This window comes from Pelecanus crispus, chromosome 5 (genome assembly GCF_030463565.1).
Source record: "Pelecanus crispus isolate bPelCri1 chromosome 5, bPelCri1.pri, whole genome shotgun sequence".
Taxonomy (NCBI): Eukaryota; Metazoa; Chordata; class Aves; order Pelecaniformes; family Pelecanidae; genus Pelecanus; species Pelecanus crispus.
In genome coordinates, this window is record NC_134647.1 from 17,255,403 (window position 1) to 17,310,188 (window position 54,786).

The 54,786-nt window shown below is 42.7% G+C and overlaps 2 protein-coding genes across 2 annotated transcripts; one reads left to right on the forward strand and one right to left on the reverse strand.

The window, feature by feature from the left end:
• Positions 1-7,578: 7,578 nt before the first annotated feature.
• PECR (peroxisomal trans-2-enoyl-CoA reductase) lies at positions 7,579-26,236 on the reverse strand. Its single transcript, XM_075711452.1, has 8 exons — positions 26,122-26,236; positions 22,073-22,206; positions 14,230-14,395; positions 13,491-13,572; positions 10,860-10,956; positions 8,495-8,605; positions 7,790-7,901; positions 7,579-7,667 (listed from the first exon to the last, which is right to left on the reverse strand). Exons 1-8 carry the CDS (start codon positions 26,234-26,236, stop codon positions 7,579-7,581), a joined length of 906 nt encoding a protein of 301 aa, XP_075567567.1.
• Positions 26,237-37,768: 11,532 nt separating this feature from the next.
• On the forward strand, positions 37,769-40,191 carry TMEM169 (transmembrane protein 169). Its single transcript, XM_009490878.2, has 2 exons — positions 37,769-38,072; positions 39,569-40,191. Exons 1-2 carry the CDS (start codon positions 37,769-37,771, stop codon positions 40,189-40,191), a joined length of 927 nt encoding a protein of 308 aa, XP_009489153.1.
• The last annotated feature ends 14,595 nt before the right edge of the window (positions 40,192-54,786 follow it).

The window sequence follows — 54,786 nt, forward strand, 5'->3', positions numbered from 1 at the left end:
AAAAATAATCTAACATTCACTTATTCCCCCGACAAAAATATCTGGCAGAATCTGACCTACATACCCAATTCACAGCCCTGCTATCACTGCAGAGCAATTTAAAGACAAGAGACTACGGCAGCAGTATGCAATCGCCGGAAGGTTTACGGTGACATATAATATTCGTAGAGCTCGTAAAATCCTTAAGATCCTGCAGTTGTAACGTAAATAACTAACGCGTCGTGACCCTCAAATAACTAACACGTCGCGTACCTCCATCTGCACAGGGACGGTGCCCCAGGCGGCTCCCAGCAGTGCGGTTCGTGCCCCCCCCATCCCCCCCTCCCCCCGCCGCCCAGCCCGGGCACCTCCTGGGTGCCGAGGCTGCCCCAAGCGCCCCCCACACCGGCGGCCCCCCCCAACGCGCCCCGACCAACCCGCCCCCGAAACACACAGGCACCCGAGCGGCCGAGGGCCGCCCCCCGCCCGGCCTTCCCCAGAGCCGCCCCCGCCCGCACCGACCTGTGTCACAGCGGAGGCCGGGCGGCCGCGAGGGACCCCCCCGCGCTGCCCGGCGGCGGCGGGCGCAGGCCCGGCTGGGCAGGCGGCGCGGAGGGAGCGGCCAGGGTTCCGGAGAGGCGCCCACCCCCCCGGAGGGGGGGGCGGGGGGAAGGGGCCCGGGGCCTGCCCGCGCCGGGGCACGGCGGGGAGGGTGACAGGAGGCACCGAGGCCGGCGCGGAGGGAGCCGCGCGCCGAGGCGGGCCCGTGAAGAGGGGGGGCGGGGAAGGTGCCCCCGAGCGCTGGCGGCGCGGCGGGGCCGGGCCGGGGGGATCCCGTCAGGCGTGAGGCGCCGGCGGCCGCCGCCGCTTCTGCTGCCAACCGAAAGCTCCGCCTCCCCCTCCGCCGAAACTCGTGACGTCGGCCGCGCCGCCGGCGGGAGGCGGAGGAGCGCCAGACGTCACCGCGGCCGGGCGTCATGGCGCACGGGCGGCGCGGGGGCAACGGCCCGCCTCTGCGCACGCGCAGGAAGAGGAGGCGGAGAGCGGCCGAAGGGCTGCGGGGGCGCATGCGCGCCAGCCACCCCCCCACCCCACCCCCCCCCCCCTTTAACCGTGCCCCGGTGCCTGCCTCCCGCCCGGCCCTCGGGGCCGGCAACCGGCGGTGCGCGAGAGCGAGCGCGGCGCCAGGCGCCTGGCCGTGAGGCGGCCAGGGCCGGGGCCCGGGCCCGCCTTCCCCGGTGCAGCCGCGGAAAAACGCTGCCGCCCCGCCCCCGCCTGTGGGTGCGGTGGTACCGAGGGACGCAGCGGGAGCCCCGGCTGCCGCCCGCCCTGGGAGCCTCCGCGGCACGCAGCGGCCCGACAGGCAAAGGGCGCGGGGGCTGCGTGCCGTGCCGTGCCGTGCCGTGCCGTGCTCCGTCGCACGGGGGAGCGGCCGCTGTTTTCTGTCAAGCCATTTTAAGCTAGGCCCAGCCTGTTGCATTTCTGCGGTTTTGTGATCTCTGTTGTTGGCAGACAGGATGTGAACGTTCACCTCGGTACCGTCGTGTCTCCTCCACTGCTTACCTACCGTACCCCTCGCCGCTGACAGGCCCGGAGCAGCAGGCCTGCGCCAGGCCGAGCTGCCTCGAGTCCCCAGGGAGCAGGCTCGGCACGTTTGTCAGGACAGTTCAAAATGCCGCTCTGCTGCCTTCAGGGTGCCCGCTTCTCCCAGCGCAGGCTGACTGTTCTCTGCAGGAGCCACCTTCTTTAACCAGCGAGGAAGCGCTCCCCACTATGTAGCAGGACAGCTATTACTCCTGCCCTCAAAGTCTAAGTAGCAGGTGACTATAAATATTACTACGGCACTGCAATTAGTTTTGTACAGATGTAAAAATAACCTTACAGGCGTGAACCATTGTGTACAAGATGCATGAATGACCTGCGCGTGTTTAGCAAACCCCCTTCTGTGACATGCTGACAGGCGATGCGTATTGAGAGTCGGCACAATTATCAGCCACGTTCATAAGACGCTTGTCATGACCAAGAGTCTTTAACTAGAAAGTTAAAAAGGTGACCTTTTCTGCTAAATGATAGGGAAAGAGCCAAGAAAAACGCTGGCATTGTGTTATGCTCCTGCACCATCAAGCAAGATCAATGAGCCACAGCTGCTTACACAGCTTTGAAAACAAGTCCAGTGTTTCCCTTGCCTTAATGTTCCAGTTCATGGCCATTTGTCAGTTTTAGCATCTTGCAAATGGATTTCACTGATGGAGGAAGGGTTAGTGAACAGTAGATTTTGAAGTCAGAGTTCCTTCACTACAGAAGCAGCTAGCAAGGGTTGTGGAAAATCATCCCGCCTTCCTCTGCCCATGTGGTCCTTTGTATTTCTGCACAAAGTCCGCATAGCGCAGAGCACTCCCGCTGCGCTACGAGTGCTGTCCCAAGAGTGCTTTGCAGAGGCGATGTACATCCTGACAGGCATCAGTGCTACCATGCCATATCCCTAAACCAGAGCATCTTCAGTATCAGGAGCAGGATAAACAGCTAAATATTGACTTTGAGAGAAAAAAATATCTATCAACACCAGGGACCAGCACTTATGACACTGGGTCACACTGAGCCCAGCCCAAACCCAGGGGCATGGTTCTGATATCACATGTCATGCTACTGGAGCAAAATAAAGCTTATAGGAACAGTGTAATTGCTGATATGGAAAAGAAGAGTACAAAAATAGATGACAGAAGTTGCAATAAAGCGTATTAGTTAGTTATGCGCTCAGTACAAGCCCTATACAGGTGATGGAAGTGGGGAGGAGCAGCAGTGGAAATTACAGGGAAAGCCCATCTTAGGATAGCCTACTCAAGCAATTGACCGAAATCTGGCAGTATGGCTCTCCCTGGATTCCAGAATCAATACCTCACTGCAGTAAGGTTCTCACCTTCTAGACATACTGCTTGGTGCTAACAAGTGTGTCTGTATTAACACCAAAGCCACAGCTTCTAAACACTTTGAATGGGAACAAACCAGCCCTTTTTCATGGCCATGCCGTCATCCTCCTTTTCCTCCCCAAGTTTCTTTGCCTCCCCACCACTCCTTCCTATAGCTGGCACCATATTACCATGTTACCACATTTTGAACTACACCCAGAAAAGGGTTAGTTAAATAAGCAATTAATTTCAGATATTTTTAATCAAAAGAGGGGTTAACTGGCAAAGGAACAAGCTGCTAGAGACAGAGCAGATAAGGCAAGTCAAAACGGCTTCTCTTGGGAACAGCGCTAGCATAAAGTTTGTGATGCCGGGATATTATAACATGATCAGGAGTCCTTCCTCACCAACAGGAGGGCCAAATTCTGTTTATAAATTTAAATCCAGCTCACATGCATTGAGCAAACAACAGTATTATTTCAAGCCTTCGCTAGTCGTACTTGTCTGCTACGCTCCTCTGCCTTTCCATGACAGAAGGAAACATGTGCCTCCACCTCCATAGTTCCAGTTCCTCCCAATACAAATGCACCATCACTGTGAAGCTGATGCCAAAAGAGAGGAAGAGCAAATAGCTTGGGGAGGACAGGCCTAAACCACTGCTGGAAGATTCAGAAGAGGTTTCATCTTCCCCCCTAGCAACTGTATTTCTTACCCAGACTGGAATCTCCCATCATACCGAGTATTTTGCATTTCAGGATGCATTTCCACTGCCCAAGACATTTAAGTTCAGCTCCAGTATAAAATAAATAAAGAGAAGCTAGCTATTGACTTGTCTATAATACTTGAAACAGAGCAAAGTATGGGAAAAATAGAGTAATCATTCAGGTATGGAGCTGCTTCTCTAGAAAAAGCATACTATAAATGAGACTGGGCAGCAGTACTGATAGGTTTGTCTGCTCCAACCCCATCATTGACATTTGTGAAGCAACTCATTTTACCTTTAGGACTCAGCCATATTCAGTAATCCAGAACACAGGTACCGTTGACTTTACTAATAAGATTATTCCCCTAATGTCTACATTACTCAGCCATTTAACACAAGTCTGCTATTCAAGATGGCAAGAGTAAACTAGCAGATGCTGATTAGAAGTATATGAAATGATACTATCTGGCAAATAGTGTGCTTTCTTAAAGATTATACAGGATAGTCTATACAACTATTCAGAAGACTAAACATAGCCATAAAAGCTTGTCAAAAGCAACTGTTACCTTGTATTTATTCATGTACATCTTCAGGTAGACAATGTACCTTACTGGCAGAGTGACACCACACAGACTATATTCCCTTTAGCAAACATGATGACTGCTAATCTTTAAAGAATGCAGATTTTTACAACACAGACTTCATTTTACACTAAGTAAAACCCCTGAACAATCAAACCTCACTTTATGCTAAATAAATACCCTGAATAATCAATATTCTGCTTAACACAAAGAGTATCTGTAAAACATGAGGCAAGTACAGTTGACAAAAATTCCCCTTCATGGAACTACACTGCTTTCATAAATGTAAATTTCTGTGACACATATTCAGATATAACGCCAGACAGTGGAGCAAAGTAGCAGTTGATAAGCACCCATTTATCAGTCAAATGAGTGTCTGGTAAGAGGTAGGCAGAATAGGTACAGGTTTAGCCAGAGGTAAATATTAAAGCAACTGAAAAGAGATTTCTAACAGAATGGTAAATGTGACTGCCATTCTAACATTCTTCTCTTTGCTTATTACAACCGTACAGTCCAGCAAAAGTGTTTGATCAGTAAATGTCCTTGATTCCTCCTAAGGTTCCTTAGCCCTTTTCCTACAGTTGCATTCACTGCCCTTGGAAAATAAATAAATAAAATGAAATCAAACCCCCTTCTCTGAACTCCAGATACCTCAATCTTATACAGGTCAAGGATGTTTTTGTTACCACACCCATTTTTTTTTAACCTCTCAATACCCTTTGATCATGGGCTGTTGTTACAATGGTGTAGGAAGAGCTTTGCTACAGCTGATATTATCTGCAACACTAACAGCAGAAACCTGAAGCATTCATGCTGCCAGCTGACACAACACTGGGTTTTTGCAAGGTGCTGCAAAACTTTTAAAATAATTTTAATCTGCATAAAAATGGACCAAAGAGACAAAGACCAAAATAAAACCTCTGTTCTGAGAATTAAACATTTCATGTTCTCCCTGGTGCAAGAAGAAAAACAGAAAAAAGAAAACCAGAAAAAAACCAAAACCAGAGAGGCTGTGATCATTGCAGAACCATTACAGCAAATGAGTTACTATCCTAATGTCTAATATAATGTGATAAGCATTTTAATATTATGCACAGTAAGCCTCAACACACAGGGGACATCAGTATTATTACTGAAAAAAAAAGAAAAAGAAAAAAAAAAAAAGCAGAGAACACTGATGTTTCCCCTTCTCTTTTTGAGGATGTATTTTCTGTCTTCTTGCACCATACTTACCCCTGGAGTATTTTATTATCCTATTGCACTAAGCTGCAGCACATTATGGCTCCACATATGCTGGCTGTTTCAACTTCTTGCCAGGGAAAAAAAAAAAACCCACACAGGAACAAGCCTCTTCTAAAGAACTAGCTTAGATCTTCTTAATACATCCCTTGCTTTGCTGGAAGTTGAAGGAGGCAAGGTCAAATAAAAGTCCCTTGTATGCAGTGCAGGTGGAAAGGTTTGTTATAGTTCTTACTTGTGGAGGAGTTTATTAATTGCAGACTGAACACGTCTCCCACACAGGAGAATGTTCACCTTCCTAATGTTCCATTTCACTGAGATGAGATGCATTTCTCCATCATTATGTACAAACCTCCCCTCTTGATGAATATTCAGACTCCAGCAAAGTTAAAGAGCAAATTTGCAACAGTATAAAATAACTGTTTCCAAGTTTATACTCAAATCCTTTAGAGAACAGTTCTGGGATATAATAGCAGTAATTTAGTTTTATCAAATCACTTCCATTTCACATCAAACCTACAGTCCACATGTATCATAGAAGCTCACAGTCAAACATGAAGAGAAAGTAAATTCCACAAATCTCAAGCCTGTTCATGTTTAACCTTCTTTTACAAAAAAAAGTTAAGAATGTAGAAATAATCTCTTAAAAACCTAAATAATTTCACTTAAACGCAATGGGCTTCTAGAGTTAGTTATCCAACAGGTGCATTTTCTTCCAGGAATTCTCTTGCTTTGTACCCTGAACTAATATTTGCAATAATCAAAATACACCTTGCACGAGAGGTTTGAAAAAAGCTGATTTTATCTCTGTATAAGTTTCTCACAACCACATAAATGACCACCCAGTTACTACGGAAAGAGGATATATCAGAAGGAGAAAGCATTTTGGCTCAAACACCTCCTCCCTCACAAAACTGGCATTCAGATTTTCATGAAAAAGCAATCTACATGTACGTATGTAAGTTCCCGTGTTTTAATGAAAGACGCAAAAATCAAACATCTTTGCAGAGAACAAAAAACTGGCAGACTCCTACATTCAATCCAAAATGAAGTATTAAAGATGTCACTTTATAGCAGCAACCTGATTCCAAAAATTTCAGTTGTTACAGCAAGCATGGTCATCACTTACTTTTTATATTTTGATTAAAGTTATCAGACATGGGAACATTTGCTTTAAAGTGAATTAAAAAAAGTGAGTAACAACAAATATAGCCTCTTCAAGTGATATATTGCAAGATTTCTGGTTTTTAAATGGAATCTCTGCATTGATCACAAAAAACACACCTATTTTAGAGACACCGATGAACAAAATTGTGTTAACATTGTAAGACAACACAGTATGGACAGAAAGCGTTTTAACCGGTAAATGAAGGATTCCAAGTTTCTCCTTTAACAGTATAGCATACTGCAGAAAGAACTGCAATATACACCACAGCTTTTGCTTCAAGATTTTGCATGGTAAATTGTCGAATCTCTACTGTTTTCCATCCCTGTATGTTAAAGCTTAAGTTTATATCTGATTGTTCTATTATCAAATTTAAGTTGCAGCAAGCTTAACTCCATTATGTCGTTATATCTGCAAACAATTAAAAACATTCCCAATATGATATGCCGTATTAGTTTGAAACATTAATAACAGTATTCTCCCTTATTTTTAATTCTTTTCAGAGAAATACCTACTCAGTCTTTAAAATCATTGTTGAACACTCAGCGTGTGGCTGAACAGAAATAATGTTGAGCTAACAGCTACCTCAAGGGTTACTGATGCAACTGGTGATAACAGAGATTTAAATTACCTTCTCCCCAAATTTGTCCAGAATACAAGAATTCTGAAACATTCCCCCTCTGCCCCCTTCACTTCAAAAGAAGTATTTTTTTATTCACTTCTGACTGAGATTCTTCATTATGTAATGCCTGTGCAAAGGGAGAATTTGTCTTTTATACCTTCCCTTCCCAAGAGACTGAATGTTTTCAGGGCAGTGAGTGTTTTCAGAGAAAAAATTGACTATGTACAGCCTTTCAAGTTATAAATATAAACCAATGGAAATCAAGGCACTCAAGGTAGTTACGTATGAGCAAAAAAATTATACCGCTGAGAATAATAAGCCCAAATCATAAAGTGAGATTATCAGCAAATGTGCAACTGGGAATAAGGTGAAATCTCATTCTTTTACAGCTTTGGCCTGAACTTGCCAGAAATAAGCTTTTTAAGCATTTCAGAATTTTTTCCTTCTGGTGGTGGGGGCCATCTGTCATGATCTGAGGAAAGCAAATAAAACAACATACTTAGTTGACTGAGAAACTAGGCATTTTACTTCTGTGTCCTCCCATTGCCCAACTTCAATCACTTGAAGGGCATTGTTTTGTAGCCCATTTCTTACCGGGTATTTCTAAGGTCTGTCCATACAAACTTTGGCCACCATCCACAACCACGGTTATCCCAGTTACGTAAGAAGCAGCTGGAGACAGTAGGAAGCACACTGTAGGAGAGATCTAACAAAAGAATGACAACTTTAAACTGCTCTTAAACTGCTTGGAATTGTTCATGTCAAAGAGGCTTGTAAAAACTTTTACAGACAAGACATAGCAACGCTTTCTACTCAGTAATGAAAACCGAAACAGCCTTAAAGCCATCTTTCCAGCCACAAACATCAAGTACATAAGAGATGAAAACCAGTAAGTTCTCAAAGATCAGCATCAAATGCCGAAAATCAAACAAAAAAGTTGACTAGTTTATCAAAGATGCACATTCGTGGCAGAAGAGCACTAAATTTTTTTTACAATACACTTTTTTCACATTAATAGTCATTCTTTCAGTCCTCCCTGCTGGATGTCAACCTTTTCAGGAACTAATGTCTACTATGAAACACTTCAGCTGTAAGTGGCATCTAAATTAAATTTTCAGTGTAACAGTGACCACTGGTTAAGTCTCCCACTTGGCACTACTACACATTACTACAAGCTTTTTTCTTCTTTAATATTCCATCACAGTGCAAAAATAAGTCTTTTTTGTTCTCCATATAATAAAGTGGCTTTAAAATAGAGACACAGAAGTAGAAATATCACAAATGACTGAAATACATTACCTCCTCAGGAACCGCTGACCTCTTGGCAGGAATCTTTGGCATGCTCTTTAACCATAACATTGAACCTTGTTCTCCATAGTTTGCAACAGCAGTTTCTGAAAATACTATTCCCTATTTTAAAACAGCATAGTGAAAATTAAGTTCTCTTGCATATGTTTAATCTGTGATCATTGTACAATTGTGAGGTCATTACTGGGATTTTCTGTATGATTAAACTTTCTAAACAGCACTTGATTGCAAGTTTTTAAATTTAATGGAATAGTGTAATTTATACAAGAATGTAATCTGGCTGCTAGCCACATCTCTATTCAAGCATAATAATTCAGATTATTCCAATTCTCTATTGTCACTTCAATAACTATAAAGTGGACAGTATAAAGAAGAAACTCAAAGACTGTTCTGAAATTACAAGTATTTCATAATTAGTTTACAGTAGAAAACTACAAAGCTCCCAGAACAAGTTCTCAACAGTTTCTTGTAATCTGTAAGAACACTAGATTGATTTTATTATGAATTATGGAAGCAGACAGATTCCACAGTCAGAATTCAGACTTTCCCTACTTAGCTGCTATAGAAATAGAAAAATGTGACTGTCTTTGCTTTGATGATTATACAGTCCAGTTTAGACTTGAGAGGGAAGATGAAGGCTACAGCAATGGGAACACAGGGTTACATAGATTAGCTATGACAGAACCTTTGGGACTCAAGTTTAAGTAAGATAACAAAATTTGAATTCATCCATGGAGTACATGCTAGGATTTCTCGTCTAAGATATTTGTGAAATGTGAGTGACTACATTTTGGGAGCTAGGGAAGTAACTCATATGTGAAACTATTTTTTTTTAGAATGCATGTTTCCCTCTCTATGTACCCATTCCCTACATGTTACTCGGCTTGTATAAAGCAGTAACAGTTTTGTATGGTTACCACAGACCTAGTGTGTCCATAAAGGTGACAGAAAGATATAAAGTATTACTGTAAGTACAACATGGATTTTTGTTACCAGCATAGTAACAAAGCTACCAAATACTTCTGAAAGAGCCAAACCACTGAAGTGTTTGCTTGCCAAAAACTTCTTTTGACATATGCTATAAAGTGTAATTAGTATGATTCCTTAGCTAGTTAGCATGCCTGAAAAATACATTTACTTAATAATGCTGTCTTAATTACTTACTTCCCCAAGACCTAATAAATCAGAAAAAAAACCCCAAAAACAGGAAAAACAAGCCAGTAGATCTTAATATTTAACAAGTCTCCAGATGAGTTGGGCCTCACAGGGTCTACATAAGAGCCACTACCTGAATGATCATCACACAGCTGCCATTAAGCATTCTGTGCTATGCCAAAGAAAGCAAGACAGATTTTTTAGGACAAGAGGCACAACAGGATATAGAGACATCCTACAAAGACAGTAGAAAGATCTTCCTATGGACCAGTTAAACAAATCTGACACTTAACTATACTGTGAGATAAGATAAATTCTGAATGTAGAAGTGGCTGGAAGTTTACCTTTCCTCTTTTGTTTTCAAGGGAGTAAATGTGCAAAATGTGGTTAAGAGGGAAGATTACACAAATCACAACAGATCACACCATCTCAAATGTCAAAGCTAGGGCTTCTATATAACTTCTGTATCTGCAACACCATGCACTAGAAAAATATAGCTGCTCTTTCCATACAGTTATTTAAAACAACTGCTACATGCTACCTACTTCCTCAGAAATGTGGAAGGCATGTTTTAGCTGACCTGTATAGTGGTTTCCTGTCTGCATATATTTGATAAGAAAAAAAACAGAACACACATTTTTACATATAATTTCTTTGAGAGAAGGTCTACTCCAAATACAGTCCTTTTGTGCCTAAAACTAATCTAACTTAACATGTAGAAGACAAAGTAAAAGATGTTATGTGACACATTCAGAGATTTTCAAAATAACTTTGTAAATACAGGTGGAAACCATCAGCATACCTGAACCTCAAATAAAAAAGTTTTGTGAACTCAGAAATAATATAATCATTACTGAAACACAAAGCATTCAGTAATTTTATGTCAAGGGTTTGTAAGACAGGTCACCAACTCCTCCCAGGTATCACTTCATAAAGAAAGGAAAAAAAGAAAACCACAAACAGTGCCAAGTCAAAGGAGAAAGCAGAAGCAATTTTATAACACATCTCTGGCTTGTCATCCAAACAGTACTAAATACTCTTAAATGACCTGAAGAATGTAGATTAGGGAGCTATAAACACATACATAAGTAATCCACAAACAGCTACAGGCTATAGATTTTAAAACCCCTTTTGGTCTGAAAGTGTTAACCATGAACATGTATGATGGCTAAGTTTAATCGGATCATTTGCCATTACTTACAGGAGCAACGCTGTTGATTCTTACTCCACTGTGGGCCCATTCTAAGGCTAAACTCTTGGTTAGGTTACCCACTGCAGCTCTTGCAGCTGCTGTATGCCTGTTGAGAAAAGAAAGCAAAAGAAGCATCTGTTCCCTCAGCTATGCCCAATGTTAATTCCACCGCAGCCTCACTAGGGCAGTCAGGGTAGCTTTCTGTGGCTGGACCAACCATCCGAGAGAGAGATTTTCTAGTTTGTAAGTTTGACCATAGCTTCACAGTTTAAACAAGCTATGCTATGATTTCCTGTCATTTCTGGAAATACTTACCATCTCTTCCCCAATGTGACATGAGGTCTGCTACATTCTACTGCAGAAGCAGGCTTATAAAATGAAAACCAACTGGAAGCAAAGTTCAAACTTTGTAAAACTGCAAAAGGCACAGGTAAAGCAATACTTTGAAGGACGGTGGTCTGAAAAATAGTTTAGATCTTCTGACAAACATGATTAAAACAAGACACTATTCAAAAATTACTATAGGTGAGTGGAGATAGAGATGACCATAGGCAGAATGATCTCGTACACCTTCCTGCTATAGGAAACTAGTCTGAAATGATTACAAGCTTGAACAAATGCAGACAAAATTACTGCACTGATTAATAGTGGACAGTGGGACGTAGAGAAAACTAACAGAGTTTAGTTCATTAAGCCTAGCATAACAAACTTAGAGGAAGTGATAGGACAAGAGGAAATGGGCTCAAGCTGCGCCAGGCGAGGTTTAGATTGGATATTAGGAGAAATTTCTTCACGGAAAGGGTAGTCAAGCATTGGAACAGGCTGCCCAGAGAGGTGGTGGAGTCCCAGGTGGAGAATCCCTGGAAGCATTAAAAAAACGGGTAGATGTGGCGCTCTGGGACGTGGTTTAGTCTAGTCTACCCTTGATTGGTTTGGTGTGGACTTGGTAGTGTAGGTTAATGGTTGGACTGGATGATCTTAAAGGTCTTTACCAACCTAAATGATTCTATGATTCTATGAAATAGATACAACAGCTTCTCAAATACCAGAAAAGGAATAAGAAAAACTTAAGAAAAACATAAGAAACCCCAACTTACTCATGTGTTTAGGCCAGAAATAAATAACCTCCAGGCACACTATGAGCAAAGAAACTTGACTAGCTTTACGTTCAAAATTAATACTTATGAAGAACTGTATCAGGTGATTTTTGGCATGAGTGGTGGCTGGACTTGTAAAGGCAAGTCTTTTTCAATAGTACATTTCTAAAACAAGTATCAATTCAACAGGAATTTAATTTGAAAGTAGTTTTGTCTGTGCATCTACATCCGCACACAACAGTTATTTGGGAAACTTTTTTCCACTGCTATTCAGAATTAGGTCTTTTTATGTCTTGGTTCAACTCTCAAATATAGCTTCAGCCTATTTGCCGTGACAATTCAACCAGACTTAACCAGAGTGGAGACACTCAAATAACTGTAGCTTCAGCACCACCCTGTGGATCTCTAAATTTATTTTGCACTGCCAAGAACAAGCTAGTGAGAAAATATCCTGCTGTTCCTTAAAAATTTTAAATTTTGAAAACTTTCAACCCTGAATCAGGACAAAGAGAGCTACTGTAACACTTGCTCAAATTATATTTTTATATTTTCTTCAATAGAAATTCGATTTCAAAGTTAAAAAAAAAAAGAAATGCAGTTTCAAAGAAGAAAATCAGATTTTTTTCAATTCAGAAACTGTCAAAATGCAGCATTTTGACAACTTCAAAATTTCCTTTGGAAAGAAAATAACTGAAACAATTTTCTGAGCATTATTTCTTTCAACAAATTGGAACTTTTCTGGTGGAAAAGTTTCAAAGCGGAAGACTCCTGCTCACCTCCATTTTGAGGGTACAGAAATTTGAACAAATATAGTACACATACGGATATGGAGAGGATTCTGCATTTTCATGCAGACAGCTGTGAACATTTGTGTCAGTATAAAAGAACTACAAACATGGTAATATGTTTGTACCCGTGAGCCTTCTCTCAGTCAAGAAAGGAGCAGAGCAAATAGAACCGATTCTCTGCATCAGAGACCTTCTCCAAGAAATATGGCTACAAAGTGAGAGTAAAAAGGAACATGGGAAAGGCAGGCATTATGTGATCCAAAGGACAAATCCAAAACCTGGTAACATATTAGAAATGTTCCTCCTACTCCCCTCCTCCCAGTCCAACTCCCATAACTCACTATACCATCAAGACCTGTAAACTGACAGTAGAAGAGAAAAACAACAGGTGCCAAGCTCTTGCAAACCCTCCAGAAATTTGGAGAGAGAACAGGTAAAGGTTACATTTCAGTGTAACTAGTCTCACTAGCATACCATGTCCAGTGAAAGCTTCACTGGCAAGTCTTGCTTCATAGTTTCTTACAAAAAAGTTGACAGAGACCAGAGATGTCATTTACTCCTGTAGTCTCTACTGAATTAGTAAGAGATCCCCACACATACAGCCAAGTGATACTATTGCTCTCTCTTGACCTAACTACTGTATTTCTATACTCTGCTGCTGCCCAGTGCACACCTTTCTAAAATGAAGTGTTTAGGAGCAATTAGTACTTCTAGGGGAAAAATATAGGAAAATGTAAAAATAAAACATATATTACGACATTCCAGGAAACCCATTTCTCACGGCAGCAGTAATGTTGACAATGACTCCTCCATGTTCCTGCATCCAGGCGTTGTACACTGTATGAAGGAGGAAGATAACCTATAAATATCAGAACTGCATACAAATGAACTTGCCAACCGGAAGCCAAATTTGGAATATTAACTCCAACTACACTACACATTTCCTGTGCACATTTAGATAAACAATCTGCTCTTTGTACCATAGGCTCACCACTGGATTGGTGAGATAACAGGTGTGGTCCAGTTAAGGCTCAATGTTTGTCAAGTAGCCTTTTGGTGGAAATCAAGGTTTCATGCTTCCACATAAATTACCTTCATTTCCATGTTCCCAGTGTTATCTGAATCATGTATCATACTTACATTTAACTTTAAATTTACATCACTGATGGGAGAGAAACCTTTTCCTGTGTTATATACAGTGAATACAGGCCACAGAAGTTAAGTGGTTTTCCTATAGTCTTTTAAGTGAGTATCCAAGACAACTGACTCCCCAAACCTGGCCTTAACCAGAAGATCATACTTGCCCAAATGTATGTTTGTATAGGACAAATGTAAGGTACAGTTTAATGTAATAAGATTCATGAAAACAAATACCCACTCTCAGATAAGTGTGTGAAAAAAGAAAGTAGAGAAACTTTACATTTCTTGTCTTCTAGTATTGCTGTAAAAAACCCAAAACAAATAAACAAAAAAAGCTTCATGTTCAGTCCTTACCTGCTTTGCAGCAGTAGAAGGTCCCTGTCAGATTCGTGTCTATCACAGCATTCCAGCCTTTTGCACTGATGGCTTCAGAAGGACTTGCAAATTGTCCCCCTCCATTATTCACCAGGAAGTCAATCTTCCCATGCAGACTCAGTGTAGACTTCACCAAAGCTTCTACCTGAAACAATATTTATTAGTGTGGTATGCTGATTAAGCTATATACCTAATTTCATTCTCAGACAGTGTTTTCCCTTTCATATCCTTTTCACACATGAAGAGGAGATACCAGCCTTCAGAGAGGCTGGAAGATCAGTATGACAGGTTTAGTCAGCCAAGAAGGATTGGGCTGAGTCCATGTTTACTTAGGAAATCTTCCTGGTTTAATGCAGGTGCTACATAAAATACCAGCACTGAAAGAAGAAGGCAATTTATGCCACTGAAGGTTTCTAAAAACAAACACACACAAAAGCCTGCTACTTAAGACCTACTAAGAACCTCCTGTCATTTTTCACAAGGGTGGGGGTGTTCACATCAGATGTTGGAAGAGTTCCATATAAGGTAGCTACTGTTTTTTTTTCATCTGACCCATATACCTGAGCATTTTCTATAGAAAACATAAGTCATCTTGTGAAGTTTTAACATTCTTATCTAGAAGTTTTGTACATTCACTAAAGCTCTGACGTGAGTTGGCAATAGCCAATCTCCTTATGCAGACCAAGAAGGTCAGTTTGTTACCCCACAAAAAATGAACTTTGAAAAGTGCTAGAAATACTACAAGTTGTCTTCTTTAGCAAAAGAAAGGTGAATATTTGACTAAGCAGATACCTTCTTTCTATAAGCAGGATGAATACTTACGATTAAGAGCACCGTCTGGCACTATTTAGCTTTCGTTACTCTGAGAATGTATTAACAGCAAATAGCAATAGACATTTCATTCACTCACTCAAAGAGCTGTCAGTGCAGAAAAGGAGTGGCTTAAGTTCATATGGAAGGAAAGAGATTTTGAGAATCTAAACCTAGCTCTAACACTGACCTAATCTGAGCTACAGACTGTAAGCTAAGTCTTTTGCATTGTCTTCTGTTTTGGAAGTACAGCAGTTTCGCCACACACTCACACCAAACACAACAAAACTTCTGGAGGGGAACGTATTTCAAAGCATTCAAAGACTTTACAGGTACCAAAGCTGATGCATTTTTCCTATTACAAGATAGTAATAAGAACTCTATAGCAACTGCTTAATTAACAAAAAAAGCCCTTGAAAAACAAAACATCCATGACAACAGTCCCAAACCCATGACTTGTGAGAACCACCATGCCACAAAGACTTCCAGGTTTGCTCACAACCAGAGAAAAGTAAGTTATGTCTCTCTAGGCAGCAAAAGTTATGCTTTCTTCAGCAATATCAAACTCTTCTCCCTGTCAGCCTGAGAATCTTGCTTTGACTATTGTTCCCCATAAATCACTGAAGTATGGGCTCATTTATGGAAGAGAAATGGGTTCAGTACAAGGAATGTTTGAACAGACTAAGGCTATTCAGGCTGGGGGGGGCAGGGGAAGAGAGAGAGAGAGAGAAGGGAAAATGCTAAGAATCATTAAAAAAACCCAACAAATGACAAATTAACAGAAGAAAAATCCACTGGTAAGAGACATTACAAGCAAGTTTTCAACAGGTGGACAAAACCTGTTATGACATATCAATTCACAATGGTTCACATGTTGTATCTTAAGAAACTCTGTTGTTGTTCCTACTTGTCGCATCATATTCTCAGGGCAATTAAAAAAAAAAAAAACAAACATGTATCAGTTCTGCTTTCTGAAAGCCAGCAAAGGCTAGCAGGCTCTCCAGTGACAACTCAGATGGCTCCAACTGTAGCAATCTTCACATTGTCTTCTGTGTTGTAGAGAAAGCATCGTTGCAGTGCTTCTCCTAATTACAGTAAATATGGTGACAGCAGCCACCAGCACAGTGAGAAAGAGGGTCTGGTAGAACACATTTAAATCACAGTGACAACTAAAGAGGATTCCTTTCTATTCCTAAATATTCAAAATCCACATGGATAGAACTTCATAAAAAAGCTACTGAAGACTCTCTCTGGAAGCAAAGCAAAACTGCACAAGGTAGAGCTAACAGTTTAGGACGTTCTTCTGAAAAAGACCAAAAAGAACAACATCAGGCACTTCAGACATAACCAGAAGACTGGAGCTCTTCAGCAAGGACCTTTTTTTGTGTGACTGCAACTGAAGAGTGTTATGCAGGAGCACACTTTCACAGATAACTGAGATGACAGTACTTGCTGACACAGAGAAAAGAGACAAATGTCCACATGCATTCACAGGTCACCTTGAACTTGAGTAAAACTCAACAGGCAAACTACCCACTACAGAGTGTTAGAGATTTGCTATTTCAGGACTAGAACTAGCAGGCATTCTTGCACAGTGATTACAGGTATTTTTACTTTGTGTTATTGCTGTGTTATTTTAAAGTACAACAGGTATCTCTTACCCACAGCTCCCCACCAAGCCATAGTCTTCCACTAGAGGTTTCACACAGACTGGCATTAAGTATTTATAAACTAATTGAGACTATGTTAAGCTATAAAGTTTATTGGAAAAGAAAAGGTACTAGTGAACTCAGACACAAGGTAAGTGCTAAACAGTACCTCCTTGGGGTCTGGTCCAGCAGCAGTTGTTGTTGCTGGAGCTCGAGTACGGAAAGGGGACACTGTGCACAGAATTCTGAATTGCTGATTTCAAGAGGAGCAGTGGCCTACTAGAAGTACAAGGTTTTATCTTCCACTTACCTAGATATGCCTTCTATTTATCTAGATGCCAGTTAAAGAAACGTTTGTCCAGAGCATATAGCACAAAGGCTTTACAAGGGTAAAAAGTTCCTCATGTCTGTCTTTCCCCTGTCAACAGATTTGCTGTACCTCAACATTTAAGACACACAAACACATGCTTCCCCTTCCAAACACCTACAAAGGTAAGTGGAAAGCTCTTTTCATAATGGAAGAAGGATGGGGTCTCTCTCCTCCACTCTGGCCACCATTACATTGAGGCACTGGAATTAATTAATTAGATCCTTGGATTGTGGAAAAAGAGCTTGGTTTGAAAAGACACACACACAGAGCTGTCAGGCCTGCATCTCAGCAAGAGCAAAATGACCTGCTCTAGTTATATTCAACACATTACGTGGACAGTGCTAGAAAATACCCAAATAATTAAAATCACTTCAGCTTCATAATCACTAAGAAGCAATATTGATCACTACATACACTCCAGACGATAGAATAAGGGACAGGTGCACAATTACTGCTTCAGGATAAGGCCCCATGAAGACAGGACATAGAAACCTCAGGTGCTCTTACCAGCATCCCAGAACCCTCTACTCTTCCATCTTCAAAAACAAAACAGGTTTGTTATCCTTTACAAAACACTTAATGGAAAACTAGCCAAAAGCAGCAGCAGCAATCGTGTGACAGAAATAATACTGACAGGTTATGCAGTGGTTGAAAATCCCCCATCAAGCAAGATTATTTCTTGCACATTAAACGAAAAGTAAGCTTTGCTATAAAGCAAGAGGGCCTCTGAGGATGAAGATTAAGGGACTTAAAAATGTTAATTCATTCAGCTATTCCCATGACATCTGCCAACAAGCTTCTGCAACAATTAATTCACTGCACCTTCTTTGACTCTTCCTAGGCCAGAAAGAACTCTAACAGACATATTGCACTATATGATGAGGGATGAATCTTCTAATGCTTGAATTTCACAGATCCAAACTAGGGCACACAAGAGGAACGAGCTGTGTCATCTTCAAAGCAGGTAAGTTACTTTAAGAATTGCAACAGGAGTGGGGGAAAAAAAAAATCATCTGGCAATTTTTAAAGCACTTTCATCTTTCTTAGATCTCCTCTATTCAAAGTCCCTCCCTCCAGTTTGCCTGATTGTAAAATTAAAACCAGGACAAAATTAATATGGGCCGTTAGAGAAACTCAGAACAACGGATGGAGATGGAGGGATGAAAAAAAAGAAAGTATGCTACAGTAAGAACAGATGGCTTGTTCCTACAGGTGATCACAGTGGCTTGCTTTAAGAGAAAGATTTACTCTTAGAAAGGTTTCAGTGAGATGTCAAAGACAAGGATATACTAAATGAATTATGTAGCTCTTCAGGAAGCGTCCTGGGCTTTGTAGCTTGTGATGGATCAGTTCTGACATCGAAGGAGGCTTGAACTCCTAAGTTTTTTCCCCTGTTGAAACAGTTATAAGGTCTTGCTGCTTCACACATTCTTTGGTACCTAGTATAAGAGACAAGAAAGAGGATGTAATAACTCACAGGGAATACTTGCAGAGGCTGTCCTCTCTACCCAACAATGCACTTCCATGAATTTCTGAGGTAAATACTCTTCACTCATACTAAGCTGAAACCAGACAATGAGTTGTAAAGCTATTAATGAGTAGCATTAATGAGAGCCAACACAGTTGTACAAGTCTTGTTTCTTTTGGGAGGGAAGCCAAAAGTTAAAATGCCTTCTCACCGCAACTTCTACTGTAAATAGGAAGCTACTCCTGCATTCATGAAAACTCTGAAGTTATATTGCTGTATTGCCTCCACCCAGTATTTACCTCCTAGGCTAGAAAAATGCTTCACTACATCTTTTACTGATCCCTGTTCCTAAGACTCCAAGCCCCAGGGACTGAATTTTAGGTTAAGAATGGAATAGTGTTAAAGGAGCAGCTGCTGCCTGAGCATTCACACCATTCAGGGAGTCGCACACACACCACCCGAGACGTTAACTGCTAGGACCAGAGTCCCTTCGCAGTGGGCAGCTCCACTGAGCTGACGGGTGCCCCTTTTCAACTCCCCATACACTCACTTTCTCTCGGGTGCGTTCTTTCCCCTCAGGCTCAACGCTAGGTTTTCCCAAAGCAGAGTCTTCGACATGACATACACCAGGCAGATTTATTGAGTGGTACAGCCATAAACGACAGCTCGAGTGCTGTCAGCTGGGTGCCTCCAGAGAGGGACCCTGAACAAAGAAATCCTTAGGCAATTATACCCTTACAATTTAAGTTCCCCTCCCCTCACACGATGTTCAGTCCAATAGCAATATTTGGGTCTGGGGTCTTCTTATTCTTTATTGGATCCTTTGTCTCTAGGTAAGACGTTCCTTCTCTTACCTTAATGGATACAGCTTCTGCTAATGGTTGTGGCTACCTTGTCTTTCTGGTTTTCACTGGTGTCAGGGCCTTGTTTCCTGTAGCTAAGTAGGAGTTCAGCATACAGTCAGCATATCTAGGTGAAAGTTCACAGTTTGCAGCCCAAGGCTTTAACAGGCCTTGCTACTAACACTTTGCATTAGACTCAGAGCTAGGTAGTGCCTTCTGCAACAATAGGTTTTGAAGGTGGACATATGATGCTCTTTTAATAGAAGTAAAAGCCCAAAGGTACTTTACCTCTGCTCTGTGCAAGACAATCAAGTGTGAATTACAAAAAAAGTACCTGCCATTGCTGCTCTTAGCAAATATAGTAAATAAGCAATAGTGAGCAGTGGGTTGTGGAAAATCTGCCACATCCCTCAGTTCTAAGTTCTGACAGATTTTAGCAGTGTAAGTTACCGATTGTTAATTTATCTACCTTCAACTTACAAACACTAAGCACCTAAGTGTAAGGAAGTGCTATCCTCACTACAGTTTTAAAAGCTGATAATGTGATCCACACATTTCTGGTCCAATAGTAATTTTAGAAATTAAGTAACAAGTGGATTTAGCAGTCTTTAAGAATCTCAGCTTTAAAGAACTAACGGAGGAGGACAGAGCCAGGAAAACAAGAGCTAAAGAACAAAAATCACAGGATATCTCTAACCAGTAAAAATAACTGGTCCTGGAGATGGGCATCTGGAATAGATAAATATTTGTTTAGCGGGTACACTCAAGTTCTTATGTTAACATGCAACAAAAATTGCGTTCCGTATTCAAAACTTCCACAAAAGGCTCATGAAATTTTCATAGTGGTTTTTTTCTAAATAGGACTTCAACAGAAAGAAGTAAGAGTAGTTGGAGAACTAAAGCAAGTCTAACTATAAGACTGAGTCAATGACTGAAAAATTCAAGACTGGAGTTTAATCTACCTTATTCCTCTGAACCCTCTCTTCAATAGATACAGATATGAAATGACAATGGTTTATGCGAACAGTGGAAGTTCCTTCCAGTGGAAGGAAGGAGACACCTGATAGAGGCTTCTCTAATGTCATATGAAAAGTTCTAAGAAAATTCTGGTGTGTCTGTAAATGAGTAGAGCTTAAAACTAAACTGGAAACAAAACAATTCTATGATGAAACTGCAGGGTAATCACAAAGACAGAAGTTTCTCCAAGTATCAGCATGGCTACCGGTAACACAAAATAATGACTAAACACTTTACACAGCACTATAAAAAAGGCTTTAAAAGCACCTTCAAAAAAGTTTCCAAAGCCATCTAAGACTATTTTGTCAAATATCTATTTAGCTACACTTAATAAATAAGAAACAAAGAAGAAATGGTAGTTTGTTTAGTGGAGGATTACCTCATTTCACCATCCAAGCCCTCTACCATCTCACAGAACACTGCAGTTCCCACTAAATAATTTTTGAACTGATGCAGAAGTAAGATTCACCTGCAGAAGGTTATTAAGCAAGCCAGAGTACTTTCTGCAAGAACAGTGATGTGAAAGAAGGCTTAAACCTTTTTCCCGCTCTTTACCTTTTTTCTTTCCTGTAGCTTTAAACATCTAAGTTGCCCTCTGACATCTGTCATAACCTATTATATCACGCTGCTGATGCTAGTAAATACAAACCTAAAATTCACTGGTAGGTGAAGTGACATGCTGCACAGCCCCAGGATTCATCTCCTTCAGGAGAGAAATTGTAAGTATATCACTATAAATATTTTATAGCACGAGCTGTTCCATGAGGGAAGAATTTTATTTTTTATTTGCTTTATGGTTGTACATCAGGATATTTCCAAAATCTACATAGCTACTGAAGGTCATTAATATTTCTTTAAGTTATGCTAGAATTTAACAAAGACTTTGAAAGGTTAAGAAAAATGTAGCAATCAGTGGTTACTGGAATATTTTCTAGTTGTCTTCAGTAAGTTAAAAGTCCAACCCGATACTGGAATTTTAAACATTCAATTACACAGATTAAAAAAATTAGGAGGTCAATGCAGACTTCTGAAGAACGTGGATTAAATAGTTTTGATCTTCCTTTTTTTGTAATATGAAGACAAAAGAAAAAACTCAGCTGGGATAATAATAGTTTGTAATGAGGCACACCTCAAATTGTAACCAAAATTGAAACATGGCCGAAAATAATATCATCTGTGGGGGTTTTTTTTGCTTTAATACAAGCAAAACTGACAATGCAGAGCACTTGTGTCAAGTCACAAGCACTGAGATTCCATGCTATGACTTCCTGTTTGAAGGAACTATTCCAAGGTCTCCACCTTCACAAGTTAACGCACCCTCACTGCTGTCACAGAAATGTGATACAGAACCATGCTAAGTCAGCTCCAGCTTGGCTGTAGAACATGCCAGTTCCAAGCCCTGCTTCTCCCAGAAATATCCGAAATACGGATGCATGGTCAGCAAAATATTTGCAATTACAAATGGTTTTCCCTGCTTAGATGGCTAACAAATGGTTTTCCCTTGGGAAGCACATCTTTAGATCAATTTAACAGTACTTTACTGCACCTTTCCCCTGATCTAAGCCACTCTTGAGAGGGCCAGAGAAGACCTTTGGAGATCTGAGAATTTATATACACAATATGCTTTTGACATGTTAAGCCCCAGAACAAGATCACTAGTCTTTACCTCATCTTCTTTGCGGATATTGCACTGCATGGGAGTCACTTTGGCAGGACTCATGGAAGAAAATGTATTATTCAGTTCTTCTGCAGCAGCTTTTAATCGGTCAAATTTACGAGAGGCAATAACAACACTGCAACCTGTAGAGACAAAATGAAACATCCTTCAGCTAACATTGTTAAAATTACAGTTATGCTAGTTTTTTAATAACATCGTGGACATACCTTGTAGGATGCGTGTTTATTAGTCACTGACTAGAAGACACAGTGTTTAAGTTCTTGCAAGAGAGAGAAATGATTGATATCAAGTGCTTCTTAGCAACAAGGTCCCACTGTGCCAGGAAAAGAGCAATCAAAAAAACATCCACAAAGTTCCCTCTCTTTCCTGCAGAAGGGAAGATAGCCTGTGAGTTGCAGAGTCAGCGAAGTAGCTTTCAGACATCACTTTTGCTGCCTCTGCTCACAGCTGCCTCATTTATCAATTATGTGATTTAAAGATGTTTCAGCAGGTCTTGATTACAAAAAAATGCTTGCTCCTAAAACCGCAAACATAATCTTACTGTATGAGTGGCTGTAATTTTGACTAGCAGTGAGCAAATGTAATGCTCTGCTTTTTAACCCTACAGAGTCTGAAGGAAAGGCTGATAGCTCCACGAGATTAATTCCTATCTGCAGACTACACAGAGCAGGAACAGAGGCTTCCCCGTGGCACTGCCACATGCTTTAGAATCCTAGCTCAGAAAGGAGCGGAAAAAACTAGGCAGGAGCTCAAGCCTTCTGTTTTTTTCAGCATTTGGAGGCAGAAGGACTCATTCTACAGAGAAAAACAATGCAGGTGCCAAATTAATGGCAAGCACTCACACTACAACCAGTCTAGTTTCTTTTGTCACACCAGCGGTCTCAGGACAGTTTTAAGGCTTCAGCAATTGCTACTACACAGACTAAACCAGACCATGCCAAATTAGTTCCTAGTGCAAATCCAGTAGGCATGCAGTTTCATATCATGGATAAGCAAATTACTAGCTTCCACTGCCAAGCAGGCAAGGAGGTCTTGCTCCCAGTTCCCTCCTTCCATAATCTCAGCATCCCAGCAGAAGCCATCCCTTCCTCATACCAGCTCTGCTGCTCATCTGCTTTAACACAAACCAATTCAACACCCTCAACCAGCCAAAAAAAAAATGTTAACATCTTGCCAGGTGTTTTTTTCACTTTGTTGCTATTTTACTGAGTGGAATTTGGCCTCTCATGTGATCAAACAAACACCAGAATCAACTCAAAATAACTAGTGGGAGTAAAGAGCAGCAAGCTGTTCATTTGGCTCAGGCTGTCTTGTGAAACTATACATTAAACTAAAAAAAAAAAAAAAAAAAAGAAAGAGAGGAGTTGAATTCTTCCAGAAGGAAGTGCTGCAACTACATATCCCTAGGAATGGGAGCTTCACCTTCAATCAGTGGCCATCTTAAAACAACACATGTAAAGATATTAGTCTCTGAAGTCTCCTGATTTTTTAAATCATAGAATCATAGAATGCTTTGGGTTGGAAGGGGCCTTTAGAGGCCATCTAGCCCAACCCCCCTGCAGTGAGCAGGGACAGCTTTAACCAGGTCAGGTTGCTCAGAGCCCCGTCCAACCTGACCTTGAATGTTTCCAGGGATGGGGCCTCCACTACCTCTCTGGGCAACCTGTGCCAGTGCTTCACCACCCTCATTATAAAAAATTTCTTCCTTATACCCAGTCTAAATCTATTCTCCTTTAGTTTAAAACCATTACTCCTTGTTCTGTCACAACAGGCCTTGCTAAAAAGATTGTCCCCACCCATCTTTCCTATAGGCCCCCTTTAAGTACTGGAAGGTTGCAATAAGGTCTCCTCGCAGCCTTCTCTTCTCCAGGCTGAACAATCCCAACTCCCTCAGCCTGGCCTCGTAGGAGAGGTGCTCCAGCCCTCGGATCATTTTTGTGGCCCTCCTCTGGACCCGCTCCAGCAGGTCCATGTCCTTCTTGTGCTGAGGGCCCTGGAGCTGGATGCAGTGCTCCAGGTGAGGTCTCACCAGAGCAGCGTAGAGAGGCAGAATCCCCTCCCTCGACCTGCTGGCCACGCTGCTTTTGATGCAGCCCAGGATACGGCTGGCTTTCTGGGCTGCAAGCGCACATTGCCGGCTCATGTCCAGCTTTTCATCCACCAGTACCCCCAAGTCCCTCTCCGCAGGGCTGCTCTCAATCCCTTCAGCCCCCAGCCTGTATTGATATCGGGGGTTGCCCCGTCCCAGGTGCAGGACCTTGCACTTGGCCTTGTTGAACCTCATGAGGTTCACACAGGCCCACCTCTCCAACTTGTCCAGGTCCCTTTGGATGATATCTCATCCTTCTGGTGTGTCAACCGCACCACTCAGCTTGCTCTCATCTGCAAACTTGCTGAGAGTGCACTCAATCCCACTGTCTATGTCATAGATGAAGATATTAAACAGCACCAGTCCCAGTACGGACCCCTGAGGGACTCCACTTGTCACTGGTCTCCACGTGGACATTGAGCCATTGACCACGACCCTCTGGATGCAACCATCCAGCCAATTCCTTATCCACTGTACCTACTGTACAAGCTGACACTCCTTCACTTACTCTTCTTCACAAAGAGTGACCAGACCATTCCCTGATAGGGTCTGGGGGAAAAGGGCACAGGTTTCCAGATGAAATGTTTAAATCTGTCCAGCAGGCTTCAAAGGAGACGGGGTATAAAAACAATGTACATCACGACTGGCATTGTCTGTCACTGCTCCTACCAGCATTCTCTGTCCAGCCAGCCCCCCTCCAAAAAAATACAGCCTAAAGCACAAGGTATACATGGAAATAGTTCCTGGTCATCTTCTTGTCAGGAGCAGCCAGCAAGTCTGCAGGTAAGGAAGGTTACTCAGACAGACTTAAGCCATAGCTCGCTCTTTATTTTCTCACATGCGCTTGGTAGAGATTTACAGCCTTGTTTTCTATTTAGGATGTTAAGGACACACACTTGTGTTATTTGTATTTTGCTTGAGAAAAAGAATGCAGATCAAATTAAGTACAATTTTAAGGTAACTGGGTAACATCATCAACCAATAGTGTGATGATGCTTAAAAGCACCTCTTTAAGGCAGCATGTAAGGACACCTTAAAAAAATGTTTAGTTTCCCACTAATACAAAGGTAGCAGAACTAGTCCTCACTTCGGCTCCACACTGCAAGTGGAAAGCTGGCGCAACAAAGGCCAGGAGAGGCAGCGATGTCTTCCAGCACACAGCCTTAACAAAGAAAACTCTTCATTATGCAGTGAAGTGGCGTGGTGCACGTTTCAACAGCACAAACCACAGGGAACATTGCACCACGAGGCATAATGCTAGTGCTGGTATTTTGAAGACAGTGAATTCAATTATGACAATACACATTATCCAAAACCAGTCCGATGCCGATGATCCCCTAGCACTTAGGTTGAAGTTGAAACCTGCAGAAAAGGTGCGTGACTCAGGAGACTGCCTTTCACTCCGGATTTTACCACTTCTCTGTAAAAAGCATGGAAAGAAAACCCACAAAGTGCCCGCTTAAGATACACTTTAACTTCAGGACCTTTCTGTCACAACCACCGAGAGAAGCACCATAAGCTTACGGTGCAGACGACACTTCAAAGCCATACTACTCCGTAAGACTAGTTCCACCAGATAAATCCTCCAGTTAAGCAGGACGACAATTCACTTAAGAGGGAGTATGAGAGAAAGGGTTCGGGTATAATATAACCTCACTTTGACGGCTGTCTTTAAAATAGCACATCTTTTAAGCGCCAGCGGGTCAAAAGACAGCCCCACATCGACCTCCCCTCGTTCTCCTCACTGTTCACTGACTCCTGTCACAACGTCCCACCCATAAACCCCTCAGAGACCCGCTGCCCGAGCGCAGCCTGCACCCGAACCGCGCCACAGCCCCCCTGGCTCCCTGACCCGCCCCCTCAAGCTCCTTCCCCTGCCTTCACCTCACGCCCGACCCTGCTCCCCCAACACCCACCGGGGCTCCCTGCGGAGCTCCCCCGCGCCCACCTAGCGCCAGCAAGTCGGAGGCGATGGCCTTGCCGATGCCGGTGCCGCCGCCGGTGACGATGGCCACCCGCCCGCGGAACAGCTCCGCCGCCAGCAGCCCGCGCGCCGCCGCCATCTTCCCAGCCCCCCCCCCCCCCGCCGCCTCGCACGGCGGCCGCCGCCACCCCGCCACGTGACGCGGGCCCCGCCCGCTCAGCGCCGGGGACGGCGAGCAGGCGGCGGCGGGGCCCGGGGCCCCGGCGAGCAGGGGCGCTCCGGTCTGCGGCACGGCACGGCACGGCGCGGAGCCGGAGCCCCGCGGGCGGCAGGTAAGGGGGGCGGTTATCCGCGGCTCCGTCACGGCCGGGTCTGTCCCCGCGGTGGAGAGACCGCTGGCCGCAGGTTCGGCGCCGGGGAGGGAGCGGTTCCTCAGGTGGCGTCCCGGTGCCTCGGGGTCGCCTCTGCCTGCTGGAGCCCCGCAGCAAACCCACCCACCCCCAGTCCCTGCTCTCATCTGCTTTAAAGGGAGGATTTTTTCGTGTTTTTCTGTTTCGGGTCATCTTCCACAGCGGCGGCAAATGGGGGAGTGGAGCCCCAGCCAGGAGAAGTCCGTGTCGTGCTCTGAGGGTGCCATAAATAGCGGAGAAAGCTGCCGGTGTTCTGCCAGGGACCCGCGGACGGAGAATCCTCGCTCTAGGCGTGGACTTTGTCGGGAAGAGGCCGTGAAGGCTGACATGGTGCCATTTACCATGTCCCTAACATAGCCGGTTTGTGCTAAAATGCCTTTATGGTGGGTTGTGGGGTTTTTTTTGGTTTGTTTTTTTTTTAATTTAAAATCATCTTCAGTAAGCTCAGTATTAATTATTTAGTTGACACAGAGGACGGCCGACATTATTTTCCTTTCTATCCCACAGTGAAGTGACAGCACATCTTTGTCTGCTGCAGGTGATTTAAACCAGCGCTGATGTGCCCAGGAGCATGTGTGTGCGTGTTCGGTAGCTTTCCAGGCATCTCCTCTGTCCTTTTCAATAGAAGAGATGTTTGAAAGTATATCTCAATTTTGTCCTGTTATTTTTGCCTTAGGGGAGATGGCTAATGTGAGAAGACAGAAAAAAAAATTAAAAAGAGACACATATAAGTAAAGTGGGAGAATCATTGAGTCTATTTTGGTTTTCTCATTTGTTAAACAGATTTATTTACGTCTCCCAAAACATGTTCCAAGGTTTAATACTTTAAATCAGAGACAACTGGAAGATAATATCTTTATCCTGAAATTCAGTGTGTTTGGAAGGAAGCTGTATACCCTCCTTTTAAGTGTAGGGAAGGGGAGGCATGGAGAAGTTAACGGTGTGTCCAGACTCATTCAGCAAAGGGTGACAAGACAGGAATGGGCTTCTGCATAATGGCTTAGGCCAGTGAGGCAACCGTTAGACAAAGTTGTCTTCTGGGTGGGTTAATGTTTGCAGAATACTTTAATATTTTAAAGCACAGTATTACTTTCTGGAGGCAAAACATGAAGTACCGTGGGTGGCACTGCATGAAATTTTTTTCCCCCCTTTTAATTATCTTCCACAACCTGGAGACTCCACAGATCCCCCTTAACTGTCTCTGGCTGCCCTACATATCTCAGGCAGGCTGTATCAGAGCAGTGATTAATTAATCCCGGGGAGAACCACTCATCTGTGCTAGTGAACTAGATCTTCATATTCCAACCTGCCTGCCATCCCAACTGAGCCGTAGGCTACCAAGGAAAATCCAGTGGGCCTCTCTGCTCATACGACTTGCTTGATTTAAGTGTTCTTCCCGGAGAGCGCTATCAAATTATTTTTCTTCCCTATCAGGATAAATTGCTTGGGTTTTGGAATTTCTCAGTAACCTTCGAAATGCCATAAATAAGGGGCTGAACACATAAGTTAAGGTTCTGTGAGTGATGGGTGGGAGGAGAAAGGGGAAAGGCATAAAGACTGGAGGGTAAGGAGGCAACAAAAGGCAACATCCATTCCTTGGCATTCAATGGAGGGAGTCCCTTCTGGTACAAAATCTGTCCACAAAGAACAGAGCTGAGATAACCAGTGCTCACAGATATTTTCAGCAAGGCAGTGGCTTCTATTCAGTGTCGTGTGGGTTGCCTTTGAACCAAGGATTCAAAGTGTACCTTTGTGTGAATCGATTTTACTCCAGTGGTTGAAATTCAAAATTATTTAAGCTGAAAAGAAGAAAATCTTATTAACTGAAATCAATTTTAATCTTCTCCTACACTTGTACTTTCTTATTCACAAAGGAATGTTCATTTTCTTTTATTGGTAGCATTAAAACATGTTGGTCTGTCACTACATGCAGCCATAGTGGTAAATTCAGTAAGCAGAAGGCTCTTCTTACATATTTATATTATTCTATAAACTTAATGTTCAGATTTTTAATTTTTATGTGTTAGGAAATAGTGTCTGATTAGACAGCTGATTTATTTATTTATTCAGTAAGTGTCAGCTTGTATTTGGAAGAAAGTCTGCATTTAAAGCTTCAGAGTCTTCATTTTCATTCTCTGAAGTTAAAAACCATCATTTTTTTTTTTCTTGGTGTATCTGTTACTTAAATCATTAACCATTCAAAAATCAAAATGACACATTTAGGAAGAAGAATTCACCAGTATTTTTTCTCCAGTTGTCAGCTCCTTCAGAGTTGTGGGATTAGCACATGTCATTTTTCAACATCTACTTTATTTATAGATTGAAGAGGAAAAACTAGATTTCCTGTTTTTACAGCTCCCAGATTGTGTCTTGGCTTTGAATGAACTAGTTCAATTTATTGAAATGAATAGGAAACTCTGCATTTTCAGAAAAGGCTACTTTTGTCAAAAGCTGATTTTGTGCTTTGCCAGCCTATGGCTCAGCTATTCAGCTGATGACATCTGCCAGTCCAGTATGCTGCCATGCTTTAAAAATCCTGGCAGTGGTATGTACTGCCTTAATAATTCCTTATACCCTGCTGTCCTTCATGGGGTCTGTGCCCTCCCATAGCTTGTAATCCATGTTGGCAAGAGGGAAGGGCTCGGAGCTGTTGAATACCAACCTGATGTGAGAAAACAGATGGCTCCAAACAGGAGAGAAACCTCTGCAGGATCCAAACCCCAGGAGAGGTATCCCTGGGGCCAGCAGTCTCACAAGTAGTTGAGAGCAGAGGAGATTTAATGAAAAGCATCTCAGTGCCAGAAATAAAACTTCAAGGTCAAAGATAATTTCTGACAGAGAGTTTCTGCTAGTTAGCCTTCAGAAAAAAAACAGGCTTACACTCCAGCAGCCTCTCTTTTCCCAGAACCCCACTCTTATGGATGCTCCAGATTAATATCTTCTTTCTCCTGGGACACCAAATTGCACAAAGTGTAACAACAATAATTTCTTCCCCCCCATACCTATTTCAAGAAATGCCTGGATTGAGGCAAAACCAAATGAAAACCATTGTGAGTTTCTGTTTCCTTACCTCTCTGGAACTTTCTGTGGGGTTACGCAAAAGGCCTCTTCGGAAATCCCTGCTACTTTCATCTCCTGTCTGTGCATTCTCTCCGGTGGCTGTTCTTCCTTTCATCATCTCTCACCAGCAAGTGCTAGCCTTTCTGTTTCATGGCTTCTGGTTTCCATGTCAGAATGCTTCCTGGTCAGCCCCAGCTGATGGTCAGGCGCTCTGGTTGATTCATCTCGTTAGGGACTTCCCCCCTGGAAAGATACTTTACCCTCAGTGGTATCTTGGGGGATTTCAGTCTAATTAGGAGATAATCAGGATTTTACAACCTTTCATCATTATCCCTAGGAATTCCATTCCAGTGATTAAAAAAAAATACAGGAGATACCAAAGACAGACACCCCACTCAAAGCAGAATTTGTAGTGGCGCAAGATGTAGAATATCAGCATCAAACGGTTTGAAAGTGGTACATAGCCAGATTTTCTAAATAATCATACACCCCGCTAATACCATACTAATGATACTGAAGCATTCACTTGTCTGCAATTGAAAGTGCTGCATTTTTAATACCCTGGCATCATGGATCTGTATCTGCACTTGCATCCAATTGAGAGTCCCCTGAGCCAACTAATTCCTGCTGCTGGAGATACTGTCTAAATATCTTAGATTATATTTACTGTGCAATGCATTAAGCAATCCTGAATCACTCCCAGGGGAATCTTCCAGTTCTCTCTCTCTGCAACAGCAACGCCTGGGCCATAGCTGGGTGTAACCCTGAGAAAGCTCTGATCTGAAGCCCCCAAATATCTTGCCCAGATAAAAACTGTGGGATGTAGTTTGATGTCAATATTTTTCAGCTAATCCTTTCCAGACTGGATTTACAATTGACTGTGTTTTCCATTAGGCTGCATGGCTGCAACTTCTTGCTTTCTAATTGCAGGTATTTCTGTGTGGTCTCTCCTCATTTTGTCTGAGTAAAGCATTTGGGTGCTTGACCTTGCCAGCACAGAGCAGGGCAGGAAAGGAGAGGAGACCAACATGGTCAGAGATCTTCCGAGTAGGAAGGGAAGGAAAACAAGTCTGAGGTGCTAACACAGGTCCTAGTTTTTGGTTATTGTAAAGGTCAGGCAAGAGTCCAGCATGCATTAAAACATCCTGGCAAAGAGCACTGCATGATTGCTTAAGGAAAGGACATGGAGGTTTTGCCATCCTTCACTGAAATAACCACATGCCAGCCAGGTCTCTAGCTAGCTGCGACTGTGCTGTCTTGTGTTAGCACAAGTGCTTCGCATCCACCATTGGTGCTTCATGGCTCTGCGGTCTTCAGACATAGCAACTCCCAGTGTTACTTACTTGCATATGTGTGTGGGTATACACTGTGCAGAAGGTGGTTTTTCTGCGCTCTGGAAAGAGAGGTGAGGGTCTCAAAACTCTGTTTTCATGTACTATGTGCTTGCTCCATTGTTACTTTTTTCTAGGCATCTGCTTGGATGCTTAGAGGAAGTACAACACTGGTTTGATGTGTGGAGCAAACTCCTAGTGCATTTTCCAATCCTGTTTAATATAAAGGCTTCAAACTGCGAATGGATCAGGTATTATACCGATAAAAACAGATGCTACACCTGATCCTACCCTAAGGACGCTGCTGTGGAAGCAGGATGCTGGGCTCAAGTTGGTGGGACCCACTTGGTTCAGCTGTTCCTATAGTACCTTGTAATCCAGCAGTGACCTGGTGGATGGGGTAGGAATTACAATGGGCACCTGCTCTTTCAAGGTGCAGGATGACCTGCTTTGGCAAATGCAGAAATGAGGGGTAGAGCAGGGGAACAGAGAGAGCATGTCTCCACTTTATCATTGAGATTTTTTTCCTACAAGATTTAGGGACATCTGTTAAGTTTATTCAAGATTCTTATCTAAACCACTTGGATTGCTTTAAGGATTTCAAACCAACCTCCATTTCTAAGCCATTCTCCTTTTAAAGCCTTGGTTCTTTTTAAAGGCAAATGTGCATGTGCCATTCATTGACTTTTTTAGCATAGTATAATAAACGTAAAGAAACAGATCTCATCCCTGTGGAGGCAGTGGGAAGCTTTGAGTCCTTTGCCTCAATTTTTCTTTCTTCTAGCAGTCTGGACAAAGAAGTAGGGACACAACGAAGAGACAGCACTTTGGGCTTTCGCTCTAAAAAAAGGTAGAACAGTACAGTTTGGGGATTTTGAAAAAGTTGGTATGCAAGAAAATCGATTAGGTGTTTCATTTAACATAAAATAAAAATGCACAGCTTCTTGTATGCTGTTTTCCAGCCTTTAGTAATACTGATCTACACAGCAGTTACTGTTCTGTGACATTTGGAAAAGTTATGGAACAGCAGAGGAAAATAAAAATAACTGATTCATAAAACAGACACTCTGTAAAATGTCCTTGACTTTTAGAAAAAAACTTTGAAAATGTCATCCAGAAACAATTTAGCGATACTTTGGAATGCCTCTCTTCACTGCTTCTTTTTGTTGTTTTGGCTGTATCTGTAGAATACTGTCAGCAAGCGTTTGGATGTCTCACGGAAGGACAGCAGGGAGAGCAAGGGGCCTGAGTCACCCAGCATGGCACCAGGAGCCAGCAAGCCCTTAATCCACACCCAAGCAAGTCTAGTCTTGCTGCAGCTGCAGCTTCAGTGGCGGTCAACCTGTGCTGGCCAATGCAGGTCCAGCTCATGGTGCCAGCAGGATTGGTCCGGAAGCTGCTCAGCAGAGTTATTGTGCGGGAGCGCTGGCACTAATGCCACCTGCCGACAGGCAGGAGCCATGTGCCAGTGATAAATCGGAAGGACTAGGCAAACTTGGGTCTGTCGGCACTTGGCTGCAGAGATTGTGTCGCTTGCCCACTCCTCCCTTTGCTTTTAGCTTGAGCTTTTAGCACCCTCTGCTCCTGAGGGGAATGCGGGGGGGGGGGGGGGGGGGGGGCTCCATTAGCAAACGCCCATAAAGTTTTTGGTGGCATGAGTCATCTTACTGCATTATTCCCTCTGCTCTGGTGCTCAGTGCCATCCTCTGGTTTTGGCAGTCCAGCTTGAGGTCTGCTCCTGCTCGGGTGCACACCCAGAGCACGGTCGTTTTTCGTGTCTCTCCAAGAAATGAAAGTGTTTTGAAGCTGTGGATTAAGCAGGAAGGGAAAGACAGGTGTGATCTATGGCCTTTGCTGTTTGCTTTCTCCTACCTTGTTGGGATGACATAGGCGGATATGTCTCTGTGCCTCTTGCTGTTGTTATACAGGCACGTAATGCAGTGGACCACTGCCATGAGGGGTAGTTTTTCTCCCCTTCCTTAGACGTTCTTTCCTCTAGGGGTAACTGCATGGTGAACCTGATGAGGGGATCCATCTGGCTGAAAATAGCATTTTATTTTCTTTTAAAATGCAAAAAAGGTCATTTTCAGTGAGATAAATCCCCCTGCCAAGCTCACTGTAAGCTGCACAGACGCTAGTACTGATAGGGAGGGGCTGTTCTTGCCTTGCCTTCTAACGTGTCATTCATCACAGCCTTGAGTATTTGCTAGATTCAAGTAACTGTGTAATCTAGTTTGAGCTATTTCACCATGAAATGGAGACAGACGTTGTCCTCTGTTTCAGCAGGGTATGGTAAGGATGCATATGTGAAAGATCATGTGGAGTCATTTAGGTATTTAAAACAGATCTAAAGCTGTTGAGGGAGCCCTACCATTTGGCCCTCTTCGAGCATAAGGTCTGAATTAAATGTGCTGTCTTACATAGGTCTTGCCACATGTTTTTGTAGGGTCTGGGGCTGCATGTCTTGCATTAGACCAGTGTGTTTTGTCATAACATGATTGGCTGGTGACAGACAGATCTGTCCTGAACAGCTGAACGATTCTGATACCATCTATTTTTCATGTGTACAGTCTGCCAGCAGATAACCCCTTGAAAAATATTAGGGATTGGAAATAATCCTTTGGGTAACATGCATCCTCAGAAATGCGCACATGCACAAAATCAGAGGCAGGGTTGGGTGGAGAAGGGATTGGGGATGGGGAGGCTGCGGAGTAAAAGGAGCAGGCAAAGGAGGATCTGTGGCTGGGGAGCTCTCTCTCAGGGTGTGTTTCTGGGGTAAATATCCCCTTATCTCTTCCCCCTCCTGGGTAACTCACAGTGCTTCTAAAGCACAGGTTGTTTTTTGTTTCTGCAGATAACCCCAGCATGGTGTGCGTGAAGACACAGTGCCAGTTCTTATGTGTTGTACATTTTATGTGACTGTAAAAATAAAAATTGATGCTCCTCACTGCTTACTGTCTACAGTTTTTCCTCTCGTCTGCTGTGAGCAGTCATAAAAAGGTTACTTGTGCTGTAGCAGGGATTTAAGATCAAGGATTTTATTAGCTTGTGGGAAGGCTCTTCCTTCCTGTCTGCATTCAAACCAGATAATTTCTCTTCTGTTAGCAGCAGGATCAAGCCCTGAAAACCAATGGAAAAAACTTCCTTTGACCTAAATGGTGCAAGGCCAAGCTTTTAGGCTCCTGTTTTGTGTGTCAAAGACTAAAACAGTTATGGGAAGTGTAAGCAGCAGTAGCTTTCCTGCATAGTAACAGAAGACTGTGCTTCTAAAAATTCCTCTAGTGTGTTTTTGCAGAGCTGCCTCCCCAGGGTTCTCCATCTGTTTTCACACGGAGACTAATAACAAATTGTTTGGCTAATAAACTGCTCCCTGCTATCTCTGAAATTTGATCATTTCTTTTCCTTCCCTCCCATGGACAGTTATTAGATTCCTGTCTGCCCCTGTGCTCCCACGTGGGAGACATCACTAATATTAGATGCACAGCAATTGTCATGCTTCAGCTCCACAGCAAGGCTTTTAAGGGGTGAAGATCTCGGTGCATGGCTGAAAGAGTTGGTGCTGTGGACAGCTGTGTAGTGCTGAGGGCTGACCTTGTTCTTACAGGATTAAAGAAAAGGAAGAGAGAGAAAATAAGCTTTGTGTACACTACTGTGATTTCTGCAAGAGCCCTTTTTTTTTTTTCGCAGCTATGGAGAAAGTATTCCCAGGAAAAATGGGACTGGGGCATGAACCTGTTTGATTCACCAGCATCCCTGCAGGATGCGGGGCTGATAGTGGTGTTTCAAAGTGCTGTGTTCAGAAGGTCTGGACCAGGTGGCAGAGGGTATCCCAGCTGCTCCATTGGTAGAAACAGATGAGAAAAGAATAAACATCTACTGTGAAAACAGGTTTACGATCAGGAGGGATCTCTGTGATCTTTCAGTCTGACTGCTCCCTAATACAAGCCCACATTAACACCTCTTCTGCTCAAGTACTGGTGTCCAAGCTGCTGTCAAGAGACCCAATCCAGATGTGGAATTTTCCAGCGATGGGCCAACTCCACAGCCCTCATGATGTATATCAAGTGACACCTACCCACTTTGTTAAAACACCTACCTAACGTCTGCCCTGTATTTCTCTTTCAGCTTTTTATCTTACTGCTTCCTCCTCTGCTGGATCAGAGGGATCTTCTTCACCATGTTTTTGTTTCTGATGTACCTCCTTGTGCCTTAAACAGAACAATCAGGTCTCCTTCACTTCCTTATCCCAAGGGCTCTGACCCAGCCACAGCAATGGCACTTCTTAGGGGCTTGCCCCCTGTTGCCCATTCCCTCCCCTCTTTTCAGCTCAGGAGCAAGACAAGAAGAAAATGAGCTGCCACCATGTGATAACCCTGTTGTTGAGGTGTTTCTTTCTAGTCCAGGTGGTAACTCACAGTGGCAATAGCTGCTGTAGTGGGGGTGGGAACGTCAGACATAGCAAAATAATTCAGGTATCATAGGCATCTTCTGGTCATTAATCAGCATCCTGCCTGCCCGACTACTTTTTACTACAAAGAGTGAGTTTTCTCCATAGAATAAATTTATTCCATTCCCCATAAAGGCATTTTTAAAAAACACTGAATGAATGCTTACGTGAATTCTAATGGATGAGAAGATATCTCCGAGTCCTGCCAAAGTTAACATGTTAAGACCCAGAGCTTGCTATCTTTGAAGTCAGTGGATGGTTTGCTTTGGAGTTAAAAGCGGGAAGTAGAAAGCAAAGCAGTAGATTTCACTGTGAAGTTACTTGCATATCCCATTTGTCTTTTATATTATGGTATATGGAAAACTGACTATCTGCACACTGCTTCCAAACAGATGTAAAGGACACAAGCAAGAACACAAGGTACAAAAACTGTATTGAGGAATTGCTTCTCATTAGCTCATTTATGGGGTTTTTTTTGGGGGGGTGGAGGTGATGAGTTGTTTCTCCCAGAGACCCAAAGGGGGCAAAATTCTCTTCTTCTTTTTCCTTCATTCTCTGTTGGGATTGGACTTTGGGATGGGAGGAGAATGCACAGGCAGTGACCTCAGACAACCCACACACTGAACCACGCTTATTTGGTACACCAGACGAGGGCATTGATCATCACTGCCCCTCTTCATTCTTCCTTCCCTTGATCAACCATGGAATATTTAAACCAAGAATATTTAAACCAAGGTAGTTATAAAGTGCAACACTTGACACTGCAATGAGGGGACAGTATTTGCAGTAAATTTAGTATTTTATAGAGCTTTTTTCCAGTGTGTCTGCAAATTTATGCATACATTTTTGCATGGCAGGTGTAAACTCAGATGGCAATCTAAACACCTACAATCTGAATTGTTGAGTTCTTTAAAGCCACATAATGCCAACTGGCCACAGTCTTAGGTGTTAAAGTGATAACAATTAAAAGGGGGGGTGGGTGTGCATGTGAGAGTGTACAAGGCATAAATAGTTGATCTAAAGTTCTGCAACAAATTTCAAAACAAACCAGCAAAATCTTGTATCTGTGGGAAGACCAGGACCATACTGCCAAATCTAAAAATGCTCAACTTTTTTCTAGTATCTGTTCAAGTAAAACAATGTCCCAGCATTGTGTGGGCTATAAATTATGATAGCTGTATTTCTTAGTTTGCTGTTGAAGAGATGAGTCAGATATTAGGTAGAAGCATAATTATTGGTCATGTGAATTCTTTTAAATATAAATGTTCATGTAAATGTTCAACAGAGCTCTTCAGAGTTGTTAAAACATTATTCAGTGTATTCAGATTTGTACCTAAATACTTCATGAATACTTGGCACACTCAGTTTCTTGAATGTTATGGAATCTGAGAACCATTAATCATGCATCTTCCATGTTCGTGGGGCAGGATTTGTCTGCCTCGATGCATGTTTAATGATACGTTTTTTACTTAGGCAGCTCTTCCATAGATAACAGTGTTACTTGATATTGCTGTTAATTTTGCTTGAATGAGGAGTAAAAAACTGAGCCTTTTTATTTGTTACAAAGATTTGTGAAGATTTGGGTTGTTTTCCCTGGACAATCAGAAGACATTGCTGTGGGTTCCAATTCCCTCCCCAGTGAAGTCATCTTAATAGTAATTTTGCTTTAAATCCACTGTGTATACTATATTTTTAAGGTCTGACAGCACTCCATAATACTAAATTGGTAAGGTTTGAAACATCATTCATTTTGACATCATTTGATTACTTTTTGTAATATCCTTGCAATGAGCAGTAAATCAGAAGACACTTAAAATGAAAGGCTGGCACCAATACAGCTGTTGTAATGCAGGACGAGCGCAGTGTTCCTGCTGCAGTTGTCTATACTAGGCCAGTCCCTTAAATCAGTGAACTTCTTTCTCATCTATGGTTTCATTTTTTCATTCTCATGCATGTGGGCCAAACCTATTGTCTTCTGTTCGCTTCCAGCATTGCAGAGGAATGTTGAAATGACCCAGTAAGCTGTGCTTGTTTAATCTCTTCTTATAAATGTTAATACTCTTTCCTTTTCCAATAGCTGTGGTTTGTTATATTTAAAATTGGAACCTGAGAATCGGGATTAGGTGATATTACAAAACATGTATCCATGTAATAAAAGTGATGTTCAAGACAGTAATAAGGATCTTCAGGTGACATTTAAACAGTTGGAAGTAACCCTTTATACAAAAATTCTGGCAATTTTTTCTGCGTGTTAAGAAAAAGACACTTTTTCAGCCTTCTCTCTCGTTTTAGGTTAGGAATGGACTGCATAGTTTGGATGTCAGCAGTGGGGCACCTTACCAAAACAAAGCATCCATGGGACCATTGTCTAATCAATGAATTCTAAGTGCAGGAGCTGTTAGATTGGAAACAAGTGTTACAAGATGCCAAGTGAAGTGCTTGAGAGCAGCAGTGGGATGGAGGAGACCGTGCAGAAAGAGAGCAAGTCTGGAAGGCAGAGCCCTCGCCACAGCTCCATGAGAAGGGCTGTAGCAACCACTGTCACCTTTGATGGGGAAGCCACTATGGACCGGAGGAAAAAGAAGAAGAAAGAGTCCCGTCCCGAGTCAATAATAGTGTATCGGTCAGAGAATGAGAATAAGGTGGAAGAAGAACAGGCTGATGAAGAAGGAGGGGAGAGGAGCTCTGAGGAAGGCTCCAAGTTCCTGGGTCAGTCCATGGCAGATGGTATGTATTCATGGGAACACCCACTTTCCATAAACTTTTTTTGATGCCAGCATGCACTCAGGTCAAATGGAAGTGACTGTGAGACCAACCCTCTCCAAGACTGCAAGCAAGGAGAGCTTGAGTTCATACATGAAAACACTATAAAATAAAAAGCATTACAGGCTGTTTTGGGGTGTCTCCTCAGTTCTTTGCAAAGGTTGGTTGTTGCTGCATTCTTGGTTTTAAATGTATGTGCTGGTTGGGGTTGATCCAGAAAAATGCTGAGCATGCTTTAAGCCAATGATGCTATGATCAAGCCCCTCTCCATGCCTAAAACAACTGCCTGTTAAGTGAAAGGATGGAAGCAGATGGATTTAGTGGCTCTACCTGTGATAGGAAGTTTTACTCATTATCTAGGATTTGCTCTTGCCTTCTGTTCACATATTCTCAGCACAGCTTCTTCTTTAAGAGTGATTATTTGGCAAGGTCATTGTGGGGCATCTTGGAGCCACTTTCACTTCTGATGTCTATCCTGGATACCCTTGCAGGGAAGAAATATGGGAGGCAGGTCCTATGGCTAATCCTCTTGTGAGTCAGCAGTGCAGGCTGAGAGGGGCTTAAATGTAAATGTATGCTCCTGGTCCATCAGCCACACCAGATTCCTCCATGATCCCAACCCCTATCCTCATGGCTTATCTGCTGCTCTCCTATTTTTGTGGGCCACTTCAAACTGCTCAGCCTCCTTTTAAGAGCCTCTGAAGACCTCCTTCCAAGCTAGTCAGAATTAAGACCAGGAAGAAGCATATTTTAACCCCATAGAAGAGTTTATGGCCAGTACCATTGCAGGGACCATCCTAAACCAATGTCACTTGGAAGCTACGGCAGTCTGTTTGTGATTTTTAACACACATCCCAACACTTTCCCATTTGGTGCCTTTGTTGATCCCTTAAAATGCTAATATAATTATATGAGAGTTTGTAAGAATTTTCTAAACTGTGAAAATTAATTTGCATTGAGATACAGTGCAAATGTAAAGTGAAATATTAGCTATTCAAGTATAACTCCATGTGTGGATGTGCTTATTCCAGAACAAGAGTCGTAGTCATATTTATCTAATTCACCCCAAGTGTCCACACTTTTCAGGAATAGATCTATGAGGGTGCCAGAGAAAATAGGCATAGCATACCATTTTTTACTCAGTTACTCTGTCTCATCTCTTTCTCATGTACTCCTGCAGCACTTTCCCTTCACATATTGTCCCCAGTGCAGATGCTGGAGCCTTCTCCCTTGTGATTTCTGTCATCTGGAATTCCTGTCTTCTCCCTCATTAGCTCTTCTTGCATTTTTTTCTGAGATGATCTTCTTTATACTGCATTGCTTCTTGTGTTCCATCTTTTTTTAATTTAACTATAACTCCATATGCAATATCTAATTGTCTTTGGGGTCTTTGGGGATTTACACAAAATACTCTGTAGAGAAAATTAATCTAATGTAGATGAGTTTATTTGCGTTCATAGGTGTCTGGAACATGCCTTGTGACAGCCGATATGTCACCTTGACTGGAACAATCACTAGGGGGAAGAAGAAGGGTCAGATGGTCGACATCCACGTCACACTAACAGAGAAAGAGCTGCAGGAACTGGCTAAGTCAAAGGAACCTCCTAAAGAGGACGTACCTGAGAAGAAGAAGAAATGTGATGTTGGGCTGGATAGAGGACCCCACATTGTCCTCTGGACCATCATCTGCCTCCCCATCATTTTTGTAGTGTCCTTCGTGGTTTCATTCTACTATGGAACCATTACATGGTACAACATCTTCTTGGTGTACAATGAAGAGAGGACCTTCTGGCACAAAATCACCTTTTGTCCCTTTTTGATCATTTTCTACCCAATTATAATTATGGTTGTGTCCTTTTCCCTAGGCCTGTACTCAGCTGTGGCCCAGGTAGCATGGTCCTTTGGGTACTGGTGGCATGCTGTTAGGGATATGGAGAAGGGCTTCTGTGGCTGGCTCTGCAGCAAGCTGGGTTTGGAAGATTGTTCTCCATACAGCATTGTCGAGCTGCTAGATTCTGATAATATCTCAGGTAGTCTCTCTGGCAAGAGCTCTGCACAGGGGGTTGAGACCTCGGCAGTCTGAGCCTTTGTCCTGGCTGACTATTTCGGTCATATGCGAGTGGTTTTCACCTAGAAAAAAACACACTGATTTTTTATATATATATATATATATATTTAAACAAAAACTTAATGAATAAAGTATTGGGCTGGGAGTGCTCTTTAAATGTCACAGAATGCAAGCTTGCTAGCTTCATGTCGTCTGGGTGGGGAGGTGCATGGCTTTCCAAGGATTTGTCATCTGTTTTAGCTAATTACAACTTACGGGAACAGTGAGAAAATCCAGGTCTGTGGGCCATGGGCTCTTTGTGGGATGACAGAGATATATGCTGAAAAGTCCACTTCTGTAAAGTTAGAATTTTGTTTTAGGGCATGGGACATAACAGTGACCTGCTGACTCGGTGAAAAGAAGTCTCTACTCAGGGGATGACCTTCAGGAGCTAGGAAATCATTCAGAGGTGAAGGCTAAATTGCAAAATGTGATGTTCCTGCGGTTTTCTTAGAAAGGGTCCTTTTCCAGTCCTTCTGACAAGTGCAGCAAACCTTCCAGGTAGGCTAACTGCTTGGACACTGTCAGAGTTTGAAAAATAGGCCACTGTAATAGTTGTGCCCAGCCTTTCACTGGGAGAGGACAGCATAGGCTCCGACAAAGGCATGTAAGCTCTACGCTGACCTGAAATGTACCCATGACATGATGGAAGAATAGGGCTTGCTCTGTAATGTGGTGCATAGGGCCCTGATGGGCATCTCACCAAGCACCCTCAAGAGACCGTAGGGGCACAGATAGGTACTTAGGACACACCTGCATTTGATCTCTTGATAGGTGCACTGCTAGGAAGGAACGGGCTACAGGAGTCATATGCAGTGTGCAGTGCAAACAGTTGCATTATAGGGAAGAAACATCTGCTCTGAGGAAAGGTGATCAATTTGCATGTCACTGCAATGCAGGTGTGGACTGGTGGCACCTGTATTTAGGGAAGTGGAGTGGAAGGTGCTTGGGTTGGGAAGGTCTCAGTGAGACGGTCATTCTGTTTTTCAGGTTGTTCTTATGGAAGACCTGCTGGACCTTCGCTTTCAGAACAGGGGCATCCCTGAGTTCATGTCTGTTAGTGCCAGTGCAAACTGCATTAGTGTCTCAGCTCTGGAAATCTGCAACCCACACACACCTCCTGATTAATTATATGGAAGAGCAATGGACCCTACATCCTCCTCCCCTCATGTCTCATTTTCATAATTGGTTTTCCTCCTTTGAGGACTCTGCATGGCATTTTAGTGGGCTCCCAGACCAGGCTGAGGTGGCCACATTAGGCTGGAGAAATTTTAATTGTCTCTTTAAAAAAATGACTGGCAGAAAAGTTCTTTTTCTGGATTGACTGTTGGGGTTTTGGCCTAAGGAGGACACGAGGAAAATAGAATAGAGGTATAATGGACTCTAATGGGGACTGACTTACACATCTGAAACATGTTTAATTCTCTGAGTGATCTAGTTCAGCTGGTGCTGCTAGAAAGTCTGGCTCAGCCCCAACCCAGAGGAACCCACCATTTGCATGCATGTAGGTAGATAATTCGTAGTGTGCAGTCGGTCAGGCTGCACAGTCACTCCTGTCTGTATAAGTGTTTCACTTCCCCAGTCTCCCTACCAGAAGGGGAGCTGCTCTAGTTTTAGGATGGTAAAGAGAAGCATTCAGAAGCTGGATTTCACAGGAACTAATGGTTCGTGTTGCATTTCGAGGGTAGGGTCAAGACTACACTGACTGGCTGTCCTGGTTAGGCTGTATAAACAAGTCCATCCGATGCTCTAGGCCTGACACTGAGGGAGTGAAGTCCCTGCTGCATCCTTGGTTCCTCCCCTTCTGGGAGGTCCAGCCAAAGCAGCCTCTTAGTGCTGGCTTGAGGACTAACGGTGTGAATAGTGTACAAGCCAAGTACCAAGAGCAGGCTTGGCCCCACACTTTACAGGTACAGCCAGGCTGTGTTTGTTGCTTCCTGATGTGCAGCTTTCAGTTTTTGCTGGTTAAATCTTTAAAGGCAATGACCAACAGAAAAAAAACCCCACCCCAACCTGTGAGGCAATGGCAGGTAATTCAATGGGGTTCAAAGAGGCTGACATATGCCTGGGACTGGTTCAAGCAGTGAAATGCCTTTCACACAGATGTTTCAGGGAGCTTGATATGCCTCTGAATTAATAGAGAAGCTGAGCATAAGTCATAGAATCATAGAATAGTTTGGGTTGGAAGGGAGCTTTAAAGGTCATCTAGTCCAACCCTCCTGCAATAAGCAGGGACATCTTCAACTATATCAGGTTGCTCACAGCCCCATCCAACCTGACCTTGAATGTTTCCAGGGATGGGGCATCTACCACCTCTCTGGGCAACCTGTTACAGTGTTTTGCCACCCTCATTGTAAAAAATTTCTTCTTTATATCTAGTCTAAATCTACCCTCTTTTAGTTTAAAACCATTACCCTTTGTCCTATCGCAACAGGCCCTGCTAAAAAGTCATGCCAGTACTGGCAGTCTGTAGTGACCCAGCGCAGCCACTCTGCTTAATACTCCACATAGAAATCGCAGGCTGCCACATGGCTGGAGGGTGGGAAGAAGTGATCCTTAACAAGCGTTAATGGGAAGGAAGGCCAGCTGACAAGTGTTCTCATGCTTTGCCTAGAGGGACACTGCTGGCGTGAAAGGAGTGCATTGTGTATCTTGGCCCCGACATGCAGCGAACAAGTGGGTTTGGGGGAAGGATGGCTGGCAAGTGTGCATTGCTGCAGAGGGAGAAAACCCTATTCAGCTGTCACTGCCAAACAGCAGCTGTTCAAGGCTAGACGAAAGGCTGGGGTCAGTAGCAGAAAGAGCCTTCACTTACAGAGGGCTTGAATGATAAATACTAACTCGTTACAGAATACAGCCATGTGAAATGTCTGCTGAGCTGCAGGATTTGCTTTTAGAATTACAGTCTGACAGAGCAGAGACAAAACCAAATGCATGCCTCTTACTGCTGTGTAAACACAAAGGAGCGTCAGAGAAGTCATCTTACTCTCCCTCTGTCATGGCAGCTATGCTTCTGGGTTTGGAGGCCACCTTTTTGGGGATATACTGGAACAATCCATTGTGTGTTTTCTACTTCTTTACGCTTAACCAAGCTTGCCTCTGCTCCTGCCGAAGTCAGGGTGTTCTGCCATTGATTTTGATGGGGGCTAGTTTAAGCTTGGGGTTAGTTCTGGTGCTATTTGTAAAAGTTTTATTCAAACTTTTCTCAGAACAACTCTGGATAGCTTTCTCTCTTGCCTGTTACCCCCTGGAGCGGTTTGCCTGCTGGAAAATATATAATCATAATCACTTGTTGTAATAGAAAAAAGCACAAGTTCTTGTCTTGTTCTACCCTTGCTTTCAGAAACTCACAAGTAATTTCTGCTTATGTGCCACTGTCAAACTGCAGGGAATTCCAGTTATTCTGATTGTTGAGCGTGTTTCTGGCTGCTCTAGTCTGGATGTTTTTTTTAAGTAAAGATAATGTGTGTTTGCTGATTGTTATTTTTCATTGCATTCCCTTTTCCCATCCTTGCTGGCCTGGGTGGAGAATAAAGATGTATGTGGCTTTAGAAGAGCATTGCTCTCATGCTTCTGCTTGACTTTGTGTTAAAAACAGTGCTGTGGGATGGGCACAGCCATTCTATGCTGATAACTGATTACAAGTCATTATCTCTGAAGACCCACTTTAAAGTGTGTCTGAAATGGGTCTCAGTTTTACCTTTTGTTAACCTGTGCCTATCCAGGACTGTCATATCTCTGGGCTCTGGGTTCTTCTTTGTTTTTACTTCATAGTGCACAAATGAAAATTTTTTTATTTAATTTCACTCATTGGGTATCTGTTTGGCTTTAGCCCCAAAGATCTGTAGGGAGGGACACGCTTCCATACCAAAATAGGAAGTACATTTAACTCTACAAATATGGTCTGTGTGTCTGTGACTTGGAGCTGTGCTGGGAAGATTTCTCACAACCCCTAAGTACTCCAGACATGCCTCTGTTATGATAAGTCAAAGGAGAATACACCAATACAGTTCTTTGAGATGTCTCTCCTAAACAGTCTTACTACAGTCCTACCCTCCTGCTAGTACAGGGCAGACACTTATTTGGCATTTTCTTTCTTCTAAGAAGGGGACGTGTATCTTTGGAAAACCCAAATGAAATTCCTAGCTGAGGGCTAGCACAGCTTCAGTGTAACAGCTCTTCAAGCCAAAAGGTTACCAGTGGGTGATTTCCTCAAACTGGCAGTGCCACATCCAACACAACAGCTGGAAATAGCAGGAAGGTGCTCTTGCTGTGTGTGATGCCTGCTGCAAACACTGCCAAGGGAACAGGATTCCCTGCATGGTGGATGTACAGTGGGGACTTCCCACCTCCAGTGAAGAACCTGGTGAAGGATGCTTGGCTTCCTGAATTAGCTCATTAGCCTTTGCAGTTCTCACCTTTGAGCTACAAGGTAATAATTTTATAAGATAATGGTTAGCAGTGGGAGAGACTCCTATTGAAGAGCTCTGCACCAGGCAAAACACACCTGTATGAACGCAACATGTATTTCACCAGGGACCTTCTGACTTACCCATTCAGTTTCTTTGAACACCGAAACAGTCATGGCGTTAATTGTGGTTAAAAGCACAATTCATCTCTTGAATTCATCCTTCTAATCCCTCACGCCAGTGCTTTGAATCCTGAGGCCGGGATCCTGCAATTCCTCACTCCGAGACTATCATCAGGGGCTGCTCCATGGATCCATGTGGCCACCCCTGTGGATAACTTTTTGAAGCTGCAACCACTAGTTAAGAAAAGCCACTCCAGTCTGCTTTCGCACACTGAAGCATGCAATTGCACTAGTGCTAAAGAGACAAAATAAGGATGCACAGCCCACATTCCTGCCCCGTGATGGACACAGTTTTGCTCAAAACTTACACAAGCCCCTTTTGTCCCAGGCAGTGAATTATCTGTGGGACCAGTGCCCTTCCTGCTTCTTTCCAAAGACTTGTTGGTGCAGAGGCAGTTAGATTAACACGGACTCATTTCTGAGTAGATTAATCCATCCAAATTTATTGCCTGTATGGAAATGGGAACTCACAAAAAAAGAGAGAGAGGTTGAAGCAAATTCAGACCTTTTCCAAATACCACTACCCATAAAAGGAAGCTAATCCACTTGGGAATGCAACTTTCCAATTAATTTGGCAAAGTAGAAGGCACATCATGTTTGCTTGTCTTAACTACTAAAGCATGATTTCTCTTCCAACAGGTAGCCACTTAATGATGAGAAAGGGTTTGTGGTTGTGTGTTTGATAACAGGGTAGATTGCCATGGGGTTCAAAAAGCCCCCTAAGCATACTTTCATGTAAACAGGTGAAGTGTGGCTGCATTTGAGCAGGCAGCCCAGAGAATGAGGCTTGAGGGGCTCTCACGGATCCTCCCTGATCACCCAGTTCCTTTAACTTTTAGTCTGCCTAATTTCTTGTCATCGCGGGGTAGCTGAAGTCTGTCAGAAAGTGCTAAAATAAAGAGAACACTTGAGTCAGGCCAATGATGCGTTTGTCCTGTGTTAAAAAAATGCCCTTGCTTTTAGTGAGCTAAAACATAAAACCTTCCCACAAAAACCAGAGCAGCTAAAATCTGTTGTGCTTTGCATCCATTGCAATTAGGTATGCCATGGATGAATGTGACCTAGAGCCCTCTAAGATACAAAGTTTCTGCCCAGATGTGATGTCTCTGTCCTAGGACTTCTTTTTCCAACCATTTCTTTAAGCCGGAAATTTAACTTCACAAGATAAAAAAAAAGATAACTAGTGAATTTGATAGTATGTTCTGCCTGGTAAATAGGATAAAAACCCACCTCCCAGGCAACATGTTCCCTCAGGGTTTGGTTTATTGCAAGTTCCTCCATCAGTAACATGTATTAAGACAAATATATTTCAAGGTGCCTTTGACTGTCTTCATATGTACGCCAAATTCTTTCTGCTCCTACAGCGATAAGGTAAGTGAATCAATTATTTCTACTACAAAATAACAGCAAACTGGCTCACTGTGATATAACACAAATGTAGCTTAATTTATTCTAGCCTGGTTATCTGAATCACCTGCAGTTGTGATCCTAACAACCCCAAATATCATAAGTAAACTGAATGGCTTTCACAGTGGCAATGCTGGGCATGAATCCAACAGTTGGCCTAAGGAAAGCATGCCATTTATTCAGCCTTTCTTTCTAAAATACATTATTTGTCCTAAACTATGGAAGTGTCAGCTTCTAATATCTTTCACTATGATGTACTTAAATGTATTTGTAGTGCGCTGCCCTTATAATTACAGGCAATTACTAGAATATCCTTCCACCATAATGGAGATTTGCCTTAACGTTTTAAACATGTAAAAGTTGCACACAGAATTAATAAACACAAGCAATTTTAACCTTCATTAATTTATTCAAATGAGCTCCCCTGTGACTTAAGAAATGAGCAGAAATAATTCCTAGTATCTGCATGTAGTAAAAAAAGTGAAATATTTACCACAGTAAGCAGTATCATCCCAGGGCACATGTAGTGTCATTGCTAAATGACATCTCAGTTCTCACCAAACTTGTGTTGGTAGCACTACCTTTAGTGATTAGTGACTAAAAGCAGATAATAATGCTGACTCCTCTACAATGTTATTACACATTGCTCAATATTCTAATACTGAAACAGACCCTAAGGCAAGTGTTTCATGTGGTAGTGGTGACTTCAGCCAGCGCCACAACTACAGCAGGATTGCTCTCAGGCTCCAATTCCACCCTAAAATCAAGCCTCTTTTGATGGCTAAATTTGCCATTTATTTCAATAGAAAGTTATAAAAATTTGAATGTCTGCCTTGCCTAGTACAGAAACCCTGTAGAAATCAGCAGCTGTCATCTTGATGACTCCCTTCCCTCCAAGGAATTTCTGCAAAAAATAACGGACAGGGAAAACATGAAATTATTCTTCCCCTGCCTCTATATCTGACACTGGTGCGTATCTGCTAGTGTCATGGGTTAGCACCAATTTACACAAATAAAAAATTTAATCCCTTCTTCTTTCCTCTCAAGTAGCAGCTCCCTCCTTCACACTGCTGCTATTTCCCCCAGAGCAGTACAAACTGGGAACTCACAAGCATTAAAAGCTTTAAAACATGATGTCCCATCCTCCATGTTTGCAATGCTCCATTTTTAAAGTGCATTAAGGCTGCTATTTCTCTAAAGATCCAAACTTCCATCCTTTCAGTCTGATTTCAGTTTGCTTCCAGGTGCAGGCAAATAGGGATTTAAAATGGGATTCTTTCTCCCAGCTCAGAAAGAGCCTTGCTCAGCAGCTAAAGACTCTCCCTGTCCCCTCCTGCAGGCTGGTTGGCTGGATAAGGAACAAATCCCTGTACTATGAGGATTAGATTGGACTGTGTGTGTGCACGCGCGTGCGTGCATCCATGCATATGTGCATGATGCTGGTGAGGGGAGGATGAAACGGGGAGGATACTAAAGGCTTATCCTTGTGCATCCACAAGGCCAAATCCTTCACACAATGAGTTATCCTAGCTAGCTTGTCCAGAACAGTCCTGCTGCATGAAAGCACTTTCCAGAGATGCTGAAAATACAGCTGGATTGCTAATGGCTGCAAACAAAGACCTACTGCACAGAGAGACATGAAATAGAGAGAAAGACTGTGAATCCAAGATCACTTGGAGAAGAAGATGGATGAGATTCTGCTTCTGCGATAACCCAAACTGAAACAGTAGTGGCCAATACAAGAATTCTGGGCAAAATGTTGTTGTTTTGCTGTGTCCTATAATGAAGTCTGCATTTTCCTCCAATTTACAAGGTCCCATTTCTTTTTATTGACATCTACTTTGTACTTATTACCTCTTCCTAAAACACTGGCCTTAACTTTTTCAAACACTATTTGCTATGCTTTTGCTGGGCTGTTGCTTTCCTCAAAGTGAACATATCCGACATGAACTCTCTGGTCTTCTGCAGGAACCCAGGTGCTCTGGAGTTCAATCAAGCTAAACTGTTTCTATTAATTTTAAAGACCCTACACTGCTGACAGTCCTCTAAAATGTAATGAAGAAATAAACTGTTGTAACAGATTTAACAACTAATCCAGAATGCCAGAGTTATTTCAAGAGTAGAAGCGTGTCAAGTTTTCAGTTACTTAGCAGGGGGAAATGTTTCACCTCTCGTGATACCAGGCTGAGTGGGCCCCGCATCATCCCTTTCAGAAATCCTTTAGCTAATCCATGGATTTAGAACTCATGAAAATATCATCTTAAGCAGGAACCCAGCTTAACAGATTTTAGATGTAGGAAGAAATTTATCAATCTACCTTCCAATAAAAATACAGTGTAAAAATATAAAAGATTATGTCTTTTTTGTTATTGTCTGATTTCTGCCATACCTGTATGAAGAAATTCCTCTGCAGTTTGGTGGTGCTTGCTGGATGCAAGCTACCTAATTCTGTAGGCTGTAGTGCTTCCTCTGCCTGGGTGACTGGGATCATGTTGCCCTCAAGTGGCTGAACTGAAAAATGGTGAAAAAAGCCTACTGCAGTATTTTTTTTCTGCCTTAGAAATGCATCCAAAGAAGTCTACATACCATGAAAGTGCAATGGCAAATACTAAGAAGTTATATCATGCCAATTTTTGATATATTCATATAAAATTAATCCTTCCCTGTTCCTTAGAGGTATGCAATCTGAAGCAATCTTCAATCACAGGAGTTCATGCTATTCTTTTCTCTGGCATGCCAGGCTTATATATCATGGGGCATGTGGAAGCATTTAACGAGAAGCCAATACAGCATTTTGTTTTATTTCAAAGTGTGGCCAAAACCCATTTGCACAGATCATGCAAAGCAATCTCTCAATAATACATGACACTGTAACATGTAAGTACTTCACATAAATACTTTTTTTTTTTTGCAATAGCATGTGACATAAATGCTGATAAACTTATATGTGGCAACAAAGGCACAAGGATTTTATAAGCTATAAATATCTATTAAGTCTCAGTGCCCCTCTGAGATGCTTTGCAGCTGATTTTTTCAGAACATTTAGAATAATAAGACATTTTCTGTGTTGAAAGTGAAGCTCCTTTCATGAACACCTGTGAGTGCTCAGCACTTACACAGATCTAACTGTATCTCAGACTGAGCACTAACAAAATGTGACTCACATAACCAGTGCCTACTGGTGAGAGACTTGGGTTCAAGTGATTTGTAAATCGGAACACAGGCAACCTGCTGAACAAAACCAGAGAATTTAATTCTTCAAATCTCATTCAGTTACCATCATCATAAGAATTTCCTCTTTTGCTCTCTCAATTTTTGTAAAAAATGAGGCAAGAGTCTTATGACTCCTTTAGTGCACAGCCATAATTTTATCTCAATATCTATTGAAAGAGGCTATGGCATTGTGGGACAAAAAAAGTACCTGCTCTTGTAGTTGAACCCATATCATAATATACAGACACAAAGTACTTGGTTAAGGTTGCAAGAGAAGCTTTAATGTCAGAATTTCCTTGCATTTTGGAGCTAGACTTTTGCAACTTTAATGTTCTCTGTACTTCTTAAAGAAAAATACATTAAAGAAATAAAATGAAATTCCATTATATAGACTCCTCCTGACAGCTACGTGGGTTTCAGCTGGGCTTTGGAGCCACAGCATACGCTTCTGCCTTTTGACCTAATTAAATAATTGACAGCTGTGGAAGACTGTCCATTTACAAAGGTCACCTGCAATTGGCAGCAACACAATTAACACCAGCAGCAAAATGTGATTAAAGATAAAACAGGGAAAGTCAGAGTGTGCTTAAACAGTGGAGGTGTTTTCAAATTAGCTGAGCCATGTGAATTTCATCCAAAGCAAATATAAAACTGGCTAAAAAAATCTCAGGAACAATAATGACTTTTAATGTAATAATGTAACATCTAGCCTTAAAAAGGGATGAGAGAGTGCAAAGATGTCAGAGATCACTTGTGCTCCAGAGAGTGCAAAGATGTCATAGATAACTTATGCTCCAGTTACTGGAAATTAGCGTAACAAATAATAAACCATTTATAGGTGTTCAGAAGGTAATAAGTAAAAGAAAAAACAGGGATTTTTTTAAGAATAAATGGTGTCAAATAAACTTTTCTTTTTTTGTGAGAGAAATGGGTTTTTTGGATAGAAATTATTTATCTTGATTTTAACAAGGCTTTGGTGCTGTTTTAAATGGCATTCTTATAAGCAGGCTAGGAAGCTGTTTTGTATTTTGATGTATGATAAAATAGCTGCAAAAGCAGCTAGAATGTTATCTGCAGAGCTGTGTTTAGTGGTTACTCCCAGGGGTGGCCATCTTGGGCTGAGCACTGTTCCTTCATGACTTGGCTGAAGACAAAACATGCTTATGAAATCTGGAAATAACACCAAACTGAGAGGGATGGCAAGCACGATGGCTGAGAATATTAGAACTAAAAAAATGATCATTGCAAATTTCATAAATGGTTTGAAAGAAAAAAAAAAAACCAGGATGCAACTTGTTAGGCAAATGTGCTGTTCTGTCCTTTAGGAATAATGAACATCAGGTGGAAGTACTACTGGATGGGCAGCAATTCTGTAGGACAGTATGTGTGAGCTACAGAAGAGTGATTCTCAATGCGATTCTGTGATAGTGTGAAAAAGGTAAATACTATGTGGGGAAAAGGGGTTGTAAATGGAGTTGGCTTGTGACTTCATGCTTTCCCTCTCTGTGGCACTTAATACAGCCTCTGTTGGTGTATTACAGCCAGTGGAAGTTTTTACTCTGCCTGAGAAATGTGCTTGAGAAGAGAAATGGACCAGTCAGAGGGAAATAGGAGGCTGTAAATTCAGCGCCTGGGGTGGGGGGCAGTGAGGAGGACAAGCAACAGTGACACTGTCTTTTGGAAGAGGAACTATGAACATGGGACCTCAGAGTTTCTCAGCTCTGTGCAGAAGATTTGTGGAGCCACTTCTAAAGTATTTGTTCCCTGTCTCCTCTGTGGCAGGGTGGGACTAGGAGTTGTGGGTGTGCTGCTTTGAAGTCGTTTGTGTATCAGCCGTGATCCACCCATCTGCCACAGTTTGGGAGCCCCTGAGCTAAGGGGCTGAGGCAGGATGCACCCTGAGTCAATATACTCTTCTAACTCGTTACCTCTCCTTACTATGTTTTTCTTCTCTGTTTTCAGGCAAGATTGGATGGTGTGATATAATCCTTCCTATTTAGCTATCTAATTTTCCTAGCGCAGTAATTTCCTTATGTTTCCTACTAGACTCATTTCCTTCCATTGCATGAACTAAACTGAAAATGGACTGAGCAGGCAGACCAGCAGATGGGAACTGTTAAATCCCCAGAAGGATTTTTTTTTTTTTTTAATTTTTAAGTTTGTTAAAGGCACAGTTTTGTAATGTGCCAAGTGTTCATGAGTCATAGACGGCCAGAGGACAAGCCTTGTGGACTTACAGCTGATCCTCAAAGTCAAAGAAATTTTGCTTTGGAGAATGAAACCAGCATTTGAGATCTTTTCCCTGCAGGTGTATTCCAGAGAAACAACTAAGCAAAGACACTGTGTTAGGCTTGCATCTCTTGGGAGAAGCATCAGGAATCACTAAACAGACATAATAAATAGTAGTGTTCGTCCGCACCACAGTTTTGGCATATGCTTGCAAGCAGGTGTTTGGAAAGACCTCTTGGGAGAAGTCAACTGTGTGCACCTCATGAAGCCCAGTGCAGGAAGATGCTAACAGATGTGTTTCTAAGCTCTGCTTTGCTTTGGGTGCCAATTTCCTGTCTACTTTGTCTTTCAGCTTGCTGCCAAGCTTGTACTGGTAGAAATACAAAGCTGATCAGTGTCACAGTGTCCTTGCCCTGCTTCATTTATCTCTTTAGGAAGTTCAGTTCATAATTCCTCAGTTTGCAGTTAGTGCCCACTTCTGTGTATGAACCCAGCCAAAGAATAGGTAATGATTGCAAAGTTAATGCTTCTATGGAAAGTTCTGCTTCATGTATCTATTTCAATAAAACTATTGGGCTAGATCGCAGATGGCTACAGTATTCCTCTTTCTACCAGGCATTTATGCAAAGTTTTACCCTGTGGACAATTGCTCCAAGAGGCTAGAAAGGCCAAGTCCTCTTTCTGCTTTTACATTGAAGCCATTCACATTTGCTCAGAGCTGCCATAAGCAGCTGGGTCCCAGCTGCAACTCTGGATAATACATTCCTTCTTGTAACAAAACAGGGAAGCCATTTTCTTTGCTGCCTTGTAAAGGCATCGAGTGAAGTTAAACACAAGGCAGGCCCCTCATTGCTAGTTCCCAAGAGTGCGTGCATTTAATCCAAGCTTAGTTTTTTGGCAGAAGAAAAGTAACCAAAAAAGGAGTAAGCAGAGCAATGAGTGAGAACCTCACTGGGACTGAGGCCTGGCTCACTTTGCTGCAAATGAGATTACAGCTGATCACCCTGGATGCTGAGCCCTCGGAGATGTCGCATATTTATTATTTATACCCAGAGACTGACATTCTGTAAAATGGAAATGGCCAATTAATCACAAGCATCTTTTGGCAAGTGTTTACAAGCAAAGATCTTCAAGTTGTAATTCAGGCTAACAAAGCCCCAGTGCCCCCAGATGGAGTTCATTAGTCAGATCTGATGATTACCTATAAGGGAGCTCTGTGCAGACTTGTAAAAGAAAAGGAAATGGGGATTAAAGTTTGTTTCAGAAATGATTAGCCAGTTTTCCTTTGAATGGTGGAAATAGATCTGAGGAAATTTGGCAGCATGAAGGTGCAAAGGGGGAATATTTGGGTTTATTGTTTGTGTATTTTGCCGAGAGAGTTATAAGACCCCATTTATGCCAGACCGAGAGCTCATGGATAGGAAGATCACAGATGGAGTTTCATGGTTACAGGTGTCTTCAGTTTTACTCAGACTTTGTAAGGGAACAGGGAGCTGTACCTGGGCCAGGCATGCCCACCTTCCTGCATAGCAGAGGTTCCTAGTTCACACCCAAAGTAGGAATGTTTACAATTACTGCTCCAGCTATGAGAGTTTGGACCAAAGCCTGGGATTCAGCTTTTACGTCAAACGTAGGATTCGGAGAGGACTATGAAGGGGTTTGTGTCAATATTCTGTGCCAGCAGTTAGGGCTGGGGTTTTACTTCCCAACCCTGGCATAAAAATAAAGTGTTCATTGATTGTGATGCCTTGCAGAATGCTTTTCTGCTAGTGTGTGAAAAGCTATTGCTGATGAAGTTGATCAATTCTTGTTTCTGTTCTTCCCATTTGTATGTGCATGTGCACATCTCTTGTCTTATGCCTAGACTGCAAGCTGTGTCGGAAATCAGTTGGTGTGGGGGATGGCCTGATTGCTAGCCCAAGGAGGGGCTTTTGGTCTGTGGTGAGTGCTTCTAGGGACTAAGATAACATCAGAAACAATAATAATAATAGTAAGCAGACCTGATTTCCTCGGCTGATTAATCTGAAATCTCCTTAGAGACATTCAGGAAGACAACACACAGCTTTCTCTCGCAGTTGCTGACTTTTTTTCTACAGGTTTCCCGTAAAATGTTTGTCGTAGTGCCAAGCTGTTCTGTTCCTTTGATACGCAAAGTGCTTTGAAGAGAGAATCCCTCAATTACCAGTAATTCCAAAGCATAGCAATGTAGTAAGGAGGAAAAGGGGATTTTTGTCTTCAGACATCACTCAATATAAAAAGGAAGCAGTTGTGTTCGTAGGGTCAGTCTTCTGGTACAAGGTTTTTGAAGTGTTCATGTGACATCTACTCTTTTGTAGCTATACTAGTATCACCACTTCGCACTCTGTTTTGAGAATAATTATAGATAATAATGTGGGTTTTGAAATACAGAGAATAGAAAGAACACCAGGAATGACATTCTCAAAGGATACAGGGAAGGTAATGCAGAACAAGAAGTACTCAATATTATGTGTTGAAATATGTGCCATTCTCTACGCATCTCTGCTGATGATGTAATGTCCAGCAGGAGCCAAGATACACGTGATATAGCATCTAAAATAAGATCAGCAGGCTTCGGTCTCATCAAAAAGCCCATATGTAATTTGGTTGAGAAATTCTTTCTGTTGTTAATATTGGGAGAAGGCTAGTGTTGTGCCAATGTTTAAATAAATAAATCCTGCTCCACTGGTGATCCATGGGCAGAATGCAGCTTATCAGACACTTCCATCCAGCCCAAAGACCTGTCCTGGTGGTGAAGAGGAATGGCTGCTCCCTCAGCAAATGTGCCCTGTGGGGCTTCTGGGCACTGGGAAGAGGAGGTTGGAGAGCCCTGGGCAGACGGGCCAGGAGGTCCTCGGAGGCAGGAGAGGGCAAGAGGGCCTCTCTGGCCCCAGAGACCTGCCCTGCTGCCACCCCTCCTCAGGGACCCCAGTCCACCCAAACCGGGCTTGTCCTTGTCTACACACTGCTCACCTCGTGGCCAAAATCGGAGATACAGTCATGCCTGCGAGATGTGGTACTTTGAGGGAGGGCCGGGGGATGAGCTGAGGAGAAAGATTCCCCTCACCCAGGTAGGCCACACCCGGCCCAGCCACCTCCCGCAGCCTGCTCCG

Excerpts from the sequence above, each read along its gene's own strand:
- PECR (XM_075711452.1), bottom strand. The coding sequence starts at position 26,236 with ATGGCGGCGGCGCGCGGGCTGCTGGCGGCGGAGCTGTTCCGCGGGCGG. Across the intron at positions 22,207-26,121 it reads CTCCGACTTGCTGGCGCTAG|GTTGCAGTGTTGTTATTGCC; the intron begins GTGGGCGCGGGG and ends TTGTCTCTACAG. Across the intron at positions 10,957-13,490 it reads AATGGGTTTCCTGGAATGTC|GCATACAGCAGCTGCAAGAG; the intron begins GTAATATATGTT and ends TTTTCTCAACAG.
- TMEM169 (XM_009490878.2), top strand. The coding sequence starts at position 37,769 with ATGCCAAGTGAAGTGCTTGAGAGCAGCAGTGGGATGGAGGAGACCGTG. Across the intron at positions 38,073-39,568 it reads GGGTCAGTCCATGGCAGATG|GTGTCTGGAACATGCCTTGT; the intron begins GTATGTATTCAT and ends TTGCGTTCATAG.